Below are 61,838 nucleotides of genomic sequence, written 5' to 3'. Positions count from 1 at the left end.
ATTAAAAGTGTGATGCTCCTTTGAGGTTTCTAAACCCCAAACGTTCCGCCATAACTTCAAATAAATGTTTTAACAAACTGTTGATTACAAAAACTAAAATTAATCTAAAATTAATTTAAATTTAAATTGTAACCCAAATCTGAATTTATAACTTATGTTGAGACCATAACTTTTCTCATAGAACTCCAATTTCTAAGTGGTTACCTCAAAAAATTGTGGCTTAATTGCCTAAAAATCTGTGTTTTAAACTTGGCTTTACATTTTTGGTATATTTCTTTTAATTTTTCCTCATTTAATCCCTTTAAAAAATGGCTTTTCTAAAAAGTGACCAAAATCTTGCACTTCTAAGCCTAAAACTTTTCTTACAGACATCCGATTTCGAAGTGGCATACCTCAAAATGATTGTGGTTTGATTCACTAAAAATCTGTGTTTTTAGTTAAATATTTTTTTTTGGTCGATTTTTCCTCTTTCCAAATTTTCGAAAATGGGTTTGCGGAAAAGTGTCCAAAATCTACACTTCTAAGCTCATAACTTTTCTTACAGACATCCGATTTTTAAGTGGCATACCTCAAAATGATTGTGGCTTGATTCCCTAAAAATCTGTGTTTTTAGTTAAATTTTTTTTTTGGGTCGATTTTTCGTCATTTTCAATGATGTTACCCCTTTCCAAATTTTCGAAAAATGGGTTTGCGGAAAAGTGTCCAAAATCTACACTTCTAAGCTCATAACTTTTCTTACAGACATCCGATTTTTAAGTGGCATACCTCAAAATGATTGTGGCTTGATTCCCTAAAAATCTGTGTTTTTAGTTAAATTTTTTTTTTGGGTCGATTTTTCGTCATTTTTAATGATGTTACCCCTTTCCAAATTTTCGAAAAATGGGTTTGCGGAAAAGTGTTCAAAATCTACACTTCTAAGCTCATAACTTTTCTTACAGACATCCGATTTTTAAGTGGCATACCTCAAAATGATTGTGGCTTGATTCCCTAAAAATCTGTGTTTTTAGTTAAATTTTTTTTTTTGGGTCGATTTTTCGTCATTTTCAATGATGTTACCCCTTTCCAAATTTTCGAAAAATGGGTTTGCGGAAAAGTGTCCAAAATCTACACTTCATATGCACTTGTACGCTCATAACTTTTCTATCTGAAGTCCGATTCCAAAATGGTATGTCTTAAATAATTTTGGGTCGATTTTTTTGCGTCCCTTCTGGTTTTATAATGCTTTTCTTGTTTTGGTTGTTTATTTAGCTGGATACCTTGTCATTGATTTTGTATAAGTGGTAGTCCGATAAATTCAAATGGCAAAGGCTTTTAAGAAAGACAAGCAATAATACGGAAATTGCCAGCGTTTTCCTTATTTTCAATTAAGTTCCTTACTTCACTGAACACACCTGCAGCCATTATTATTTTCATGCATTTTTGAGCAACTCTCAAGTTTGCCAGCCAACGAAAAATTGGTGAAAAACTATGAGACTCATTGTATTTATATAGTGGGACCCAAACCCTTTTGCCTGGCCATTAGGCGTAACAAATTTTCACAGGCGCAGAGAAGGAGGAAAATAAAAGGGGAAAACAGAAGGAAACACGACAGAAGCCGACAAAAAGTTGAAGTTGAAGCCCGAACAGCAAAGGTCCAAAGGGGAAAGTGTGGAAAAACTAAAGTTTGCACTAAACATCCGGCTGGAAAAAGAGGGAAACGCCGCTGACGTTGGCAGGCATTTTCATAAAATTAAACACAAAATCCAGCCGATCGAGGGCGGCGTTCCTCAATAATAGAAAAATACTCAACAGCAGTTTACAATGTTGCGGTGATGTACGAGTCGGGATTGCAGTCGGGAAGTTCGACAAAGGGCTCTACAAAATGTTTTGGCACGCACAGTCAGTATGGAGTGGAGCCGCCCAAATCTTGACGGAATGGGAAACTTTCACGGGGCCAATTGCTCTTTAAAAAACTATATTTATGGCAAGCAAAGTTTTCCTTGACTTATTTTCCTTTTTATCAAGTAGCAGGGAGTTTTTAAAGAATCCAAACGATTGCCATTTCTTGGTAAATTCCTAAATTTTCTACATAATCTAAGCTATTTGTATGTTATTCAATAATGTGATTCCGTATTTAGGATTCCGAATTCTAGCGGATTGGGAGCACCCAAAAACGCACTGACATATTCATGTAAACCCAAATTGAGTAAAATCTTCAAATAGCTTACCAACCCTCTTCTTTTATCCGTATTTATGTTCCCAAAATAGGCAGATCAGTTATAAAATAATCTCAATCATTTATCAAATCTCCCATTTCATCAAATGAAAGCAAATTAATACCAGACACCATTAAAAGTACAGTATAGACTTAGTATATTTTATTATTATTCAAATATTTCATACTTAAACAGTGCGACTTATAAGGACTTGGGCCTTATCATCATTTCGACAAAGGTAAGTGATACAGACCAAGTTTTATGCCATGAAAACCAAGTAATTCCATTCGAACCATCGCCATCTTTGAAGTATTCTCCATTTAGCGCACTGTAATTTTAAGTGATTATAGTAAGAAGATTTAATAAGAGCATAAATAAACAGGTATACCAAGGTCCACAGTTTTTGTACCACCATGCACCATATGCAAAGGCACAATTGAAACCAATGTCATTGTCCCGATCAATTGTGGAGAACTTTCGGTTCTTACTGGCTGAAAGGGAGTCTCCGGCTTCACCAGAATATTTCCCTAGATTCTTCAACTCGTACAATTCCTTCTCACTCCCAATCATAAAGTCATCGTATTGAGCGTAACTGGTGGATCCATCAACCGTTCCAAGTTTAATGTAGAGTTCGTGGGGTCGTGACTCAGTCATCCGATGCAATTTTTCCAGCCCGATGAAGAATTCTCCACTGACATTCCCAAATCCAGATTTATATTCCTCCCAGGTTCGACGAAAGTTCTCGGAACCGTCAATGCGTCTCTGAATTACAGTATAACCAGGTGGAGACGTCGCACATGGCGCTTCAAAGGGTTTAAGACCCGGAAGCTTTATTCGGTAAATCCCATTGGGACTGCCATTGGGACAAGAGTCAGGTAAATTGTCATCAGTTTTCCGACATTCCGAAAGCTGACTAGATAGTTCGGATTTTGTTTTCTCAATCGCTTTAATTTGAGTCCTAAGGTCGTAGATTTGTTCTTGCTGGCTTTTGATGAGCTCCTCTTTCACCTTTAAAATATCTTGTTTGCTTTTGGTTTGAACTTCGGATATTTCTAACTGGCTCTGCAAGTTTTTTATGGAGTCTTTGAGGGTATTTACTTGGCCTTTGAGCTCATCGTTGGCATCGGCTATTATTTTAATCTGTACAAAATAATTTAGAACAGGCGATAAAATAATCATTAATTTTTTTGTTAATATTCTAGTTGGTTACTGCGGTAAATCTTAATTGAGCTTACACCAAAAAACAAATGTTCTTCCAAAAGAAAAACAATTGAACAATTTCTAAATACGTCGAAACTAAAATGAATGCTAGGAAAGAAATTTAAATATTGCTTAATAGAGCTCCACACAACGCAATATCATACTTCCAGTGCAGTATTATTGAATAATTTCGTACTTGTGTGCGATTTACATATAAACAGGAACAAGCACTTCCGATTGGAACGCCAATGGATGTCTGTCTATCCGTAACTCACCGTCCTAAGTTCCTCCGTTCTGTCCAATCTCGAATCCAACTTGGTCATCCTAAAGGAATCCTTAAGGGCTGTCTGCCCCGCCTCGATTTCATCCAACCTTTTTCGGATATTGCGAGAGTGGTCGAAAAGCGGGCTGAGTGCGGCCAGGCAAAAGGAGCCACACTGTCGTGGTTCATCTTGGAGAACGCAGAAAAACTGATCCTTTGAATTGAACCCATTTCCTCCTTGTACACTTGGAAAAATTAATAAGCCAAGCAAATAGGATAATAGTCTCAGCATCTTAAGTTGTTCGACCTTCTCGAAACGAATTTTAAAAGTGTACTGAAATTTAGCTTTTAGTTGAAGAAATCACGAAGCCTAAAATAATATAAATATATAATATATTCTTATCTATAGTACGTGGCCGTCAAATTCTCTCATCCGTCGGCCACCAATTGGAAAACCCCAAATCACCGAATATGTATATGGACTAACATATACAAAAATATGATCTAATGTTCTTATCGGTTATTTTTCGCTTTATTTGTTTTTTCAAATTATTTGGAATCCAAAAAAAACCCGGATAATCGCATAGATTGTATTTTGAAGGTTTTTATACCCTTGCAGAGGGTATTATAATTTCAGTCAAAAGTTTGCAACTTAGTGAAGGAGACATTTCCTACCCTATCAAATATATAAATATTCCTTTAAGATATAGTAATTATTTACTATATCAGAATTACGCTGTTAGCTTGTCAAAATCGGATAACACTTTCATATAGCTGCCATAAAAACGATGGCAAAATGCAGCGCATAATCGACAATTGTTTTTAGTAATATAGGCATAGAAATCGAAATAGTCGTTTAGTAATAACTGCAAGGGTATATAAACTTCGGCTTGCCAAAGTTTGCTTCCTATCTTGTTTATTTTGAGGCTGTCCTCTGGGTTTTTGGATCCTCAGTTTGGGGTTCAAGGCCAACTGGCGAGGCTAATGGGAGGGACGCACCTTTTTTTGCAGTGTGTGTGTGTGGCAAGTTGTCAAATGGCACTGACACTTGACCCCTCACTCCACGCACACTTTTATAAATATTTATATGCTCCGTGTTTGTATTTCCACCTACATCGTGTTCTGTGGGTGTTTTTCGGGGCTGTCCTTCAGCTCATAATCCTTTTTTATTGCAAATGACCACGCCAAGGAGGCTTCGTGGGAGGGGGCGTGGCACTTTAGTCAGCTCATAAGGCTCATCAACAAGTTCATTTTACGGTCAATTCATTAGAAAAAAAAAAAATAAAAACCAAAAATAACGAAGGGGGTGAACAAGTTTTTTACTTTTTATATGTTTTCTCTCCTCATTATACCCTTTATGCATACAGGGTGTTTCAGAGCAGTTCGCCTGGTAATAAGTTTTGATTATTTATTTGTTTATTTAAAGTATAAATTAAACATGCATTTCGTATACAAATTGTATAGCCTTATTGAGGATTACACTATTTCTGATGAGTTAAGATTGACATCATTGTTTATTTCTTAAAAAAATATACATAGTCCAGGGTATCTTCACACTCCATCACTTGTCATCCGATGCATTATTCTGGGTTTTTTGCGTTTTATTACAATATTTAGTTGGCTCGGAGGTGTGGCACATGTGTATTGTGTGTTGACCCTCATTTGCTGACATTTAGTGGCAGTTTCAGCAACAATGTCAGCGGTGGGCGTGTGCTTGTGGGTGGGTATGTTTTTTTTCCAGTGTGCTGCCGTGTGTGGACGTCATGCTAAGCATGTCAACCAAACCCTTCACCTTCGTCCACCTGATAACTCTTTGTTGTTTTGTTTTTGTGCCCTGGCGTTCCCCATTTTTTTTTTTTTATTTATTTATTTAATTTTCGCCCGGCTTTTTGGCTTGGCTTTAATTTTATGATTATTGTTTTTTCCCCACTGCCGCGCCCACCTTTTGGGCCAGTCTTTTGTTCATTTCTTAAGTGGCGCTTTATAATGTTGACAGTTTTATTGGGGCGCAAAATGTGTTGGTCATTTTTGCCTTTGTTTAGTTATTGCCTCAGAGCACTCAAACCCAAAACACAAACTTTTCTCAAAGGTATGACAGATACACAAGGGTCTTCGGCTCCGAGTTTTTTGTGTGCTCTTTTGGGGGAAAGGCTGGCTTGTTTGTTTGCCACAGAAAAAGCAAGCGGTTAAGGTATAGTTCAGGACTTAAATCCCCTCATTTGGCAAATACCAGATTTCATCGCATACTTTCGGGCCAAATTGGTTGGCTAACAAGGTCGCCAATGGTTGGTCCAAAACCGTTTGAAGTGGCCATCAAAGACGCCATAAGCCAACCAACTCGTAGCTTATCCCAAAGCTCCACTTAAAATCAATTTTAAACGACATTTGCTTTCGCATAATATCAATAAATGCTCTTATTAAGCAAGCAAATTTTACAACGGGGTATAAATTCAAATAAATAAAGACCTAAGAAAAGACGTTTACTATTTAAAATTTGTTTTATGCCCAGGCTATTATTTTGCTATTAATTAGTTTTTTTCTTCAGCTTATATGTTGTTTAGATTTCCTTAAAAAATTAATTTAATTTAATAATATAGTTAATTATAATAGCTGAATGATTTATCTTTACATTCAAGACATTTCCCTTACAAATCGAGTTTGGTGATAAAATTTAAAGCATACATTACGGGGAATTTTCTCAATTTTACATTTCACTCTCTCGCTGATTTTCCGTCTCCAAATGGCGTTTTCCAGAGCAGCTTTTCCGCGGTGACAAAGTTTCCGCATTAGCAAACAGAAACTGTGGCATACATTTGGGCGCTTCATTACCCACCTTGCCGAAATCTGGGATATAAAGCCCGATTCTGTTGCTCCTTATTGTTGTTTTCCCTTGTTTATTTTTATTTTTTTGTTGTATGATTTTGCGGCTCATTTGGTTTTATTAAAATTTTCACGATTTTCACGCTTATCAAACGCTTACAAGCTTTGATTGTGGCTCATCGCTCTCCTGTATTCTGTATCCTGTATCCTGTATCCTGTATCCTTTTTCCCCCACCCCAGACATCCAACAATTTTACAACACCCCCAGTTTTTATCCCGGACACAGACATCATCCCCTATGTGAGCCTTTACTTTTATGCTAATTTCCAAAACTGAAATGAATAAATGTCTTTTCGGGTCTGGGGGCTCCGCTGCCTTTTTCGTTGCTTTTATTATTGTTATGGAAATTTTTATAGTTTCCCCATCATTTAGTTGCCCACACACAGAAAGGCGAACAATGTCTAAACGCTTTTTCAATTCAAAAGTTCCCCAAACATTTTTTGCATGGCGGCAACCTTTTTGTGTGCGGCCAAAGTTCAACATTTATTTAAAATACACACAGCTATGCTCAAGACAATAGCAGTGTTTGCTTGCTTTTAGAGTGTTTCAAAGCCAATTGAAAAATGTTTTTGTTAACTACTTCAGGATAATGCTATTTACCCATTTACTCACTATTCATTTCAATTGAATTATTAATTAATTTTTCAACCATTTTCTGGCTTACATTTTTATTATTTTTAAATGTTGTGAATTTACTAAAAAACCAGTGCTATTTACAATGGGTTTACCAATCATTTTAAATATATTTGTTTATTTTTTTTTTTGCACCACCAATACTTTGCGCATAGGTGTACAGGAAACTCCCGTCCCAATTCCGCTGTCATTAGTTCTAACAGAATTGTTTGCAATAAATAAAAATTACACGTTCAACAATTTCTATCTGGGGGCTGCGATCTCCTTTCAACAATGGCCGGTAGGGTTGCCACCCCCACTTCGAACCCTTTTTTCGCAGGCCGCCCTTTGTGGCCTTCTAATTGGATATGTTCAACGTTCGGCTTTCGACGTTCGACGTTCGTCTTTGACTTTGGCTTTTGACTTGACTCAACTTTCCTGGCCAGACAACGGCCACATTCCTTTCGAGGATAACCCAAGAATGGGTAGGGGAAAGAAAAATGTCGCTGGCAACTCTTTTCCCCTTTTTTTTCATTCTTTTTGTGTCGCTGCAACCCTGCCGGGGCAATCAGAACTTATGTTTACCCCAATTAAGGTGAACACGAGACCGTTTTTGCGATCCAATGAGTTAGAAACAAGATAAAGGACCCAAAGCCCGGACAATAAGCCCAGGCTCTGCTCTATCCGCTGCTTGGGATCCCACGTTTCAGGACCCAGGACCCTTCTCCTGCCCACACTGAAACCATTTTCTGTGAATTCAATTTTCAGCAGCATTTACAGTTGCACATTTCCTGCTTTTAGATTTCTAGGTTTGAGAAAATGGCAGCAATTTAAGCATGATTTTAGGTATAAATTAATGGAAATGATTCTTTAAATTCTGGAAACATTTTTTTAAGATTTCTATATTTTAAAATTGCGGAATATAAATTTCAGTTGAAAAGGAAATAGACTTAATAGTTTCCTTAAAAAAATAATAAATCCTTAAAATAAAGAAATCATTAAATTAAGAAGTAGTTATATAGATTTACGATGCTTGTATTTTTTGTGAAGTGCATGTTTGCCGCCTGCTGCCATGCATGTTTATGTGTCCTCGTCCTTCTCACAACAATGCTCCAGGATCGGCGAGGGGCGGCGTTAGAGGGGGTGGCCAGGGGCGGGGAAAAGGGTGGGAACGCAGGAGGGGCTCAGGGGCTCGAAGGACCAGCTCTGAATGCCGGAGCAATGATTAAAAATTGTGCAAGCGTGTGGCGGCCAGCGATGTCGATTGCGGTTCAACTTTCAGTCGCAAAACTGTGGCAGCTCTTCAAGGGGCAGAAAATCGAAAGGGTGCCCGAAAGGGGGAGGGGTAGATTAGGGGGCTCAAAACCCCCTGCCCCTGCCCCTGCCCCCTTGCGCACACACACAGAAAAACGCAGAGGGAGGCTCAGGCGAGCTGCAAAATCCAAAAACCAAAGTCGTTCGCTTTTATTGTCATTTGTATGCGTGCTGTGTGGAGAAAAGACAGGGGCGGCGGACGAATGCCTCTCCAAGGGGGGTTAAAAGGGGATCTGGCGGCCTAAGCCTGCCACTTGAGATGCCGGCGTGAGGCAGGCCAGAAGAGAAAGCCCCACGGGCTCAGCGAAAGTGCAGCTAAAAAAAGATTAGAGGGTACTGTCGAATATACATCAATGCAAAGTGATAATAACAAACTTGTGAATGTTGGTCGACAAATAAATATAACATGATTCGGATCAAGAAAACACAATATATTTCCAAATCGTATATTAACTATAAATGGAAGCTGAGTCACCTAATTTATTTAATGATAATACATACTCTAATATGTAGTTTTATTTAGTAGCCGTAATAAAACAACTTTAATTATTTCCTTAAAAGGATTCCTGACAGGAAATGGCAAAAGAATTATATTTTAGTGCACCTTATTTATTTATTTAATAACTCACTGATAAGTCTTTTAAAAGCTTAAAGTGTTTTGAAGCGTTAGGATAAGAACTGTTATAAATAAAATAATATTAGGCAAGAATGTCTGTACTTAAATTCTAAGTTCCAGTTCTGTGACTTAAGTTACTTTAAAGCCAGCTTCCAAAACTTCAGGACCTGCCCTCGTGACTCACGCACGCCGCGGGTCGCTCGAGAGTTCCGCTTCCACTTCGAACTGCAGGCTTAAACCTTTCCTGCCGGCCGATAACTTGCAGGGAACACGATTCCCCGATTCGGCCTCAAAATACTCATTAGCCATAACGACCACCCCGTCGGGATCGTGGGGGGGGGGGTTACCCGGGGTAAAGGGGGGACGCAGGACGAAGGACGAAGGACATGCCGGCTGTGTCGATGTCCATGTCTATCTATTGTCAACCATCAGCCACGCATGCAGCGCCAGGATCAAAGGAACGAAAAGGAAAGGAAAGGAGCCAAAAGCTGGAGCCTGGTAACTCCGCTTTGTTTTCGGCTGGACGCTGCCAGGCAATCCCCACTACACCGTAAGAAAAATATACACATTTTAAATCCGAAATTGTGCTGGTTCTAATCCTTATAATTTAATTAAATAATTATTAACCAACATATCTTAACCAAAGTTTCTGCTAGAAAATATATGATTCTGTTTTAAAAATCATCATTACCAAATATTTTTTAAAAAGCTTTTAATTTTGCCATATTTTCACTTTAAAAGTTAAGATACATTTAAAGCTACATAAATAAGAATTGAGTTTCCGAAATGAATGTTGGCGTAAGCAGTACACATTTAAAAAAATATATATTTTGCACACCTTTCTTGCAGTGTAGATGGGACCCGGAGACGTGGCCTATCTGCGCCTTTCCACTATTTACACTCGGCTCATTTTATCTAGTTCGATTGGCAATTTATCTGGAAATGCTTTGTCTGTGCTTACCTTTATAATTGGAGAGCCGAAATATCGGTTTTTGAATCTTAATTTCTGTGAGGGCTGGCAAAAGCGGCCAAAAGTTAACTAAGCACAGACTGTACGGCGAATCGCAACAAATGGAAACTCTGTCGAGCCTGAAATCCTTTTATAATGACAAAAGGTTTCCACCTCTAAGCCGATTACAGCAACAGCAACAGCAACAGAAGCACTTGGAGCTCCAGACCCGAGGAGCAAGTAATGCCCCTGGAAGCACCTGGTATTTCGGAGGGGCAGGGGCACACTTCAGTGCCTTTCTAATTAGTTGGGGTTGCAAGTGTGACTTGAGTTTTCTTAAGTGGAAACTGGCGGGGGATTCCCATTTCACAGCAGTGTAAATACAAAAAAAAAACATATCAAATGGTCTTGCATATGTTACATATTATTATTAATTAATCAAATTATTTATTTTAATTTAGCCTGCTATTTATTGCCACTTTCAACAATGCAATTGATTAATTTATAAATTCAAAAGTATTAATAATACGTTATGCATTTTGGCCAAAGTGTATCTGTTTATTATTGTGCCAGTGTGCAAGGACTTTGTTTTCTGTTTCCGTTTCCTGTTTTCTCTGTGTGTGTGTGTGTGTGTGTGTGTGTGTGTGTGTGTGTGCGGCTGGGGGTTGACAAACAAAAGTGTGGAGGTCCGCTCGATCCTGCAGGCTCACATCTCGACGATATCGTTATCGCTCAGGTCCTCGGGCGCCGCCAAGGGGGGCGTGCCCGTGGGCAGGACGAAGCGCACCTGCGGCATCTGGACGCTGGGCAGGCTGCGGTGGGTGGCGAAGGTCGCGGGGGAGAAGAGGCCCCTGCTGGGCATCTGCTGGTGTACCGCTCCCGCTCCCGCTCCCGCTCCCGCTGCCACGCCCCTGCCAGCTCCCCTGCCAGCGCCACCGAACGAGAAAGTGCCCCCGCCCCCGCCAGTGGACCACTGAAAGAGGCCGGACGCGGGGCTGCCCACCGCGAGCGGAGGCGCCTCCGGGGCACGCAGGATGCTCGCCGGATGCAGCAGGCCCAGGTGGCCGGCGAGGTTGCTGACGCGGCCGGGGTGCGACGACGGCACCGCCACGCACAGCGGACAGATCACGGAGGTGCGGGCGGCGCGGTGCCGCGCCTGGCAGTGACGGATCAGCTCACCGGCGGACAGGCCCAGCTGGCCGCACAGCGGGCATGTGAAGCTGTCGGCGCACAGGTCCGGGATCGACTCGCCGGCGAAGTGCAGCTCACGGGCGGCCCGGTCCAGCAGGCACTGGAACGGATGGCCCCGCTCGTGGGCCCCCGTGGCCACGCCCCCCTCGTGGCAGGCGGAGCAGAGGTCGTAGTCCGGGCAGCGCAGGCACTTGTAGCGGTAGTGGATCAGTCGCGTGGTGCCGCAGCCATCGCAGTTCACGTTCCAGTGCAGGGACATCGCCGAATCGGAGTCGGAGTCTGGGTCCGAGTTCGAGTCCTGGTGCTCAAGAGTCCTGCGCGGGAAGTCCTGCAAGGGATGGTGATTATTCGGACAATTACCCACAGAAAGCTTTGAAACTAGAAATTAAACCTTGCCTAGTTCAGAAACTATGATCTGTTTTAACTATTTATTTATTTCAAAAAAATAGGTGAGCCTTTGAAAAACCTTCTCTTAGAGGAAAACCTTGGTTTTACCAGTTCACAATATATTAAAAATAAAACAGACTAACCACTTATTTAAAAAAAAAAGCGGCTAATACAGAACCGCTGTTTTTTAAATTTTTAATAGATTCTAACGATTTAATCTAAATCTAAATCTTAATAAAACGGAGTACCATCTAAATTATTCAAAAAATATGAAACCTTTCCATAAACGCGAATTCGTTCTTCTTAACTGTTTTCAATATTTTTTGAACATCGGTTGGTTTCCATGGCTGTATAAAACTTGTATCTTTTAGCCTTCAGCTACATTACAACCCATTTGAAAATATTATTTATTGCATACTGACCTTCTTCTCTTGCAAGTCTTAAATATTTTCAGTGGATCCTTTTGTCTTTTCCTATGTCTTTAAAACCAAATCTTAAAAAAAACGTATTGTTTTCGTTTGCTTTTTCTTAACAAAAATACTAAAATTGTTTCGGGAAAATTCGTCTGCGATCTTTTCTTTAAAAAGTTAGTGATAAAATGAAATAATTTAGACAATGAGTTACACACCAAAATCTGAGGCTGCTGGGATTTCAAAAACAGTAACACTTGTAGCTAAGGTATTAAAATTATGTTTTAAGCTACAACATTTGCATAATCTAGTGATATATAGGGGTCCAATTTAATTTCCTTCTCATTCCTTTACTTATGAATTACCTACAAATATTTCAAGGATATCATGGTACTGATTTAATACAAGAATATCCTTGTGAAGTACGTATTCAAATATGCAAACAAATAAAATATCGTTTTATGCCCATCATTTTTGTAGCACAGTGTTTTCTATTGAAGGCTTCATCCGCGTCGAGTCAGATATATGTTTAGCCCCAAATCCACTCCCCCAACTCCTTGAAATACAGACTTTTGCCTCGTTTTGGTTTCGTTTGTTCGCGCTTTGTACATAAATTTCATGCAAATTGACTAATTAATTTTTGCGCAATGGATTCTTATCGCATGCACTGGGCAATATATTTGACATTTGCATAATGCACGTGTATTGGCTGGGTTGCTTTCAGGTGAGTTCAGGTGGGTTCAGGTGATGGGCCTATGGCCAACCCACGCACTTGCATCGGCCCCGGGCGGCAACACTGAAAACAATTCTTAGTGATTCAATTGAAAAGAAAAAATGCATAGCAATAGTTAGTTGAATTCTCTATTTATTCTCTAATAATTTTATATTAACGTTTTTGGGTCACCGTTTGAAAAGAAAATATATTCTTACAAATGTTTCAATAGTGGTCTAACCACGTTTATATACTACAGTAGTATCTCAATAATTTAAAAATGTTGCTAGTTAAAATAAAGCTTGTTTTGTAATGGGCCATATTTATCGAATAGCTGTTCCTTAGAATTTCAATCTTTAAAACTACCTGAATAATATTACAAATCAATCTTACATTCAATCTATAAAACTACCTGAATAATATTACAAATCAAAATGGAATATAATAAGGCCATAGGATATTTTGGCTTCCTTGTAGAATATATATTATTGCGATTTAACCACAATTTTGTTTCAGTTTACTCGCTGTGGTGATGCAGCTCCTCAACGGTGCGGTAAAAACAACAACCATTTTAATGACGGATATTAAGCATAACCACACAACTAAACGCATAGCAAACGGGGTACACTGCCGGAAAACGGAGGGCACTTTGAGCGGGGGGGAATTTACAATGCTTCCGTGTTTTTCCCGCAGGACAGCGACTGACTTTAAGCCTGCCAAATATGCTGATTGCAGCAATAATGATGATTATGTTTGCGCGGCCTGCATGCGCGGCTCGAATTTGTTGGCCACAGCGGAAGGAAGTCGAAAGCATTGACAATGCCAGCGACACGAAACATGGCCAAGAAGGGGTTGGCCTGCCCCCAAAGGGGCGCCCCAAAAGGGGGGCAAGTGCAGCCACAATGCCAACGACAATGACGAGCTGCAAAGGCATTTAACGACTTGCAAATGCCACCGCTCCTGCTCCTGCTCCTGCTCCTGCTCCTGCTCCTCCCACTTGACTACTTGACTACTTGACTACTTGACTGACTGACAAACTGACTAACTGACATCCAACAAATGCGAAAAAGAAACATCCAGCGGGTTGGTAAGCGGCAGCTTATGGAAATAATACACGACCGCAGGGCGCCACTCGATGTGCGAAATACCCTACTTCAAAATAATATCACAGCAGCCGAATTTACTTTACTTTAGTCAAGTGTCTATAGATTCATTTTAAAAGTATATATACTCGAAATAAATTTAGTATAGTGATTTATTTATTAAATTTGAATTAATTTTTGTACCTCAAAAATAAGTTTGTTTTATTAGTGCTAATATTTGATTTCTAATTTGACTTAAAGGATAGTTACCAAAAAACAGCTTAAGAAATTTAAAAAACTTAATTGAGTATGTGATTTTTGCTTATTATTAAGCATCTAACATTTTTGTCATAAATATTTATTTTTACCAACAATAAACATTACTTGATAATGGATAAGCTCGACTGAACTTAGAGCATACACTGTGCAACAAAATTATTGCATTGCGTGCATAAACTTTTGCAGGGCCTGCGTATCCGAAACGCATTCAGCTTTCCCCACTCCTGCCCATTTCCCATTTCCCCTTTCTACCACTTTCCCAGCCCTCGGGAAACCGGCTTTTCTATTCCGGATGAGTCTTTGCCTGTGTGGCCATATTAGCAAAGTGAATTGGTTTTTATTTGTTACGGAAATGTGGAAAATTATTTTCAGCTGTTCGGTCGTTTGGTGATTTGCATAAGTCGCAGGTGACAGTCGTGGCTGTATTTTCCCAGGCATGGTGTTCCCCCACCCTCGTTCTTTTCTGTGTACTAGACCCACACACTGATAGATGGTTTTCGAAATAAATAAAATATGGTCAATATCTAGTTTCATACTCATTGTTTCTTCCGGTTTTTTAAATGTTTTAAAATTATAAGTAGAAATGGGCTCTTGTTTTTTCCAATTGAGTTTGGATATTGATATCAAATGTAATAAATCTTATTTCCTTGAGCATAGTCAGTTGTACCGAGACATACTAGATACTTAATACCATTTCTACCCTTAAACACTCGATTATGAGACCAACTGGCTGTCATATTTCTGTGAAAAAGTAGCCCATAAGTAGTAGCGACTACTTTTTCTCTCAGTGCCCCCGAGTGGCCCCAAGAATTTAAAGCAGCAGCTGTGGCTTAGTCCGATTTGCCTCTTACCATGCATGCCCAAAGCGGCTTAAGTGAGCGGTGGGAACGGATCGGGAACAGGAGCAGGAGCAGGAGCAGGATTGGGAGCAGGAACGGGAGCGGGAACGGTAACGGGAGTCCTTCAACTGCCCTCCACTGGCGACCACTGACCGGCGGTGATAAGAATTCCCGTCCAGACTCCCTTCTCTCCGCCGTTTGTAAACACAAGTTTTGTTTACGTCTCGAATAGGGCTCCACTTACTTGCTGCGCTGGGGGCGTGGCATTGGGGGCGTGGCACTGGGGCGTATAGCGGATGGCGATCGCTGGCGGTGGCGAAAAACAACTGAGAACCTAAGCGGATTTTAGCCATTTGCCATCTTGTTGATTGATTCAATGCATGTTTTATTTCGGGTATTTTTTAGGCCGTTCGCCAAGTGATTTTGGTATTTTATTTATGACTCTTTTATTTTCTGCAGTTCCTTAAGCAATCATACATTTTAGTTTTAGTAAAGATGGCGTTGTTCCGCCATTGTTGAAAATATTATGGAACACGTAACATAATATTTTGTATTTAAAAGAATAAATAAAAGACTATTTGACTATTTTTTTTGAACTGTTTTTATGTATATTGGAAGCATTCAAAATTTAAAACCATTTATTTTTTGTTCAAAAATTCTTCGAATTATTTAATTTTGTATAATTGATTTACTGACTGCCACTCGAACTTGGGTTCCTTTGAATGTCGTTTAATATTTGTCTCGTGTATAACTAAAAATCATTTAATTCTTAATTCACTTAATCTGGGATATTCTTTTTATAATATTTGTGTGTGCCAGACCAAAAATATATGTATACTATATTTTGGCCTGGTCTAAGTTGATTTATTAATTGATGCCAACTTGTTTCCGTTGTCGAAGTGACCGCAAAAGATTGGTATTTTCGAATTTAATTCAATTTATTTTTCATTTCAGAGCTCGAGACTCGTGACTTTTGGCTAGAGGTCCTGGGAGAGATGCAGTGGATGGATTTTCCGAGCGGCCCGATTTTCCCGCCGCCCCACCCATGAACATCATGAATTTTCCAAGCCACCCGGCTGCCACATTTCTCCCTTTGAGATGTGTCCTCTTTGGGCTTCCGTTGGCTGCAGGTTTTTATGCATGTGGCCATTAACTGTCGGCTTTCCCCACCCATGCTCACCCGCTTATCCACCCACTTTTCCACCCACTTTTCCACCCACTTATCAACCCCCCTCCCCAAAAGCCAGGGGCGGTCATCAGCATTGCAACATTTGCTGGCTTGACTTGCAGCTGCTCGTGGGAAATCAGTTTAATGGAAATTATAGCATTCGTTTACTTGTCGAACTAAGCCTACCCTGCCTTGCTTTTCCGCCCCGATTTTCCTTAGCCTTCCCATCGCTTTTCCAGCCCACTTAAGTGGCCCGGATTGCGGCTCATCAAGGCAAAGGCAAAGGCAAAAGCAAAAGCAAAGGCATCCATGAACATGGTCTCAGTTCATCGGAGTTTTTGTCAAATGCCTAAAGGTATGCAGCAAAAGAAAAGGGGGAAAACCCTGGGAAATGCAGATGGCGTTGGCTTGGAAAATCCTTCTGGTCCGAACAGGTGAGCGGCATTTCCCCCTGCCATTTGCCATTTAAGTGACAAACCAACGGACACTGCAAGTGCCCACAGAGAGCAAGTGAATTTCCCACAGATATGAGCGAAAAATGGGGAAGAAATGGGGAAAATAACATTATCTAATCTGATTATTTCGGGGCGGGTCTGAAAAAAATGCACGAATGCCCGTCAACACAATCGGAACAGGAGAAAAACTTTGCCCATTTCCAATTAAAAGTGTAAGCACGGTCAGTGAATGAAAATCAAACACATTTTATAGAAACAGAAAACAAATCTTTGAATATAATTATTAAGTACAATTATTTCATAAGTCATCTAAGATGATGGTTTGTAACGATCTACGCCTTTTTATACCCTTGCAAAAAGGAATTATAATTTCAGTCAAAAGTTTGCAGAGCTGTGAAGATATAAAGTATATATATTCTTGATCAGCATCACCAGGAGAGTCGATGTCCGTCTGTCAGTTTCTACGCAAACTAGTCCCTCAGTTTTAAAGCTATATGCTTGAAACTTTCCCAAAAGTTGGCTTTCTGTTGCAGGTAGTATATAAGTCGGAATGAGCCAGATCGGGCGACTATATCATATAGCTCCCATAGGAACAATCGGAAAAAAATTATTACTTTGTTGGATTTAATTTTTGCCTTGTTCTTTGGGACTTGGTAATATTTAAATATTAAGGAATTAGTTAAATTAAAATCGGACAACAATATCATATAGCTGCCATAGAAATGATGACAAAATGCAGCGCAAAATCGACATAGCTTCATTGTTTTTAGTAATGTAGGCATAGAAATCGAAATGTGGTCGATTTATAATAACTGCAAGGGTACCGAAACTGCTAAATTTCTTGAGTAATTTATTTTCGATTGGCGAAAAACTGCACCTTTTTTGTATAAGGTGAAAAACATATGGCATTGCAAACTTCCGACCTAAATAATAAAATCCCCTGGGATCGCACTCGTTCCGTACTTATGCTAGCTGCTAATCTTGAACCGCAGAACGATCTTCAGATGCTACTGAAAGTGCTTATCTGTACTCAAGTATGTTTGTAGACACCGTCTTCCGGTATTTAATTGATTTCGGAAATCACATTCAACACCAGAGCAGAAGTGCAATCGTTGCCTTGACTTTGCCCTTTGGGTAGCAACCACCTCCAATATGCGGACCCAAGAATAATATTGTCTTCAGGCTGGAAAGTACCCTTATTAAGATCATTTCCCCAAACTCCAATACATACCCATCAAAATGACTTAAAATACGCAGATCAACTGTAAAATAATCTCTATCACTTTATCAAATCTCCCATTTCATCAAATAAAATTAAATTAATACCAGACAGCACTAGGAGTACAGGGTAGATTTAGTATTTATACCCGTTACTCGTAGAGTAAAAGGGTATATTGTATTCGTGCAAAAGTATGTAACAGCTAGAAGGAAGCGTTTCCGACCCTATAAAGTATATATATTCTTGATCAGGATCACTAGCCGAGTCGATCTAGCCATGTCCGTCTGTCCGTCTGTCTGTCTGTCCGTATGAACGCTGAGATCTCGGAAACTATAAAAGCTAGAAGATTGACATTTTGCATGTAGATTTTAGAAGTTCCTACGCAGCGCAAGTTTGTTTCAAAATGGTGCCACGCCCCCTTTAACGCCCACAATCGCTTATATACGATTTTAAAAATTTAAATATTTCGGAAAAGTAAAAATGCAGTTTTATTGTGTTTATCAATACCTATCGAAATGTAGAAGAAATTTTTCAAATCGGACCATTCGTTAAAAAGTTATGCGTGATCAAAGTTTCTATCTCCATCTCCCTCGCACTCCCTTTACCTGAGTAACGGGTATCTGATAGTCGGGGCACCCGACTATAGCGTTCTCTCTTGTTTTTATTTATATTCAAATATTTCATACTCAAACAGTGCGACTTATAAGGACTTGGGCCTTATCATCACTTCGACAAAGGTAAGTGATTCAGACCAATCTTTATGCCATGAGTACCAAAGAATTCCGTAATATCCTTTGCCATCTTTGAAGTATTCTCCATTGAGCGAACTGTAATTTAAAGTGATTATAGTAAGAAGATTTAATAAGAGCATAAATAAACAGGTATACCTGAATGAACAGGCATTGTGCCACCATGCACCATATCTAGAGGCACAATTGAAAGCATTGATAGTATTATCCCGATCAAATGTGGAGAACTTTTGGTGCTCATTTTCTGTGAGTGAGTCTCCAGCTTCACCAGAATATTTCCCTAGATTCTTCAACTCGTAGCCTTCCTCCTCACTCCCAATCTTAAAGTCATCATACTGAGCGTAGCTGGTGGATCCGTCAACCATCCCAAGTTTGATGTAGAGTTCGTGGGGTCGTGCCTCAGTCATCCGATGCAATTTTTCCAGCCCGATGAAGAATTCTCCCCTGACATTCCCAAATCCAGATTTATAATCATGCCAGTTTCTCTCGAAGTTCTCGGATCCGTCAATGCGTCTCTGAATTACAGTCCAACCACGTGGAGACGTCGCACATGGCACTTCAAAGGGTTCAAGACTCGGAAGCTTTATTTGGTAAATCCCATTGGGACTGCCATTGGGACAGGAGTCAGATAAAATGTCGTAATATTTATGCAATTCAGAAAACTGAATAGATAGTTCTGATTTTGTTTTCTCAATAGCTTTTATTTGAGTCGTAAGGGTCGAGATTTGTTCATCTCTATTTTTAAGGTCCTCCTCTTTCACTTTTAAAATATCTTCTTTGCTTTTGATTTGACCTTCGGATATTTTTAACTGACTTTGCAAGTCTTTTATTGTATCTTTCAAAGAATTGACTTGGGTTTTAAGTTCATCGTTGGCATTGGCTGTTATTTTCATCTGTACAAAATAATTTAAAATAGGCGATAAAATAATAATCATTGCATTCGTTTGCAATATTTAAATTAGTTGGTTACTGCAATAAATCTTAATTTAGCTTACAAAAGAAAGTATTGATAACGTTGTCAGAGTCGATTCAAAAGAAACTGAACTAACTAATTTTCTAAAAAACTGTTATTATTGTGTTTTTTATACCCTTGCAGAGGGTATTATAATTTTGGTCAAAAGTGTGCAACGCAGTGAAGGAGACATCTCCGACCCTATAAAGTATATATATTCTTTATCAGGATCACCTCCTGAGTTGATATAGCCATGTCCGTCTGTCCGTCTGTCTGTCCGTCTGTCCGTCTGTCCGTCTGTCTGTCTGTCTGTTTCTACGCAAACTAGTCTCTCAGTTTTAAAGCTATCGAATTGAAACTTTGCACACACCCTTCTTTCCTTTGCACGCAGTATATATGTCGGAACGGCCGGGATCGGCCGACTATATCCTATAGCCGCCATAGAACTGATTGATCGGAAATGCCATAACTTTGGTTTTTGTTAAGTTAGGAAGTTGGAATTTTCTATGGGGTTTATTTTTAGCCAATCAATCCAACCTATCAAATTTCATAAGGATCGGCCGACTATATCCTATAGCTGCCATATAACTGAACGATTGGAAATGCCATAACTTTGGTGTTTTTAAAGTTAGGAAGTTGGGATTTTTTATGAGTATTAAGAATGCATCATATGAATAACCAATCCGGTTTTGGAGAATATAATTTACAGAATATTCTGCAAGGGTATATCAACTTCGGCTCCGCCCGAAGTTAGCTTTCCTTTCTTGTTATACATTAAATTTACCTCTAAACAGAGATAAGCAATTTCGATGGGATTTCTAAGATTTCTATTTGTCTGTCAGTCTGAATGTCTGTCTGTAAGTCTGCTATCAGTAACTCACCTTCATAAGTTCCTCCATTCTGTTCAATCTCGCATCCAGCTTGGTCTGCAAAGCCTTAATGGAATTGGCGAATTCTGTTTTTGTGGTGGTCCTGCTTACTCTTCTTCCAAGTTCCTGCAATTGGTTCTTCATTTCGGAGTTTACCGCCATATGTTGTTCTTCCGCCAGCTTGAATCTCGAATCGAGTCCGGCCTGCAGATCCTCTTGTCCTTGCAACGTGGTCATCCTAGCATTAAGAGCTGACTGCCCTGCCTTGATTTCATCCAACGTCATTCGCATACTATCAGTATCGTCGAATATCGGGTTGAGTGCGGCCAGGCAAAAGGAGCCACACTGTTGAGGTGCATCTTTGAGAACGCACAACGACTCATCCTTTGAATGGAACTCATTTCCTCCTTGAACACTTGGAAAAATGAATAAGCCAAGCAAATAGGATAACAGTCTCAGCATCTTAAGATGTTCCATCTACTCAAATCGAATTTAAAAAGTGAACTGAAATGTAGCTATAAGTTGAAGAAGCAACGAAGCCTAAAAAATTGCTGATAAGCCCCGTGAACATTCATATTCCGGATGTATGGCACGTGGCCTTCCTAATCTCTCTCTTCCTCCAAAAATCGCAAGAAACCAGATCGCCTAATATGTATACATTTGTATGGACTAGCATAACATAACATATTATGTTCTTATCGCTTACTTGCGCTTTATTTTTTTTTACTTATTTAGAAACCAAAAAACAGCTTGATAGTTGCATAGTTCATATGTTTAAAAACACAGTTTTAATGGTTTTTTATTTGCCAAAACAGCCAAAAGAATGAATGTTTTGAGCAGCTGATAACCTATACAATCAATTCCCAAATGCCCAAAATAAAATTTTTTAGCTGAGACTACCAATGGATTGGCAATTTTGTTACGAATTCAACGAAGTATGACACGACAAGATTGAGATCATTATTTTTTCGGGATTGAATCAAAAAACCGAAAGTCGAGTCGCATTTTTTCAGATTTCGGCCATCAAAAACATATTTTTAAAACACACATTTTTAAGGGTTTCTTTTGTAACTTTACCGAAATAAGACGCACAGCCAAAAGAATTAATTTTTGCTGCTGAGAACCTATACAATTAATTCCAGGTTGATTTGGTCAAATTTATTTTTAAAGGCACACTTTCAAAGTTTTTTTTTCTTACTTAGCCAAAATTAAATTGTTTTTATTGCAATCATACCAGTTTGTTACATACGGTTTCAAAGTTAATATTATTCGCAAGAAACACCCTCGCCAATAATTAGTGTTTTTTATGGTCATGTTTGTCCAAAAATAATTTTAGAGAAACAAGACAGAAAAATCTCGTTTGTTTGTGTTCATCCTGGGACTACGTGATGACCCACCCCGCACCCGCGTACATGTGGCTGTGTGAAGGTCACGTGGCCGCACTACACACCCCCAAAAACACCACCCTTTTGTTGCCTGTCGAGTTTCGACAGTGAGTTTAATGAAGTGCAACGAGAACTGCAAGCAATTGAAATGCATTTGGCACTTTGCAGGGGAGTGGGGCGGTAGTATGTTCGGAAGAAAATCACATGAAGATGCAGTGTTATCCTTATTTTCAACCTTTTTTTTTTGTTGCATCATCAAGGGCTGTTGAACATGCCACACGCATCGCCGAATGGAAGGAAAAGACAGGGGTGCACCCTTTGATTGTCTTTGCTGTGGGCCGTGGGGAAAAACTGTTCCCACTCTGTTAGGGCGCTGTTAAGCTTTCCTCTGCCGACGTCGCTGCCTCTGCCGGCGCCTGCGCTCGTCCTGCCAATCGTCCTTCGGACTTTCCGCTCGGCTTTCCTTCGTCGGGGTGTTCTAAAGGTTTTAGACCCCGTTTTGGGACGTGACCCAACTGGGTCTCGGATTTTGGGACTCGCCGCATTCAGCGATTTGCAGCGCACTTGAGCAGTTGCACAGGGCGTATGCGCAATCTGCGTATGCGTGATATTTTGCCTGGCCCAAAAACGACGAAATATGCGAAAGTTTGCATTGAGCCAAAAGGTAACGGGTGACAGAGGAACAGGGGGCGAGCTTAAGTTGCAAATGCACTTGACTTGGAGACTTTTGCAACTTGGCTTCGTTTGGGTCAACTTGGCTGCCAGTTCCTGCTGCCTGCTGCTCCTCATTATTGCAGCGCTTATGATGACAATTTCTGGCCAGTGAAGGGGATCCATCTGCAAGTAGTTGGGCCATTGGCGGGAAGCCATGGGGGAGCACATTAAGTGACAGGAATGGGGCCACAACAAGCGATGACGGAATCCGAGGAGGAGCTATCCTGCAAGTTCCCGGAATGAAATCCTCACTGACTGTAGTCAAAGTTAGACTTTGTAATTGTCCAGTACTTGAATGGTTATGGAACTTTCGAGTTCCTGGAATTTGGGTCTTGGGATCAGATATCCAAGCTGTCAAGTTTCCCTAACAAACGGCAGTAGCAAAATTTTGAGATTCTTAAGTGGACAACACCATATTATTGACGTGCAACTAATAATCATCACAGTATTAAAAGTGCACATTTAAATATTTAGCTAACTTTAAACAAGAGGGCTAAAATATGTTATTGCTAAATAAATGCAGCTTTTCACAATATCATTCTATATAGTTTTAATTAAATAAACAAGAAACTTGTATATATACATTTAGATTTTCTAAAAAATTCTATGAGTCTTTAAGTATTCATTTAATTAATATATTTGCTGTTTTTATTCCGTATAATATTCCTATATGTTTTTCTTCATCTTATATTTAAATGAAAAGCATTATAATTGTATTAAAACTATTTGCAGTAGTTTATTTGTTTGGCATAAGCAAAGCGAATAAAATAAAATGCAACTAATGAAATACAAATAACCGAAAAAGCTGAAGGAGCTCAATAAAACAAATACGAGTGCAAATAAATTATAATTATAATAAGTAATAAATAAAAGCAAATATAGCAAGTGGCGATGAGACTCCGCGCAGCGGTTTCACACGCAATTAACATATTCTCTCTGTTGCATTTAAATTGCTGCATATGGATTACGCGGTGGCCGCTGATCCCACCCACCGAGGTCCACCCGCCGAAGGCCACCCACCACCCACCAGCCACCAGCACCACCACCACCCCCTCAGAGCCTTCCCACGCTCCTTTGCCGGGTCCTTTTTTAATTACTTGTTTTTTGCTGCACGTTTTTTATTCAATTACTTGTACAAATTGCAAACAGACAAAAAATAAAACGGCGAGCAAAAAATGAGCAAGTAATCGGCGACGTTGGGGCATCAGGTGTGCGGATAAATGTAGCAATTTGTACGATAGCCCCCGACCTCTGACCCTGCCCTCCTTTCCCCTTTCCCCTTTCACCATTCCCCTTTCGCACTTTCGCCCTTCACAACCCCAATTCACGATCCTCAACTCCGGACGTCACTTTGCAGTCGCATTAAACAATTAACAAGTGTAATTGATAAACAATTAGCGGCATTATGAGCGAGCCGCAATGCAAAAAAAAAAAGGTTTATTCACATATGCAAACGTATAAACAAGGGAAAATCGTAACGAAACCCAAGAAAACAAGATCGCAGTCAGTTATACTCTGAATATATATATTTTATTTTAATAGGCTGACTTAATCTATGTTTATAAAAAGTAAAAAAAAAACTACTTCAAATCTGAAAATAAACGAACGCATGACAACATGATCGTTAAAACAAAAAGTACATTATATATTATTATTATACATTATACATTATTACTACCCCCAGTTAGGGTATTGAAAATAAAAATATAATAAGCATGTGAAGCCCATGTACAACATATAAATGCTTGATAAGGCGAAAATAATTTGTTTATGAAACCAGAAAGTTCTCAGAATACGCTAATGACCAGCGCAAATCACACACACAAAAAAACATATGATTATTGACACTATTTTTGGACACCGTCTCGGTACGTATTGTATATTGTTCAGTTTGATGCCCTTTATTAAAAGAAACGCTTATTATCGATTAGTCGATTAAGTTCAACAATTTATACTAAAAAAAATTTTATAATAAAACTATTTATTATAAATAAAACTATATCTATAAATAATAATAAAATGCAAAATAGATTAATCAACCTATTGATAATAAAACAAAATAAGAAATAATACAATAAAATCAAATAATTTTATTTATCAAGATGTATAAAAGGTACAATTTAAGAATGAACAATCTACACAGCACAGTAAAAACCAATTTGAAAATTTTATAAGATATCAATAGACCTTGCGACTTGTTGTGTAGGGTGCCCAAAAAAACCCCCGAAAACTAAAGAAATGTTTGAAAAAAAAATTTCAATGTATAATGACAATTTATAGACGTTTTTCTAGACGCCAGCCGAAAAACCAGTCGTATCGCGACGCCCCCCATTTGTAGAGGGGTGCGAGGGGGTCTGGCAACCGCTAATTGCCGTCTATATAAGCAAACGCCCAGCGATGATCTCCATTTAGTTGTCGTGCCGAGGGAAATCCAATCAGACGAAAATGCGAGCTGCCACCTTGTTACTCGGCCTGCTGCTGCTGGCCACCTGCTCCACGATTCTGGCCCGACCGCAGGACAGCAGCACCACCACCTCCTCAACCACGACCAGCACCACCACCACCACCACCACCACCACCACGCCCAAGCCCGAGGAGTCCACCACAACCACCACAACTACGACTACCACAACGGAGAAACCCAAATCGGAGTCCACAACTGCCAGTACTACCACTAGCAGCACCACCCCCAGTACCACTCCTAGCACTACTCCTAGCACCACCCCCAGTACCACTCCTAGCACCACTCCTAGCACCACTCCTAGCACCACTCCCAGCACCACCACCACCACCACCACAACTACTCCAAAACCCGACGATGAGGCCGCCAAACTGCTGCAACAATGTGCCGAGCTGAGCCGCCGGAAGAAGCGCGGTGGGTCGTCCTCTTCTGAAGAAGACGACAGTGGTGAGAAAAAGTCGGCGAAGAAAGAGCGCAAGCAGTTGAAGAAACTGTGCAAGCAGTTGAGGAAGCAGCAGGAGCGCAAGCAGGAGCAGGCCCAGAAATCGGCCCTATCCGAATTGGCCGATGCCCTGCGGAACTACAACCAGAAGCAGAAGAACTAGAGCCAGCATCTCCATATTTAAAAACCAATGTTTTTCTTTTTAGTGTACTTTTTTTTTTGAAACAAAAATTAAACTAATAAAAAGGTTATTATATTAAAAAGTTCAACTATATTGGGAGTTACGTTATGAAAATGTCAAGAATGATTATAATTTATCAAGTATGATAAAATGATGGGTTGAGTTTGAAACCAAACCATTTCATTTATTAGAATTATATATCTGGTTACAAGCATAACTTGCGCTAGATTATGATATATATATATAGATATATGTGTATAAAAATTAGGGTAGAGAACGTAAAAAAGTAGTAGCTTTCTGCAAAATTCGAATAAAGCTAGCCAACTTTGTGGCTTTTCAATTTTTTTCCTTTTCAAAGCCAGCAAATCAAGCAAAACTAGTAGAAAGTGCAAACATATTTGATTTGTAATCAAATTCAGTATTATTTGTTTGTACATTAGCACTGCATACGTCAACAAAATCATTCGAAACGTGAATAGGTTTCTGGTTTACAATCTGTGGGAGGTGAAAGTTTTTTTTTAGTATTAACTATTTCCCATAAGTTTAGTTTATTATTTTCGGTTTCTTTTTGCTGATGCAGTCGATTTATTATTATGTTCTATTTAATAAAAGTACACAATCCGCGCTAAGAATACCACCATGGCAAACAAGTATTTGATTTATTATTTACTTCTTAAATATTTCCGCTAAGCTCAACCAAAAATAGAATCGAAAATTCAAACCCGTTTTGGTGCCCAACAAGTTTTACGCAGTTACAGCAACTTGTACAAGGGCAATTCGAATTGATAAACAATAATTTAGAAATAACACAACTTTCCAGCCTAACATTAAATTACAAATTTAATTGGACCAGCGTAGATCTTCGAGTAAACACGTTTCAGATTTTGTTCTGCATATTTGAACCTCGTTTGGCTTGAGGTCAATTTGAAAACGCGAGCTGCTGGCCAAGAAAGCAATTTGCATAATCAACATGTGAGAAAATCAAGCGCAAAGAGACGAGAATTTTTGGACAGCAGCGAAAATCGAAGAAGAAATATGAATGCTAATTAGTTTGAGCCATTGAACTCTGCTCGATGAGAAGGGGATGGCGGACAGTATGGGATTGGCACTAGTCCACTGAAAATAAATTCTATTATCTTAGGCATATGTAGCATTAAAGATTTTTAAACAAATTGTATGTTATGAATTCCCATAATGTAACCCTTTGAAATTGTTTAAAAACTCATTTTATCATGTAAGAAAATCATAATTACTATCGTTTTTAACAAACGGAAGCTAGGCAAAATTGAATGGCCATAAATGTTTCAATAAATTTGGGGTAATATGTCTGAATTCTTCCAACAGAAATGCAAAGCTTAATGAAGGGCAATATTTTTGAGCAGTGCATTCCCTGGCGAATTGGGTCGCCCCTGGCCCATTCTCCAGATGACACGCTTTGAACCCGCGAAGTTAATTATGCAAAAATCCCACGACGAAAGAGGCCGAGGAAAGATCTTGGTCGAAAAGCCGTTAGCCAGAGAGTTGATATAACCCGGGATCGCGATCCGGAAAGCGATTCAGTCGATCGAGAAGCCAACAAGAGCTAAGATGATGTGCGGCAAGGGATTCGGGATGATCCTGGTCCTGTTTTGGGCCACGGCCCTTTCCAGCGACCTTTCGCTGGTGAGCGGTAAATTTTTTTGCCATCGACTCTGGTAGCTCGAAAGTTTAATAAATGTGTCCCCTTTTTTTTCCGTTTTCGTGTATTTTTTGTTCCTGGCATGCCAAAGGTCAAACGGTGGCGCCGCTAACGAGCTCCACGAGTGCCCCGCCAAAAATGGAGGCGAAGCCCACGAAACCCATGATAGTGAATGCCCCGCCGAAGAAGGTACATCTGCCGGAGGCCAAAACGAATGGCAGCAAGCCGCTGCAGGTCACCGGGTTCATCACCAAGTCGGGCAACATCTATGAGATCGAGGACAAGCGGGGCGCCATTGGCTCCATCGAGGGTCGCCAGGCGGATCAGATCGTGTGCAACTACGGCAATGTGGTGATCTACAGCGATGTGCCCTGCGACCAGGTGAAGAACGTGCGGGTGGGCGACGTGAAGCCGCTCAAGGAGGAGGCCGTCGAGGTCACCACCGAAAAGAATCAGTCGGAAAGCGAGCAACAGTCGCAGGAGCAGCAGGAGCAGCAGGTCGGGGACAAGGTTGAGGAGGCGAATCAGGAGCAGGACCAGGACCAGGATCTGGATCAGTCGGAGGACCTCGAGCAGCAGCGACCCAACCATCCCAGGGGTCAGCAGAACAATCGCCGGCGTCGCCGTCGCCCGCAGCAACAGCAACAGCAGCAGCGGCTGCAGCAGCAGCGTCGCCGTCGCCAGCAGCAACAGAAGTTGCAGCAACGTCGCCGCAATGGCAATGGCAATGGCAACAACAACGGCCTGCGACGTCGTCGCAACCGCAACGGCAACAACAACAGGAACCGCCAGCAGCAGAGACGTCGTCGCCCCAACAACAACAACAACAACCAGAACAGGAGACGTATCAACAACAACAACAACAACCAGCGACAGCAGCAAAATCGCCGACAGCAACAGCGACGTCGCCGACCCAACAGCAACTTCAATCGACAGCAGCAGCAACAGCGACGACGCCTTCGCGACGGCAATAACTGAATGGGTTAAGGAAGGCCAGCTGGCATGGGTTAAGGGTTAACCTACGACCTCTGAGCCCCTCCCGACCCACAGCCCCCCTACCGTACAACCGAATAAAGCTACAACAAACGAAAGCAACAAACAAACGAAAGCCCAAATGGAAAATTCACTTTGAGTTGGTCTTTTTGGTCCTGGGGAATCAACACGGGGCAGTAATTAAAACAAGTGCAGTCCACGGCCAGGAAAAGAAAGAGACGGCCAGCGGGGGTTTAGAGAGAGACGGGTAGAATGGCCAGCTTAAGCAAGAATAATACTTTAAACTTACTGAAACTAAAATACGGGGTTTCTAGAAGATCCAAGACTTCGAGAACACAATTTAGATCCAATTATAAAATGGAAAGATGAGTTATAAGTCTTGTGGTCTTATTTTGACCAAGTAAGTAAAAAAAACAATTAAAAGGAAAAACAAACTTTTAAAAGTTAAAATCTTATACCTCGTTGAACTGGTCATAAAATTTTTAAATACGTGGTATACCGAAAAAAAAAACATATTACCAAATCGACCTGAAATAGATTGTATAGGTTCTCAGTTGCACAAAACAGTCATTCCTTTGACTGTGCGTCGTATTTCGGCAATGTAAAATAAACCCTTTAAAAATTACTTTTTAAAAATAGGTTTCTGATGTCCAAAATCCAAAAAATTGCAACTCGAATTTCTAGCTTTTAATTACTAAAACTAGGCTGCCTACTTTCATCCCATTTTCAACTATTATATTATGCCCAAAAGCACTGGGTCATCTTAGGTCATTAGTTGTTATTTAGTCCTTACAGTTTGAACAAATCGATCCTTAAAACATGTCCTTGCTTGGCTAATAAATTTGGTATATTCTTCATCATATATTTTGAATGTATTTTAGACCAACCTATTCTTACACCATGTAATTTAATTTCCCATATCGGCATTTAGCCGGTCATCCCGGTTTCTTATCGTTTTTGGATCATTCTGAGGACTCCTCAAGCCAATTTAAATTCAGCACTGCCACTAACAGCAGCTAGTATTTAACCCCTGTTATCCAGCTTCCCAAATCCACCCTCCATTGTCCCTTTTTTTAATCACTCTCGCCTGAGCACGATCAAAGCGAATGCAATTTGTTTGAATTTGGTAGCGACTTTGTTTTCGGCGTTGCCAGCTTGTCACTTTAATTGTAACTAGATTTTCGACTCGACTGTGCACACACACCCCGCTGCATTCAGATATATATAGCGTATATATATATATATATATATATATTTATATGGGGTTTTTCGGAGGGTAAAAATTGTGGGGTCGCTTGGGGCTGCGATGTCAACGTCAGCATCAGTTACACGAAGAAATTTGCGCGCTTGGGCCCAGCGCACTTAACACATAAAACAAACAACAACACGGGGGCGTTGGGGGCGTGGCTGTAGGGGGGGTTGTGCTAGGGGGAGGGAGGGGACAAGAGTGCTGCGAGCCAAGCGCGCCAAGAAAGTCATTCAAAAGTCAACCAACTTTCTTTTGAAACACGTTAAAGAGCAGCAGCGAAAAAAAATACAGTACACAAAACGAGGGGGTGGGGGGTTAAGGAATTGTTAAGAGGGACTGTAGGGGAGGGGGGAGGTAAGGGTGGCGGTTAGGGAGCGGACTATGACATCGCCCCCAACCAACTGCTATTGCTGATTTTCCTTTGTTGTTTGCATGCACACAGCGAGCGTAGAAAGGATGGCTGCACTTGCCGGCTTGCTTATATTCACTGAGAGATAAAGTGTTGTGACATTTTTGAAATTCAGAAACCACCCTCTCACAACTGAACCTTTTTTTGGACATTTATTAGAAGTCATTTTTGATCAAATGACAACAATTTCTATTAAAGAAACAATATTTTACTTCCTAAAATAATCAAAGTATCACAATACATTTTTGGATATTGCGCATTCTCGAATTAACACAATTTCGGTAATAAATCTTTTTACCTTCTTAAAGTTTTCTTAAGGCAAACAAGTTTATCGGCGAATAAAATATATTTAACTTCTTATTTTTAATCATCTGGCCTAATTTGTATGGTTCTTGGTGGAAAGTTTGATAATCCCAGAATGCAATGATCTCAAAAAAGGGTTAAAATTATCTATGTGCTTACTAAATTTTCTGAGTGTACCTGTCTTTAAGCAGAGGGCTGCCATCTCTCCAAGGAGCCATCAAAATGTGACGTTGTCGCCGCCGTTGTTGCTGCTGTTGGTGGGTATCGTTGTCATGCGTTGAGCCTGCAAGTTTATCACCTCATTGTTCTCGCACGCCCCTGTCCTCACCGCCTCACCGCCACGCCCCCATCCGCCCTCCGCCCCCTTCACCCACCCCCTCCTTATGGCTGTTGCTGTTTTGTGGTTTTATCGCTGACTGTGGCAGTTGAGCGAACGAACCGCAGCTGCAACTGCAGTAACTGCCGTTGCTGCAGCAGCAACATCAACAGCAGCAACAGCCGCCGCAGGGGGGGCGGGGGTGTATTTCGGGGGGATAGGGGGGAGGGGGCTTGCGGTGTTCGAGGACAATGGCCAAGTCATAAACGGCGACTTCAGAAGACATTAAAGTCCCGCGTCGTCGCGGTCAACGGCAAAAACAATTTTCGGTCAATTAACATCGATCAGGCGCGTGTGGCGCCTCCTGTTGGTCAATCAAGAAGTTGTCAGGAGAAATTTGGATAAGCATTTTCTTCAAGGCGAAAATCACTTATTTAGTTTTACTTTCAGACAGCACAATCTGGGCTCAGCATTTAAATATAATCCGTAATAACGGAGCCCATAAAAAGATTAAAGAACTCCAATCAAGAACTTTAAATAATTCAAATTACATCCATACTTTATATGTCTCTATATTTCTTTTCAAAATAGAACTTTAAATTATTAAGTTCCAGAAGGCTTTTTGTTATCAATTTAATTATTTTAAGAACAAAAGTTTTTTGGAGACATTTAAAATAAACATGTTAGACCGATTACAATTGTATATTAGATTGAAATTATTATATTGGCAAAAGAAAACCTACAATACGTATGCGTAGGCAACTCTGGCCAAATGACCGATCGCTGCTAGATAGGGTTGCCATCACGATGTATGAGTGCGTATTGTTGCATTTTTTCCTAGCTTCCCCCAACAGACATTTCTCATTAGCCAAGTCATCGGGTCCTTCCGCTTCGCTCTTATTTTTCGGTGCTCGACAATGGGAAAAGTAAAAGGGAAGCAGCCAGGGTTGACCCCCCTCCATTTGCCAGCAGATGGGGCAAAGTGAGTTGCAACTAATTTCAGTTTAATTTGTGTCAGTCCTCCCAGGCGTCTGCCTCCGCTCTTCCGCTTTCCTTATTTTCGCACTTGGCCCGGTTACTTATTATCCCTGAGCGACGTGTAAATGCTGCTAATGACGACGTCAAAAGAAGCCGCCATCAGCAGGATACAAAAGCATCTTCTATCCCGCGGACAGCCCGGCCTTAACGAGTTCCGTGTTTAATTTGGCGGATTTATTATTTTAATTTGCGCGCATTTCGTATTTCGCGTTTTGCCGCTTTCGGTTTTGGTTTCGATTTCGATTCCTCTCTTAGACTTTTGACCAAGAAGCCTGGACCAGGGTTGCCTATCCAGTGAAATGTCTGGTAAAGGGCTTATATTGTACACTTTAAACATTAAAAATAAACTATAAAATGTGGTAATTATTATTTTATAAGAAGATTACAAAGGTTTATTTTCTTACCTTTTAAGAGCGACTGCTTTATGCATAAATTAAACATTAAATGAGAGACAATTTTACCTATAAGTGTACTTAAATGCAAATATGTTCTGCAGTGCCCCTTCATTATACACACAATGGTATAAATAACCATTTTTGGGACCACCCCGAGGGCTTTCCCTGCTGAACTGAAAACCTGGCAAAGATTTTTGCCGGGCGATTTAAATAATTGACAGATTTTTTCGCGACGAGCGCCGTTGGCCATCTTTGTTTGAATGGTCTACGTTTTTTGGCCCCACCAGGCGCCCATCCAAAGCCACGCCCCCTCGCCCGTTACCGCCCTTGGAAATCAGCAGGAGGTCAATTGAATGGTTTTGTCTTGTCCTCTCGCGGCCAAAAACCATCAGTTGCTTTTGTTCATTGCGACTGTTAAACTGTTTTATCTTTATGCGATTATGTCTGCTGGTCTGTCCGCCGACCCCGCCCCCCTGGGCACTGCCCACCCACCTCCACCCACAATCAGAACCACCACCCACCGCCCACTAATGCGTGTGGGTGGCCCAAAGAGAAGGACGGAGCAACTCTTTGCCCAAAGGATTTGTGTTTAACAAAGTTAAGTAGAAGACGTGCTCAGGCACGTTTCCCCAGCACCACCACCCGAAGCACCACCCACCGGGGCACCACCACCCCCGCGGCAGCACCACCCCCTTGTTCTACATTTGTGCGCTGTCAATATTAGTGGCTGCCACTCGAAACTTTGCACAATGGCATTGGGGATATTTGAAAAACTGACAGATTCATTGGCGAGCCAGAAAAAGCGAGGGAGGGGGGTGGTGAAAACGGGGAAAAAGGGGGAAAGCCAGAGATGAAAGTGAAAGGCCAAATATACAGAGAGAAACCACCAAAAGGGCAGTGAGACGTCTTAAAATAGCATATACTTTTATTAATGCAAAGACATTTTTGCAAGATTTTCCTTTTAAAGCAAAATCCTATTATAAACTTGTTAAATTTGTAGAACAGTTTTGAAATGTAAAATAATGATTGTAAAAAAAATAGTCTCTATTTACATTTGATTATACCCATTCATTGATAATTTTCATAATTTACTTATAAGTATTTAAATATAATATAAATATTTATTATAAAATATGTTTGAATTAAAACAATATTTCAATTAATAATGGAACACAGTTCATGATTTTGGTTTGTCTTATGAATCGCAATAAAAAATATTTAAAATTCTTTAATCTGTATTCTTAATTATTCTATTAAGAACATTCTTATATACATTTAAAAAAATCCCTATTTATTTGCCATCGCTGTGGAATCCTTTATTTCATTGCCAACTTGTCTGGCTCAGAAATAAAATATTTCGTGCTAATTTTGTCACGGCTTCCCTCTGGTTTCCCAGCCCCTGCTTTTGGCCCAGCTTTTCCATTTCCCGATTTCCCCTTTGATTCGTTGCCACTCGGAGGCAACAACTTTTTGTCAGTTGTTTTAACTTGGCCTCAGGACAGGAAAATGGAGTGGGGGAGTTTTCTTTGCTGCCAAAGAAGCCGGAAAATAAGTGGGTTAAGGGGGTGGAAAAAGGGCGGGAAAGGGTGGTGGAGGGGGGAGACTTCTGTGTTATCAGCAGTCAGTTAGTAGCGCAAAACTTTTTAAACGTTTTCGAAACAAGTTGAAATTTAAATAAACCTTTCCAATTTTTTGACGATGCCATTAACTCTGAGCAGTTTAGCCCCCTTTCCCTCTTGCGCTCTTTTTATGTCTGTCCCTTTCCATCTGACTCTCGCTATCTCTTTCGTATGACTCGCAGACCTTAGACAACAAAATCGCCTGAGAAATGAAACTTTGCGTGTAATTTTGGGAAATAAAAAAATTTGAAAAAGCAACTGCAACTTCGCAAAGAGTTCTTGGCTGAAACCCCCTGAAAAACCCCCTTAAGCCCGCTTAAAAAGCATCCTAAAAACCTGCTACATAAAATCGACTTACATTTTTATTGCCGGAAAAAAGCCGTTGGGCAAAAGTAAAATCGCTAAAATCGCCTTATGGCCTTACATTTTCAACTCACCATAGTCTAGGATGCTTAACCCACTACTGCCCCATTACATAAATTATATATACAAGGCTTTCTCAGAAGATTGAACACAAAATCGGGAACTATTATTTGTAGGATTTCAAATACCTTAACATTAAATAATTAATTATTTATTTAGTAATGCAAGCTTCGGTTAATTGCCCAATAATATACATTACTCTTTCTTATAGTTCACTGCATTAAGTGGCACTTCCTTTTTATATTTAATTTTTTTGTGCAACGCTCAAATATTTTTCACTGCCCTTAAAATATCTAGAGCATCTGGCCAAGAAGAAGCAATAGTTGGCCAAGAAAAAACAGCACAAGAAGCAAATGAAAAGTAGGTAAGAGACAGAAAATAAGAAGAAATGGAAAATTCAAACAACAAAAAACGAAATAGATGCAGCCCAAAAGCAGTTCAAAAAGTGCCAACAAAATAATAAAAAGGAAACTTTTTACCAAGTTGACTTTGACACATTGGGCCAAACACAAACACACGGCCGCAAACAAACCGAAAGAGACAGACAACCAACTAAAAGAAAGAGACGACTAGTGACGGCGCGAAAGAGATGGGGCGAGGTGCCAAGTTATTGCAAGCATGAAAATGCCCGAAAAATAAGTGCAACAGAATATTTATTTGCCTTGCATCAAGCAAAATGAAAGCGGACACGAGGAACTCACCGGAATATGCACTATATAATGCATATTGCTCATATGGCCAGCCACTTTGAGCCACACTGCCAAAGCGGAGAAAACGAGGAAGATTTAATACTTTTGCTAAACCTATCCAATGAAAACAAATACTATTCAATTGAATATAAACAGACAGATAAATGCATTCATGTTTTATTTCCTTACTTACTGGGTTAAGTTCCTATTAGATATAATCCAATAATAATCGTAAGATAAAAATGTACATTTATAGTCAAAACTCTTTAAAGGGTTCAAGATCCGGAACCTTAATTTGGAAAACGAAATTGGTACTGCCATTAGGACAAGAGTCAGGTAAGATGTCATAAGTTTTCTGCAATTCAGAAAGCTAAGTAGATAGTTCTGATTTCGTTTTCTCAATCGCATTAATTTGCGTTCTAAGGTCAGAGATTTTTTTATCTCTATTTTTAAGGTGCTCCTCTTTCACCTTTAAAATATCTTCTTTGCTTTTGATTTGACCTTCGGATATTTTTAACTGACTCTCTCTGGTATGTGCCCCAAAAATTGATAGACTTTTTCTACTGGGATTTCCAGAATCAAGAATCCAATGATTATTCGGATCATAAAATCACATGTGCTGAACCTTGGGAAATTCAACGAGTAAAATTGATTATTAGATATACTTAAAGTATATGCAATCGCTCCTTGCATTCGTTTTGTTTTTGAAAACTTTGTGAATTATAAATTCTTATATTCAACAATAATTTTTGGCTTTTGGCCTGCGTGAGTTTTATTCTGCTTAATATGTATGCCTATAACGAAACAACATAACATTTGATTCCCGAAAAAAAGAGTTGAACAATTTATTAGTTTAATTATTTAAAGGGTATGTGTAGTTTTAGTACTTAGACAGTACATTTCCTAAGCTGCAGATCTAGATCATTTTTGTCATTTCCATTCTTTTATCGCTTTGCACAACTGTTGCTTTTTGTGTTCAGCAAAGTGTGTATGTATAAATAAGCCCAAAACTTATTGAATAATCTGCCTGCTGGAGAAAGGCTCCACTTGCCCCATTAATTTTCCTTATCCGGGGCACGTGTAATTAACATCAGCTCTTTGGCAAACTAATAAGCCAAGTAAAAGAACGCGAAGAAGGCCAAGAAAAGATATGGCCCGCGAGTCGAGAACAAGTCGAAACGAACTGAGATTAATGGACTTAATCGCGAAAAATCAGTGATAAGCTGGCGGATAAATGGCGACTCATTAGGGGCGCCCCTTAAAAACTGGAGCTATAAAAGTGTGCCAGCCGTTCTGGTCCACTCACAGTTTTTCACCACGGGTCATAGCCAAATGCAGCCTCCACAGAAGTCTCACACCTGCCTGCTCCTCCTGGTCGTCCTTCTGGGCGCAATCCCATCCCGGACAGCACCGCGCCAGGCGACCACCTATGTGTGGCCACTGGCCGCCTGGAAGGACCTGGCCGGCGGCTTCGACTTTCCGCAGCAGGATCAGGATCAGGATCAGGGAGTCCCCTCGGAGATACCCGAACCACGGACCCTCTATGTCAACCTGGAGGCACCACCAGAGGACAGACAGCAGGAGGAACTGCAGCAGGTGCTCCTGCTGACCAGCGGCCTGACTCCCGCCCAGCTTGTCCAGCGCAGTCAGAGTGGAAGAGGGGGTGCGCTTGGAAGAGGGGGTGCGCTGGGAAGAGGGGAAGGGGTGGCGAACGAGGGACGGTTCCTGAACCGCGGCACCACCGTGTTCGTGTTCACCAGCCCGGCATCCGGTGGTGTGAACAACACCAACACCAACAACATTGTGACCAATGCCACAGCTGTCCCGGCAGCGACGACCACGACCACGGGCACCCGAACCTCGGAGTTCATCCGTGCGCCCATCGGCTATCCCATGCAGTACTTCCGGAAGCGCCAAGACGACGGCCCACCATCGGCACTGTCCTATCCGGAGCTATTCGGCTGGGACGAGGCATCCCTCTACGGCGGGGAACTGGGCCACTATGGCGGCTTTGGAGTGCCCGGACTAAACGGAATACCCGGGATACCCGGAGTGCCCCTGGTGCCCATCACCATTGGCAACGAGGTGCGGTATGTGCCCATGCAGCTGCGGATGTACCGCCACCTGGCCGCTGGTGGTCCTGTGCCGGCCATCAGGGAGCAGGGCGATCGGCTGGAGGAGCAGGAGGAGGAGGAGCAGGCACCCGAACTGGAAGTGGGGGGCCATGGTCCGGATGTGGGCCACCAGCTCGGCGGAGGCGGGGCGACGGGCTACGGAATCCTCGGCCAGCGACTGAGACCACGACCAGTGGTCAGGAGACGCCCCCTGCAGTCCCTCGCCCAGAACATCCAGAACATCCGCCGGGTGCAGTACCTCAGGAAGTGATCGCCCGAACAGATGGCCACCGTACTTAACTATTTTTTTTTGTCCACACATACGAAAGCCAATAAACTTAATATAGATTGCATGAAAAAGTATTGCGGATAACCAAGTTGGTGGGAACAATCTTCAAAATTTGATCGTTGGAAAGCCAATAAGCCATATGAATGTCATGAAAAATTATCGCAGACTTGACTGGGAAAAATGGTAGAGCTAAAATACCTAAACAATTTCGAATTAACAATAATAAATAACTTCGCTCAAAATGAGTTAAATGGCATAAAAAACTATAAAAACAAGAAAGGAAGCACACTTCGGCAAGCCGAAGTTTATATACCCTTGCAGTTATTACAAAACGACTACATTTTAATTTGCATGCCTATATTACTAAAACAAATGAAGCTATGTCGATTTTGCACTGCATTATCAGCTTGAATTTGGTAAAGTTATGGACTCTGGGTCAAAAATTTGATCAACGTTAAATTAAAAATTTTGAATGCAGATTTTCAGAGAATCGAATCACAAGTCTTTAGAGGTATACCACTTTGAAATCGGATAATATTTGGTAAAGTTATGGAGTTCAGAAGTCCAATTGAGGGTCACCATTTGACACATCATCGGAAACTTAGAAATAACCAACATGAAAATGGGTCAAAAAGTCGACCAACGCTAAAATGAAAATTTTGAATGCAGATTTTCAGAGAATCGAATCACAAGTCTTTAGAGGTATGCCACTTTGGAATCGGATTAAATTTGGGGAAGTTATGGAGTTCAGAAGTCCAATTGAGGGTCACCATTTGACACATTATCGGAAACTTAGAAATAACCAACATAAAAATGGGTCAAAAAGTCGACCAACGCTAAAATGAAAATTTTGAATGCAGATTTTCAGAGAATCGAATCACAAGTCTTTAGAGGTATGCCACTTTGGAATCGGATTAAATTTGGGGAAGTTATGGAGTTCAGAAGTCCAATTGAGGGTCACCATTTGACACATCATCGGAAACTTATAAATAACCAACATGAAAATGGGTCAAAAAGTCGACCAACGCTAAAATGAAAATTTTGAATGCAGATTTTCAGAGAATTGAATCACAAGTCTTTAGAGGTATGCCACTTTGGAATCGGATTAAATTTGGGGAAGTTATGGAGTTCAGAAGTCCAATTGAGGGTCACCATTTGACACATCATCGGAAACTTAGAAATAACCAACTTGAAAATGGGTCAAAAAGTCGACCAACGCTAAAATGAAAATTTTGAATGCAGATTTTCAGAGAATCGAATCACAAGTCTTTAGAGGTATGCCACTTTGGAATCGGATTTAATTTGGGGAAGTTATGGAGTTCAGAAGTCCAATTGAGGGTCACCATTTGACACATCATCGGAAACTTAGAAATAACCAACATGAAAATGGGTCAAAAAGTCGACCAACGCTAAAATGAAAATTTTGAATGCAGATTTTCAGAGAATCGAATCACAAGTCCTTAGAGGTATGCCACTTTGGAATCGGATTTAATTTGGGGAAGTTATGGAGTTCAGAAGTCCAATTGAGGGTCACCAATTGACACATCATCGGAAACTTAGAAATAACCAACATGAAAATGGGTCAAAAAGTCGACCAACGCTAAAATGAAAATTTTGAATGCAGATTTTCAGAGAATCGAATCACAAGTCCTTAGAGGTATGCCACTTTGGAATCGGATTTAATTTGGGGAAGTTATGGAGTTCAGAAGTCCAATTGAGGGTCACCAATTGACACATCATCGGAAACTTAGAAATAACCAACATAAAAATGGGTCAAAAAGTCGACCAACGCTAAAATGAAAATTTTGAATGCAGATTTTCAGAGAATCGAATCACAAGTCTTTAGAGGTATGCCACTTTGGAATCGGATTAAATTTGGGGAAGTTATGGAGTTCGGTAGTCCAATTGAGGGTCACCATTTGACACATCATCGGAAACTTAGAAATAACCAACATGAAAATGGGTCAAAAAGTCGACCAACGCTAAAATGAAAATTTTGAATGCAGATTTTCAGAGAATCGAATCACAAGTCCTTAGAGGTATGCCACTTTGGAATCGGATTTAATTTGGGGAAGTTATGGAGTTCAGAAGTCCAATTGAGGGTCACCATTTGACACATCATCGGAAACTTAGAAATAACCAACATAAAAATGGGTCAAAAAGTCGACCAACGCTAAAATGAAAATTTTGAATGCAGATTTTCAGAGAATCGAATCACAAGTCTTTAGAGGTATGCCACTTTGGAATCGGATTAAATTTGGGGAAGTTATGGAGTTCAGAATTCCAATTGAGGGTCACCATTTGACACATCATTGGAAACTTAGAAATAACCAACATGAAAATGGGTCAAACAGTGGACCAACGCTAAAATGAAAATTTTGAATGCAGATTTTCAGAGAATCGAATCACAAGTCTTTAGAGGTATGCCACTTTGGAATCGGATTAAATTTGGGGAAGTTATGGAGTTCAGAATTCCAATTGAGGGTCACCATTTGACACATCATTGGAAACATAGAAATAAACAACATGAAAATGGGTCAAAAAGTCGACCAACGCTAAAATGAAAATTTTTAATGCAGATTTTCAGAGAATCGAATCACAAGTCTTTAGAGGTATGCCACTTTGAAATCGGATAATATTTGGTAAAGTTATGGAGTTCAGAAGTCCAATTGAGGGTCACCTTTTGACACATCATCGGAAACTTAGAAATAACCAACATGAAAATGGGTCAAAAAGTCGACCAACGCTAAAATGAAAATTTTGAATGCAGATTTTCAGAGAATCGAATCACAAGTCTTTAGAGGTATGCCACTTTGGAATCGGATTAAATTTGGGGAAGTTATGGAGTTCGGTAGTCCAATTGAGGGTCACCATTTGACACATCATCAGAAACTTAGAAATAACCAACATGAAAATGGGTCAAAAAGTCGTCCAACGCTAAAATGAAAATTTTGAATGCAGATTTTCAGAGAATCGAATCACAAGTCTTTAGAGGTATTCCACTTTGGAATCGGATTAAATTTGGGGAAGTTATGGAGTTCAGAAGTCCAATTGAGGGTCACCATTTGACACATCATCGGAAACTTAGAAATAACCAACATGAAAATGGGTCAAAAAGTCGACCAACGCTAAAATGAAAATTTTGAATGCAGATTTTCAGTGAATCGAATCACAAGTCTTTAGAGGTATGCCACTTTGGAGTCGGATTAAATTTGGGGAAGTTATGGAGTTCGGTAGTCCAATTGAGGGTCACCATTTGACACATCATCGGAAACTTAGAAATAACCAACATGAAAATGGGTCAAAAAGTCGTCCAACGCTAAATGAAAATTTTGAATGCAGATTTTCAGAGAATCGAATCACAAGTCTTTAGAGGTATGCCACTTTGGAATCGGATTAAATTTGGGGAAGTTATGGAGTTCAGAAGTCCAATTGAGGGTCACCATTTGACACATCATCGGAAACTTAGAAATAACCAACATGAAAATGGGTCAAAAAAGTCGACCAACGCTAAAATGAAAATTTTGAATGCAGATTTTCAGAGAATCGAATCACAAGTCTTTAGAGGTATGCCACTTTGGAATCGGATTAAATTTGGGGAAGTAATGGAGTTCAGAAGCCCAATTGAGGGTCACCATTTGACACATCATCGGAAACTTAGAAATAACCAACATGAAAATGGGTCATAAAGTCGACCAACGCTAAAATGAAAATTTTGAATGCAGATTTTCAGAGAATCGAATCACAAGTCTTTAGAGGTATGCCACTTTGGAATCGGATTAAATTTGGGGAAGTTATGGAGTTCAGAAGCCCAATTGAGGGTCACCATTTGACACATCATCGGAAACTTAGAAATAACCAACATGAAAATGGGTCATAAAGTCGACCAACGCTAAAATGAAAATTTTGAATGCAGATTTTCAGAGAATCGAATCACAAGTCTTTAGAGGTATGCCACTTTGGAATCGGATTAAATTTGGGGAAGTTATGGAGTTCAGAATTCCAATTGAGGGTCACCATTTGACACATCATTGGAAACATAGAAATAAACAACATGAAAATGGGTCAAAAAGTCGACCAACGCTAAAATGAAAATTTTTAATGCAGATTTTCAGAGAATCGAATCACAAGTCTTTAGAGGTATGCCACTTTGAAATCGGATAATATTTGGTAAAGTTATGGAGTTCAGAAGTCCAATTGAGGGTCACCTTTTGACACATCATCGGAAACTTAGAAATAACCAACATGAAAATGGGTCAAAAAGTCGACCAACGCTAAAATGAAAATTTTGATTGCAGATTTTCAGAGAATCGAATCACAAGTCTTTAGAGGTATGCCACTTTGGAATCGGATTAAATTTGGGGAAGTTATGGAGTTCGGTAGTCCAATTGAGGGTCACCATTTGACACATCATCAGAAACTTAGAAATAACCAACATGAAAATGGGTCAAAAAGTCGTCCAACGCTAAAATGAAAATTTTGAATGCAGATTTTCAGAGAATCGAATCACAAGTCTTTAGAGGTATTCCACTTTGGAATCGGATTAAATTTGGGGAAGTTATGGAGTTCAGAAGTCCAATTGAGGGTCACCATTTGACACATCATCGGAAACTTAGAAATAACCAACATGAAAATGGGTCAAAAAGTCGACCAACGCTAAAATGAAAATTTTGAATGCAGATTTTCAGTGAATCGAATCACAAGTCTTTAGAGGTATGCCACTTTGGAGTCGGATTAAATTTGGGGAAGTTATGGAGTTCGGTAGTCCAATTGAGGGTCACCATTTGACACATCATCGGAAACTTAGAAATAACCAACATGAAAATGGGTCAAAAAGTCGTCCAACGCTAAATGAAAATTTTGAATGCAGATTTTCAGAGAATCGAATCACAAGTCTTTAGAGGTATGCCACTTTGGAATCGGATTAAATTTGGGGAAGTTATGGAGTTCAGAAGTCCAATTGAGGGTCACCATTTGACACATCATCGGAAACTTAGAAATAACCAACATGAAAATGGGTCAAAAAGTCGACCAACGCTAAAATGAAAATTTTGAATGCAGATTTTCAGAGAATCGAATCACAAGTCTTTAGAGGTATGCCACTTTGGAATCGGATTAAATTTGGGGAAGTAATGGAGTTCAGAAGCCCAATTGAGGGTCACCATTTGACACATCATCGGAAACTTAGAAATAACCAACATGAAAATGGGTCATAAAGTCGACCAACGCTAAAATGAAAATTTTGAATGCAGATTTTCAGAGAATCGAATCACAAGTCTTTAGAGGTATGCCACTTTGGAATCGGATTAAATTTGGGGAAGTTATGGAGTTCAGAAGCCCAATTGAGGGTCACCATTTGACACATCATCGGAAACTTAGAAATAACCAACATGAAAATGGGTCATAAAGTCGACCAACGCTAAAATGAAAATTTTGAATGCAGATTTTCAGAGAATCGAATCACAAGTCTTTAGAGGTATGCCACTTTGGAATCGGATTAAATTTGGGGAAGTTATGGAGTTCAGTACTTGAGAAAATCCAACTTCATTAATTTGCCTTAAGCTATAACTATATTTCAAAGGCAAGTTTTCCTATTCCATATTTTTTGAACGCTCTAGCATACAATCTCAGCCGAGTTGGCAACTTTAATTGGAATCAATTGCGTTGACAGCCTAATCATCCAAACTAGCGAAAGTCCAACAACTTCTCTTCTTTATGACAGCTGTGTTTATCGTAGTAGTAATTCTCAGTTGGAAAAATTCTACTTAATATTCTGCAAAAATAACAATTAATCCAGAAAATTCAATGATGAATTTGTTTGTTAAACAGCCATCATGTTTAACAAATAATCTTTCCAGTAAGTACGTTTCTGCGGCCACACCTATTATTCTGAACGCAACTGTGAAAAGGAGTGTGAACAGGAGTGAAAAATGCACAACTTTTTTCGCGAAACTCCTCTCATCTCTGCGCTCGCCCAATAATATTAAGTTGATAAGTTTTTCTATTGGCCGGAAGGAAAACTTTTCAATTTGCGAGCAGAGTTTCGCTTATTACCCATAAACATTTTACATGAGCGCGGGAAAAGAAAGTTTTTCAGAGGGAAAAACTCTATGAAATAGATGCGCAAACTAGATCAATTTTAATTTGCTGCGAAGACAATTCAATCAGTCAAAAATATGGACTTTTCCAAAGACAGAGTTCTGTCAAATTATCTGGCAAATGTTTGCGGACGAAATGAAGAAAATGCCGAATGGCAAAATGGCAAATGGTAGGAATTTTCCGACCCACACTGCCCAACATCTGAATGTGTGTCTAATTGATGGCAACATTCTGTGCTCTCAACTGTCGAGGACTCAATAATAATAACAGATAGATGTGGACCCATCTCCCACACTTCGCACAGGCGAATACCTAACTGAGACACAATGGCAAATTAAATAAATATAAGAAGCTTTTAAGTTAATAGAAAATTCTATAATTGAATTTTATGCCAAACATCGTCTGGCTTCCAACTCCGAGGGCCGTAGACACTTGAAGATATTTAATCAGAAATGCAAGCAAAATAATAACCGAAGATGAATTCCTCAGAATATAAAACACAAACACAAAAACACAACGAGTCATTTAAATTATTGATTGGGCAAGCAAAATAAATGAAATTTAAGCAATGCAAAAGAACAAGCAAAATTATGATTGATTCGTAGATCTTTAATTTTTTCCATCAACATTTCGGAATAATGCATTAAAATAGCTTCTCCAATTATTTAACAGGAGACATATTTTGCATTTCACCAATAAATATGCAAGGGATTTTAATTGGTTATTGTAAACTGTTTCAAGGTTTTGCTTCGCACACAAAAAAAATTAATCTCTTAAATCATTTCTTGCCAGTATGTCCGTGAATGCGAATTTAAATTCAGTTCCGTCTTTTTTATTGTTAAGCCACTTTGATAACGTTTAAACAAAAAGCTCTCGATAGATAAACCTAAATTTGCATGTTTCAAATTAAAAAAATAAAAATATAACTGCCAATCAATGAAACTATTTAAAGTATGCAGAAGAGCAATTGTATTTGTAAGCCCTCAGAACCTTTTATAGATTTTCCAACCGGCAGTCGGCGGCTCCTGCAACTTCCACTTGACCACAAGTGTTACAGTAGAAATAATAATGATAATAGTAAATACAAAGTGGAAGGGAACGCCGAGCTATTGACACAACACTCTGGATGATTACGGAAAGCATTTTGCGAGGCGGGTGCCAAAGCTGGGGGCCAAGGAAATGGCACCGGCACACGTAGACAAGTATCTTTGTATCTTTGTATCTTGTATCTCTCGCCTGTCAGAAGCTCTGCGTGTGCGTGCTGGCGAGAGTTTTGTGGGAAACACTTTTCAAGATTAAAACAAAAAGATTTAAGTGAATTATGCCAAAGTTATTTGCCTGGTGGTGCGGCTCACGCACTCGACACTATCCGAGCAGGCCACATTATGCCCCAGATACTGGTCGTGTAATATAAATATGCGCAGGCAAATAAATCCGATACGACCGAGCTTGAAAAAATATAAGTCGTTCTAGTAAACATTTTCCCTCAACCAGGTTGGGCTAATAAAAATTATTTTAAAATATTCTTACCACTTCAGCAGGCTAATGACTTAGAAGTACTTAAAATAAATTGTAGTTAAAATAATTTATTTGTTGTTAGTTTTATTAGATCACCTGATATTCAAAAAACTGCTAGTCCACATTTTAAAGTATTTTCAAAGGGTTTGAAATATTACAAAATTAAACTGTTTTTAATATAGATTCCTTAAGTAAAACCTGTTTATCTTAAATTTAGCTTTCGAAACCATTTTGATTTGCAGGGCCATTATTATTTTGAACCGAGCTGTATTTTGGGGCGGGCGGACATGAGTTCGTTTATTTATTTATACAGCCCGGAGTATCTTTGCCTTCGAGTTTTTCCCCTTTGGCCAGTGCAGATTTATGCGAACGCATGTTTATTGTCGAGTTTATTAGATTTGATTTACTGCCCGGTGGTCGGGGAGATCGGAGCTTGTCTGGGCGTATCCAGAGATACTTTCCCCGTCCAGGCCCGCCACCGACTTCCCGTTCTGGGCCGCCCGATAATTGCATGTCGACGGGGCATCACGCAAGCTGTGTCACTCTCGTTCCATTTGATACCGGGGCGGGTGAAATTTTTAATTGCACCGGGAGCTATAAGAACGCAGGTCGTCGATCGGAGGTCCATCACTGCCCAGGGAACCCCGTCGCCATGCAGATCCCCCCGAACTTGGCCACCCTTCTGGTCGTCCTTCTCGCGCTTTTGGCCAACTGCGAGTCCCGTCGGAGCGGTGAGTTCGGATACACCACTAAGTTAGACTTTGAAATTTTTATTTGCCCTACTTAAGTTTGGCTATGGATCCCAGAGTCCAACTAAAAAAAAAATACATAAGATCAAAGGCTGCCAAAAATAACTTTAAATAATAGTTGCAGCCCATTGTCATAACTTTATTTATAAAGTTTCTTCCCGAATTGAGCTTTAAATTTAACTAATTACCAAATCGAATAAAACAAATATTAAAAGATTGGCAAATAAAAACCATTTATAAATACAAATTTTTAATGGTCTTAAAATGTTGTATTTCGTAGGGCTTTTTTAAATGAATCTTATGTAATTTTCGATTGAAAACATAAAAATAAAGGTAATTTTTGCAACGATTCACCAGAGATTATTTTTGATAGTTTTCTCCAATAATCCGTGTTAATTCCTGCCCTTCAGCGTACCGCCTACCGAAGGTCCAAGGACGCAGTGCCTCCGGCAGTCCATCGCCCCAGGATGTGGGATCTGGGCGGGATCTGATGAAGAAGTTCATGCTGATGCGTGGACTCTTCCAGCAGCCGCCCAGTGAAAATGTGATTGTGATCTCGGATCCCTCGACCACGACGACCACGACCACGCCCACTGGATCGCCCTATACCACCACCACAACGACCACAGTGACCACTCCCACCACGAACAGCACGCGACGATCCCTGCAGCGAAGTGTGGACCGAAAGGATGATGGGGGCCCGGAGATCGAAGTGACCACCTTGACCGGTCGCGCCTTCGAGGATCGCCTGGACCTCCCAAGCGGAGCTCCTCCCGAGGAGCAGGTGCCCCTGGAAGTGCCGACCCATGGCCAGAAAAAGCAGTCCCAGTGGCCGAAGAAGTTCCGGCTGATGGGCGTGCCGTTGGGCAGGAAAAAGAACCTGGTCAAAAAGACCCATCGGCGGGTCCACAAGCATCCGCAAACAAAGCGGCGACATCAGAAGAGAAGGCCAACCAAAAAGCAGTCGGCAGATCAGCAGCGCAACTCGGAGTCGGCGGTAAAGTTCATCGAACCCTATCACAACGATCGATCCCAGACTCAAGCGGCTCAGTTCGACTCCGACTCTCGGTTGCAGCGCATCTGGAGACGCCTCCAGGTGGCCAACTGAGTCGAATAGTCCACCTTATACAAACACATTTTTTTTTTTATTTTCTTAAGTGCTAAAACGTGTTTATTTATATACAAAAAATACATGAAAACGGCAAGCATACGTATACTTAATATAAAACAGAGAATAAACGGAGCACTGTGGTTTTAGTTTTAAAATTGCTTGGTCAAAACAAACGATAAAGAAAAGCTCACTTGGAGCCGAACTTGATATACCCTTGCAGAATATTCTGTACATTATATTCTCAAAACTATTCAAAAGATGCATTCTAAATACTCATAAATACTCGATACAGGCGATCCTGATCAAGAATATATATACTTTATAGGGTCGGAGATGCCTCCTTCACTGCGTTGCACACTTTTGACCAAAATTAGAATACCCTCTGAAAGGGTATAAAAATATGAACTTTGCAACTATCCCGCTGTTTTTTTTTGTTGATTTAAAAATAAATAAAACGCAAGTAAGCGATAAGAACAAATGCTCATTTCTAGTTATATTGTAGTCCATACATATGTATACAAATTAGGCAATCTGGTTTCTTCCGATTTTTGGACAACGGATTAGAGATTAGGACGGCCACATGCCATACATCCGGAATTTGAATGTTCACGGGGCTTATCAGCAATATTTTTGGCTTCGTTGTTTCTTCAACTTATAGCTACATCTCAGTACACTTTTTAAATTCGATTTGAGTAGATGGAACATCTCAAAATGCTGAGGCAGTTATCCTATTTGCTAGGCTTATTAATTTTTCCAAGTGTGCAAGGAGGAATCGCGTCCAATCCAAAGGATCAGTCGTTGTGCGTTCTCCAAGATGAACCAAGACAGTGCGGCTCCTATTGCCTGGGCGCACTCAACCCGCTTTTAGACCATTCTGATAATATCCGAAAAAGGTTGGATGAAATCGAGACAGGACTCGATTCGAGATTCAAGCTGGCGGAAGAACAACATATGGCGGTGAACTCCGAAATGAAGAACCAACTGCAGGAACTCATCACAAAAGAAGACTTCGCGAATTCAATTAAGGCTCTGCAGACCAAGCTGGTTGCGAGATTGGACAGAATGGAGGAACTTAGGACGGTGAGTTACTGATAGCAGACTTACAGACAGACATTCAGACTGACAGACAAATAGAAATCTTAGAAATCGCATCGAAATTGCTTATCTCTGTTTATAGGTAAATTTAATGATTAAAAAAACACATTTGTAAAATTTTTTAAAAAAATTAGTATAATACTGCAACGAAAGTTCATTATACAAATTTTGTTCACTTTTTTTTGAATCGACGCTGACAACGTTATCAATATTTTCTTTTGTAAGCTTAATTAAGATTTAAATATTGAAAACGAATGCAATGATTATTATTTTATCGCCTATTCTAATTTATTTTGTACAGTTAAAAATAACAGCCGATGCCAACGATGAACTCAAAAGCCAACTTAATACTTTGAAAAACACTATAAAAGACTTGCAGAGTCAGTTAAAAATATCGGAAGGTCAAACCAAAAGCAAAGAGGATATTTTAAAGGTGAAAGAGGAGCACCTTAAAAATAGAGATGAACAAATCTCGACCCTTACGACTCAAATAACAGCTATTGAGAAAACAAAATCAGAACTATCTAGTCAGCTTTCGGAATTGCAAAATTATGATATTTTTCCTTGTCCCAGTGGCAATGGGATTTACGAAATAAAGGTTCGGGGTCTTGAACCCTTTGAAGTGCCATGTGCGACGTCTCCACGTGGTTGGACTGTAATTCAGAGACGCATTGACGGATCCGAGAACTTCGATCGAAACTGGAATGATTATAAATATGGATTTGGGGATGTCAGAGGAGAATTCTTCATCGGGCTGGAAAAATTGCATCGAATGACAGAGGCACGACCCCACGAACTCTACATTAAACTTGGGAGTGTTAATGGATCCACCAGCTACGCTCATTACGATGACTTTAAGATTGGGAGTGAAAAGGAATTGTACGAGTTGAAGAATCTAGGTGAATATTCTGGTGAAGCCGGAGACTCCCTTACATACAGTAAGAACCAAATGTTCTCCACATTTGATCGGGATAATGACAATAAAAGTAACGGAAATTGTGCCTCTAGATATGGTGCATGGTGGCACAATAGCTGTTCATACAGGTATACCTGTTTATTTATGCTCTTATTAAATCTTCTTATTATAATCACTTAAAATTGCAGTGCGCTCAATGGAAAATACTTCAAAGATGGCGAAAGTTATTACGGAGTTAATTGGGACTCATGGCATGAAGATATGTTTGAATCACTTATCTTTGTCGAAATGATGATAAGGCCCAAGTACACGGTTTAAGTATGAACTATTTCAATAGTAATACAAAGTACGAAATCTGTACTGTACTCTTAATGCTGTCTATTATTATTAATTTGTTTTCATTTGATGAAATGGGAGATTTAATAAACTGATTGAGATTTTTTTACAACTGATCTGTGTATTTTGGGAACATAAATACGGATAAGTGGAGAGGGTTGGTAAGCTATTTGTAGATTTTGCTCAATTTGGGTTTACAGAAATCTGTCAGTGTGTTCTTGGGTGCTCCCAATCCGCCATAATTCGGAATCCTGAATACAGAATCTTGAATCCAGATCCCGGGAAACATTCATTTAACGACACTCCCTATATAACCGATAGGGACTATGCAAGTTTTCGCTTTACTTTTTATTCGGATGCCGTTTGCCATTGTTATTAAATTGGGTATTTAAAATGTTTGTATTAAGTCATTATGATTGGTATGTAAGGGAGTTTGGGGAAATGATCTGAATAAGGGTACTTTCCAGCCTGCAGACTCTTTAATTCTTGAGTGGTTGCTACCCAAAGTGCAAAGTCGAGGCCACGATTCTCTTTCTGCTCTGGTGTTGAATGTGATTCCCGAAATCGATTCAAATACCGGAAAACGGAGTCTACAAACATACTTGCGCACAGATAAGCACTTTCAGTAGCATCTGAAGATCATTTTGCGGTTCAAGATTATCAGCCAGCTATAAATAAATACTTGAGTACGAAACGAGTGCGATAAGCTTTCGTTTTTTATACCAAGGTTATATTATAATTTAGGTCACAAGTTTGCAATGCCAAACATTTCCGACAATATACCTTATACAAAAAAGGTGCAGTTATTCTCTGATCGAAAATAAATTAGAAGCAAGAAAGAAAGCAAGCTTCGGCAAGCCGAAGTCTATATACCCTTGCAGTTATTACAAAACGACTACATTTCGATTTATATGCCTATATTACTAAAAACAATGAAGCGATGTCGATTTTGCGCTGCATTTTGTCATCATTTCTATGGCAGTTATATGATATTGTTGTCCGATTTTAATTTAATTATAACCGTAATTCCATAATATTTAAATATTACCAAATCCCAAAGAACAAAGCAAAAATTAAAACCAGCAATTTAATAATTTTTTTTGAATTTTTTTTCCGATTGTTCCCATGGGAGCTATATGATATAGTCGCCCGATCCGGCTCATTCCGACTTATATACTACCTGCAATGGAAAGACAACTTCTTGGAAAGTTTCAAGCATATAGCTTTAAAACTGAGGGACTAGTTTGCGTAGAAACTGACAGACGGGCATCGACTCTCCTGGTGATGCTGATCAAGAATATATATTTTTTATAGGGTCGGAAATGTTTTGTTCACTGCTTTGCTAACTTTTGACTGCAATTATCCAAATATAATTATTTGTTATTATTGTATATTTTATCTTTATTGATTCGAACATGTTCAAGGCATACAAGAAATATCTTAGCTCTCATGAAATGAATATAAAGTCCTTAGCGTATTTAGCTTTTTCAACTATTTCACAAGCATTTTTAGTTCATCTTACTTTTCTTAGTTTAATTTTCTGTGAATTTTACTATCAGTTTTATTAAATTTCAGTTCCCTTTCTTCCAATTAAATTGCAGCGACATTTCCGTTAAACTCATGGGGTGAAAACCCAAGATGGGATGGAAAATAAGGGAAAAACTTGAAGAGGTTTTAAATTTCATTTTGCAATATTTTACGGCAAATTGGGCAAGAACAAAAGGTATTTGTGCACTGATAAATATGTGGGGGTATTTTATATAAACGTTTGACCCTGAAATGGTTCGCGTCGCACGTAAAACAAAATGGCGCGACTGGGAAAATCCTTTTGCCCTTTTCGAGTTCTCGGGAACAATTGATGGGCGGGGGCAAAAGGTTTGGATTAGGCCAAGTCAACGACTTGCCGCACAATTTTATATAAATAAAAGAAGGCCACCAGGGGCCAGACGAAATATGGGAACATGATATCCTGCCGCCGACTGTGGCAAGTTCAAGGATAACTGGCCCGTCCATGAACCATGAAAATAAAATAAAGCGTGAACCCAACCCAAAAACCGAATCAAAGGAGTGTAGCGTGGTACAAACAAAAATTGTATGGACATTTTAAACCAATCTCGACTTAACAAAATATTAATATTTGTTTTTCAAGTCCAAAGACTTAAGCTTTATATAAATCGAGCATTATTTATTTTGCAAATATTAATTGTTTACTTGTTAACTCTTTCTTGAGATGTAACCTTACAGTTTTATTTTCTTTTATTTTTGCATTACTTAAATTTAATATATATTTTGTATGAGCCAGAACTTTTTCTCAGTGCATGCTGCCTTGTTCATTTCTCCCGTCGTCTCTGTTTATTTTTTCAATACCAGAAATTTGGGCAAATTGGCAAATTACGCATAAATAGCGGAGAGAAGCAGCCGTCTTCAGGGGAATTGAACTTTTGGAGCTGACAGGTTCTCTGAAATTATCTGCCGATCGGAGAGATTGGAGGGGAATGCGAACCGGTTTTCAACGATTAATTGGCTCGGGTTAGGGGTCAGACAAGATCAACTCAATCAAAACAAGACAGGCTTTTCGGCAGGCTGGAATGATTAGAAACGATTAATTTGCTGGCTGGTCAGAGAAGTCCCACATTTTATTGAGCTCAACTCAAAGGTCAAAGAGGCTGAATGAAAGCTCCGAAAACAATGATTAACATATATTCAAGAAAACCTATTTAATTAATTGTATATACTTTAAATAAGTTATTATCATTGTGTAGGGCCTGAAGTATTTTTTATAAGATCACACTTTCTAAAAAAAGGTCCTAAACTAATTAAGTAAATCAACTAACTTGTTTTATTTGCATTTCTTCTTATATGATATATTGATTTCAAATAAAAATGTCGACCATTAAATTAAATTTGAACAATGCTTTTAAAGAAGAATTGGTTTGAGTAGTTTACTGATATACAAATATTATGGAGGGAATGCGGGGGAAAATATGAAGAAATAAATGCAAAATAAATTTAATTGAAGTCGAAATTGATACGCTTCCGAGTGATCGGATCAGCTGGTAAGGAAAAACCCATCTAATTGCCAATTAATGCGGCAAATCCCCCGCATTCCCGGCACGAACTCATCCTGCTGGGCATCCCCCGCGGATGCCCTCGGATTCCGGCTGAAAGGTATCGAGTGGCGGGCCAAAATCAAAATCAATACGTCGAGTCGTCTCCATGGCTGCCTTCTTACATGTTACTTCACCTTCGACCCCAACTCGCCCCGCCCCCCTCCCGCCTTTTTCCCCCCGCTTTGTGGGGAAAAGGATATTGAAAAAGGCGCCGCTCGGGGAAACTTTTTTCATTTTTAGTTTGTCAAGTTGGCACAAAAGGGCGGCGACGACGACGCCAACTCCAAGTTTTTCTCTGCAAAAAGGCAGAGGGGGAGGGGGGGGGAGGGGAGGTAGTCTACCAACTTAACATTTGCACGCTTAAAATGCCAGCAAAGAAAAAAATAACACCAAAAAACGGAGAAAGCCAAGGATAAAGGGGCGGACCAAGTGCTAAAGTTGGTCCTAACTCCGGGGAAATCCCCCGTTTGCCACGCCCCTCGACCCATCGCCTTTGTGCCGACAACTTCACTGCACTTTCCCTGCCCTTCCCCTTCCCCCTTGCTGCACTCTCTTCTGCCGCATTTCTTCCCTCTCCGTCTTTCGTTGGCCTTTCTAACTCTTTTACACGTTGGCCAAATCCATTGCCAACTTTTCGGCCGAAGGTTCTTGGGCGTCTGGCGCCATCTAGCGGCATCTATACACAAAACGCTGACACTTACAGTGGTACCTGGATTTCAACTATCTGAGTTCTGATTTTCATATATTATTCCAACATTTTCAGACGTGTTACATCATTAAGATTGAAAGCTTACCAATTATTATATTTATCTACTGAACAATAATAATCGGCCTTAAGCGAATAAATCGAGGGGGTTCACTGAGAAAAGTTATGGCCTTAGATATATCTAACTAGCACTTAAAAGAAGTTTGCCACTAAAGAATCCGAACTTAACCTTTGACCGCCCAGCACACATTTCGAGCGCCCACTGTCGATGGATGGCAATTTAAATTTTGATGCATCTCGTTATGAATGCACGAAATGCCAAAACACACACCCACCCTGAACATCTAAATCGGTTTAAATTATGCACGAGTGCGACAAAAATGGGCGATTTGAATGGGGGGCGGGGCCAGGTGGCAATACAAAAGCCATTGTATAATTGCATTTTAATATGATGACTGCTGCAGTTTCACTGCCCGCAGCATCAGCAGCAACTGCAGCAGCAACTGCAGTAGCCACTGCAGTAATAGGCAGCAACAAATCAGCAAAATTCCGCAAAGGCAAATTAATGAAACCAGGGCGAAAATGAAACATTATGCACCCTGGATTATGTTGTCAATGGTTTTTTGGGGACTTCTCACAGTGGATAATTAAAATGCGCGCAGGGAAAATGTGTTCTGTGAACTAAAGTATATTTTGCGAATGTATACTAGATATTTTATTAAAAGGGGAAAAGAAATAAATACACGAACGTATAGGAAAAATAGGATATTACAGTATCATTGTTAACAAATATACAAAAATTAAAGGTTTTAATACTTTTAAATTATTTTAACACAATATATAGACAAAATAACAAGGTAAATAGTCCAATGAATACAAGTACTTACCCTAAAGAGCGCTTAGACCCGGCTGAACAATTATTATCTTCTTATGGAAATAGTGCACTACATTGGCGCAGTTCCCCCGGGGAAATGCGCTCTAAATTGAACTTATAATCTCTTGAACTATGGCAAAATGCATTATAGTAAACGCTTCAGCTTGGCTAAGCATGGCCACAAATTATTTCAAAATTACAAAAATAAACCGAGCGACAGACGGCCTTATAAATGGCAAAGTGTTTTAATTAAATGGCAATTGCAGAGCAGCCAACTAAGTGTGCATATTTCGTCTTTCACTAAAGCTAAAAGCGATTCAAATGCACTTATTTATTATGCCAAGGCACTTTTGATTATGTGTGTGCGGGGTGGTTGGTGGATTGCTGGATTGCTGGCTGCTGAATAAATGCTTCATGTCTGAATTAATGCCTGCAATTAAAATGCCCAACACTCGTTGCCCCCTCGGCTGGCCAAGAATGCCCACCCATTGTCTTCAGCGCCGCAGATACATATGTATCTGCATCTGGAGGGACGGGCGGTATCCTGCAGGACGAGCTTGCGGCCTTCAGAATGCACTTTCCAGACCGGAGGAGCACTCCTCGAGGCTCCGAGTCCGATGTCCCAGCTCCACATCCTCGGCATGGCATTGTCCGACTCCCAATCTGGTCAAATGTTGGCCAAGGCACTGGCTTTTGTTGCCCTGCCCATTGTTCCCAGCTTAGGCGCACAGTGGAAGGCATCCACTTGGAGAATCAATCACTTAATGGCCCGCCGCAATTAAAATATGCATACTTTTCAATAACATTCATTTTAAGCCAATAAGGCTTTTTTTTTAATAACGCTTTTCATATCCAACTGTGTTTATTAAATAAATATTACTCAATATTTTTTTGTGATATTTCAAATTACAGTGAAAAAATAAATTGTGGGCCTATTTACATGAAAAAGGGATTTAGATAAATGCAAACACATTTGTAAATTGAAACCTATATAAATATGGCCTTAAGCTTGTCTTCTGGCACACTTCAGAGATGGGTCTTCCTTCACCATTCGATATGAATGATTCTCACATTAGTCCCCACTGTTCCGTAGCCAACTAATGCTGATAATTATAGTGCTGATGATGCATTGAAAATCTGGCTCAGAGCCCCTTTTCCCGGCAAAAGCAATCGAGCTGACTGATGCGCTCAACTAATTCAAGGAGAGAAGAGAAGAGAAGAGCAGGGAAAATCGACCGCCGACTGACTGAAGTTCGTCCGGAAAACCTGCCACAGAAGGACGGACAATAATTTCCATGTAAATGGTGGGAAGCTCGAGCCTCGCTTAAATAAACATCTGGCCAAGCTGAAATGCAAAATGCACTCGACATTCTCCCCTGGAAATCGTTTCCACACGATGCCTCAACAAGAGCTTTAAAATGTTGACAAGTTGGCCAAAATACTTCGGTATACATATATATATATGGTTTTATAATACACACCAAATGATTGGGAAACTCAAACTTTGAGGCGTTTCTAAGAATTTTTAAAAATTTTAAAAAGCTTTTAACATTGCTTGTGATTCCTCTTGGTTAATACCTAATGTTTGTTATTAAACTTTTAAATTAAATGCATATATACTAAAGGCTGGTTTATTTTATAATTGCTTAGAGTACATTTGATTTCATTTTATAATAATTTAATTTTATATTAATTCGGCCTAATTTAAAAATTATAAAAGCAATGTGTGTCTGAAAACTGATAATGGGATAGTGGGAGTGTTGGGTTTTTGGGTTCCGAAAGGGCGAAGGGGGAAGGGCGTGCTTTTAGGCATCTGTGCACTCGACTCTCAAAAGGCACCAACAATGAAAGCCAGCTGCAATTTAATTACCGCTTCAAATGGGGAGGGGGGTTAATGTGCTGCCGGGGGGTTAATGGCGGGGGCGGGGGTTTTCCAGATGGACAGCTGCCTCTGCAGTCATAGTTTTTGGCATATAGTTGCATATTGCCGGATACTTTTGGGGCCCCACCCACACTTTATCCCCCTTTCAGGTTTTTTTCCCTGCCTATTGCGCTCTCTTTCGCACCTGGATCACCCCTCTCGCTCTTTCTTTCGGCGCAATAGAGGGCTTTTCTTGCTGCTGTTGTTGTTGCGATTATTGTGAGAATAAAAAGAAAATCGCATACAAATTTAACTATGAGCCCCCCTTTTAGCTGCACTCTTCTCTCGAAAGCACTTTTTGAAGCCCCCGTTTCACTTAACCCTTTAATGTTGGCATAAAAACAGTTTAGGCTAGCCATAAATTGTTGAATTTTGTAAAATGCAATAAACATAATTAATTTAAATAATATTGGCTAGATTAATAATTAGAAAAATCCGTCTGGTCTACTGTGAAACCACTAAGACCTGATATATTTAAAAAAATTCAAATGTCTAAAGTGCAACACTTGGCAATAAGCCTCAAATTTATTTTTTAGTAGATACTTCAAGGGGCATCAAGGGGTTAACCCTTGGCCCACCTTTGCGGGCTTTTGTTGCTCTGGCAACGAGAAAAACGCTCGCGTTCTAACAAAAGATGCAACCGCTGGTAAGCTGCAACCGCACCCCCTTTTACCCGACCCCCCCTTGCGCGCCACCCATGACCATGCCCCCACGCTTCGCTTAACTAATTAGAGCGTGTGAGAAAGTGCGCGGAAAGCGTGGGCGGAGGGGGGCTGAAGGGTGGCTTAAGTGGGTGGAAAATGGACAAGGGGGCGTGGCACATTGGGAGGAGACAACTGGGTCTGCCACTTCCTCTTAGCCCACCATTTTCCTCCAATTTCCACCCAACATTTGGCCGGTTTATTCAGTCGTGCTTGCTATGCCCGTCTCTTTCGGTTTTAACACTGGGAAAAATCAGGCCTTTTTATCTTTAACATGTTGAAGTGTTCACCATTTGATTTATAAAAACTTTTCTTTTAATTGCAATCGAGGATTTAATTGTTATTTTTTATAGGTAAAAACTTTTTACTAAAAAGCATTATTTACAAATATTAAATTATTTGATGATTCCGATACATAATATTTAAATTTATAATTCCATGTTAATACACCCGCAAAATTACTAAAATATAGATCGTCTTTAAACTATTTTGTAGCTTGGATAATGGATTTTCAATTATTAGATTTTGATTTCTCAGAGTGTAGCTAAGAAGTCCATCCCTTTCGCACCCACAGCTGTGCTGCACAACAGATTTACCGTTGGAATTGTGTTTGAATTATGTATAATTAAATTTCAACATTATTCATGTTTCAAGGCAAAAATCAGCAGCTGCCACGGCAAAAGGATTTTCCAACTTGCTTCCGCTGGGTGTAAATATACAAAAATACATAAGTACAAAAATAGCTGCACAACAACAGCAATGGGGCGGCAAGTTGCAAGGTGAGTGGGTGGTGGGTGGTGGGTGGGATGGGCTTGAGCTGTGGGTGGTGGTCAAATGTTCAAAAGCCGAATGCCATGCAATTGCAGAGAAGCGATTCCATTCTTCATTCGACTGAAAGGGGTGTTCATTTAAAGGGGAATACGTAAAAAATATAATTTAATGGGCAATAAATTATCTCTACAAGGGTAATCCTATTTCCATATTTAATACAAAAACATGTTTTTTTAAATAATGAAATGAGTTGGTGAACAACCCAAAACTTTCAATACACCTAATCCCCTATTTTGGGGTCTGATGTTTCGCTACTCAATGACGATACCAAACGTCACTTTGCACTAATTAATTTATCGATTTCGAGTGACAAACGCCCTGTTCTTGGATTGCGGCACCCATCCGACCAATCGTGAATCGGGTATCGCGTATCGGGCATCAGGAATCGGTACGCGGGATTCGGGTTTCGGGCCGACAGAAGTCATAAAAGTAAATATGTCTGGGCATATGTTAAAATATGTTTACTGTTTCAATTTCGCAGTGTGCACAAGGACATAAAGCAAATATCAATTACAGTTCTCTTTGTTTCGTCTTTCGCTGCCTTTTATTTCCCTGGTGTTTTCATTCCGCATTTTCCATTTTTTTCACTCCTTGTTTTTGCTCTGCCCAACCTGCAAGGCATTAAGCCAATTTATGGGCGTGGCATAGGCCCGGCATATCGGTTGCATCGCTCATCGGAATATCGAAAGAGTTGGGTATTATTGGATCAGCGATTAATTAAATCTTTCCTCGAGAAATTCGATACATGACAGCCAATAAATAATATTTTACAGAAATTTCTAAACACAAATAACACGAATGAAGTAAAACGGCGATTTGAGATCATTGTAAAAGAGTTTCTATTATATATTATATATACTAATACATTTGGGATTTTATATAGTTAAATAAAATATTAATATAATTTAAATATATAAATATTAATATTTATTTTATATATATATATAAATATGTACTAATATTTAAACGGAAAAAAAACTTTCGCAGGGAGATTAAACAATGCGAAGAAAATTAAAACATAGAGCATTTTGTAATCCATAATTTGCGTTTCACATAAGTCCGTATTTGTTTATGCTCCGGATTGCCATTATTTGTTAAATTAATTAAAATTCAATAATAAAAATGTTGTATGCAAACTCTTCGGATAAAGCTGCCGGAGGGGCGGAAGGCGTGGCGGATCGGAATGCAAATTGCAAAGTGGAAAATGGAAAATGTTTATTGGCATAAATAAATAATTGCTCACAAATGGTGCGCAATGGCAATTTGTTTACAAATATGATTAATAAACATTTATTAAGCGCTGTCTAAGCGGAGTCAAGCAATAATTGCATTAACATAAATGCAAACATATATTGTATTTCTGCAGCCTCTAAAAATTTCTGGCTTATTAATGGTTATTCGGAAATGGATTGCAGTCCCTCCATACATTTTTAAATAAACGTAATATTTAAAATAAGTTTATGATATGAAAACAGGATTTTGTTTATAAATATATCTTCTATTAAAAGAAAAAAAAACTTAGGTTTTCAAAAACTACTTAAACATGTGCGACAATTGATCAAAAATTGAAATGGCCTGAAGAATTGAGCAAAATTTAATTGCAAATTTATTTTGAGCCGCCTCTTTGGGGCGTGAACATTGTTTTCGTTGTTTGTGTGCATTTGGCAAATAAACTGTAATTGTAAATAAACATACATTTTAAAATTATTACCAATACGCTTCGCTTTATTTGCAACTTATTTATATGCCTTTTTTTTGGGAATGCGAAAGAGAAGAAGAGATAGATACAACGCGGCATAATGGATACCGACACGCGATATAAATATTATTCGCTTTCAATATTTTTTGTGCACTCTGCAAACCGAATTGGCATCTGAATGTGAACTTTAGTCGGCCATATACAAACTGATAAGAACCTGGCAACCATATATTATAGCACAGGCTTATCGTTTGATTTTAATATAAGTCAAAATGTAATACTAAGAAAAAGGGAATAAGGATAGAACTATTTCTTACAAAACGAAATCCATGCAAATAACATAAATTTTATGATCTTTCTTGTTTAAATATATTTACTTTATAATATATATCATGGGAAATTTTTTTAAAAATTCAAGGCTTATAGCTTTAATGATTTTGTTTTTTTTTTGTTTTTTTTTTATAAATAACATATATTTTATTTATACGTTAATCAGCCAATCAAATGGCTATAAACTAGACTAGAAAGAGTAAGTTTTTCTTTAAAAATAGTTTTAAATATTAAATTATTTAAGTCAGTACCTAGTTCACTTTGATGTTCGTCACGCTCTGATTTATGTATTTTTTAGCGCATTTATGATTCGCAATTATCTGATGAAATTTGCATTTCTTCTTCGCCACCCACTTGTTTTTATTATTTGCTGTCAACGTAGCCTGGTGCCACGCCCATCGCCCCCAACGGTTGTCTGGTATTCAGTATATTTGTTTTTTTTTTCGATTTTTTTATTTATTTACTTTTTTCCTGCCTTTGCCACTTTTGCGGATATCATAAATTGGTTCGGCGCGCGACATTTCCCATGTGGAAAATTGAAGTGTGTTTTTTTCGAGTTGGCCTAGAATCCGTGGCCACGCCCACCGCCCACTGTATGGGGGCGGAGGATGACGGACGGACTCAAGAAGACAGATGCGCGAAAACTCGAGAGAATCCCCAAGGGGGATTCGCCTATGAGAATTTTCTAAAGAACTTGTTGATACTTAAAGTGTCTTAAATGTGTTCACTTTTACCTTAAAATGGCCGAGAAATTACTAAACTATTTTAGCCTCGTAAATCACAATCAAGTGTGGCTTAGGGCAGCTAAATTAGTGGATTCGAATATAAGTTCCTATATACAAATTGATAAGAATTCTTTTCGGATTAGTCACTTGGCAAAATTGTTTGCCTTTCTGGGAATATAAACTCAGTCCAGCGATAACGCATGTATGTAAAGTGCGAGCTCGACTTTTTATCAACAACATTCTAGTCCTCATTGTTTCCCCATCAAAAATCTGCTATTCAGTACGTTCTGAAATTTCGGTTCGAGCTGTTAGAGTTATTCAAAATGGCAAAGTTGCCAATATATTTTTTCTGCTCCCTAATTTTGCTAAATTTTCAAGGACAATTGGCTGAAACCCTGGAAAACGGCACCGTGTGCGTCCTGCAAAATGCTCCCCTCCAATGTGGCACTTTTTGTTTGGCTGCCCTCAGCCCGATATTCGATGTTATTCCTAAACTCCGGGGTCAGATGGATAGGATTGAAGGAGATAAGCAGGCCTTGCGAAGGTCCGTGAAAGAAGACTTAGACGCGTTCCAGGCCAAAATGAATGGCCAACTTCAGGCGATTCTGAGCAAAATTGAAGGACTTCAAGCAGCCCCCCAGCAAACACATCCCACAAACAATTCGTCAGCCAACCCAATAGTAAAAGAGATCCTCGCTAAAACCCCGATGAATCCAACAATCAGAAACCAGAACATCCCAGCCCAATTCGAGCAGATCGGTTCGAGGTTATTTTACATAGAACATGAAACTAGAGCAAGCTGGATTCACGCTGAATCCATATGTCGTGAGAAGGGTGGATACTTGGCGTCCATTAAAGACCGGGAGGAGTATGATGCCATTACAGCGAAACTCAAACGACATCACACTTATTGGGTTGGTATTCACGATCTCCTCAAAGAGGGCAATTACGTCTCTTTTGCCTCTGGGAAGAAAGCAATGTATTTGAATTGGGCGAGGAATAATCCCTTTGAGGAAGAAAAAAGGAACTTCGTTGTTATACATAACGATTATATGTATAATTATTTGATATATGAATTGTTTTATTTCATTTGCCAAGCAGACCTTAGCAGACCATCTGCTTAGATTAAATTAAAAAGACCACAATACCAATTTTAAACAAACAATTTACTATGTTTTCATTAGTAAAACAGAAGTCTTTAGATATTTGTTATGTTTAATGTGATAACTATAATTGGATTTATTTAAAATAAAATGAATGATGAAGATTATTTTAAAAATGCTGTGACTTTATTTTAATGTTTTTATAAAATTACGTTCACAAAACCATAAACAAACGAGCCATAAACAAAGCTTTTACTTTTTAAAATGCATGTTTATTATATTATTATTCCTTTAAGGATTTCCACATTGTGTCTACAAATCACTGAGTGCAAAATAAAATAACATAAAGGTTTGTTGAAGAGAACAGCTGCTCAAAGACTTTTATACACTTATACTTATTTAAACATTTGAATTTAAAGTCATATCAATTAATATTTAAAGACGTTAATTTTGAAAAATATTCAAATCTTCAAACTTTTTTAAATGTTTTTTGTTTTGGATAGCTAAACAACCAAAGCACGAAAATATTCAGCAGTTTCATAATTTTTATGGCCTTACAATATTTTGAATTTTTGTAAGCCACAAATTTGCAAAATAAGATTTAATTGTTTCCTAAAACTACGCATGGCTCTGAAAGTTGCCGATTTCCTTCGCTTGGAAAATGGCCCATGGAAAACGCAAAACGAAAGCAACCGCCATGGAAACTGTAAATTTAATTAATTTTATAATGCACTGGTGGTGGCTTTTATTTATAACCACTGCATTTTGCATTGTTTTGCCTGGTTTCTGGCTGTTGTTTTTCCGGGCCTGCGTTTTCAGTTGTGTCCGTCCACTTCGTTTTCACTAAGTTGACATAATGACCAAATAATTTTCCAGTTCGATGCGCCGTTATGGCCAACAGCCGCCGGTCCAAAATGACAGGCGAAAGGGCTTGACAGACGGCCAGCAAATCGATGGGGGGATTTTCCATTTTCAA

General features: G+C 39.6%; 8 protein-coding genes across 8 annotated transcripts; 5 read left to right on the top strand and 3 right to left on the bottom strand.

The window, feature by feature from the left end:
- Nucleotides 1-2,396: 2,396 nt before the first annotated feature.
- LOC108046072 (fibrinogen-like protein 1) lies at nucleotides 2,397-3,718 on the bottom strand. Its single transcript, XM_017125625.1, has 3 exons — nucleotides 3,671-3,718; nucleotides 2,584-3,335; nucleotides 2,397-2,523 (listed from the first exon to the last, which is right to left on the bottom strand). The coding sequence occupies exons 1-3, from the start codon at nucleotides 3,716-3,718 to the stop codon at nucleotides 2,397-2,399; spliced, it is 927 nt and encodes a 308-aa protein (XP_016981114.1).
- A 6,793-nt stretch (nucleotides 3,719-10,511) lies between these two features.
- On the bottom strand, nucleotides 10,512-12,155 carry LOC108046149 (E3 ubiquitin-protein ligase KCMF1). Its single transcript, XM_017125723.1, has 2 exons — nucleotides 12,029-12,155; nucleotides 10,512-11,547 (listed from the first exon to the last, which is right to left on the bottom strand). Exon 2 carries the CDS (start codon nucleotides 11,476-11,478, stop codon nucleotides 10,735-10,737), a length of 744 nt encoding a protein of 247 aa, XP_016981212.1. The 5' UTR covers nucleotides 11,479-11,547; nucleotides 12,029-12,155; the 3' UTR covers nucleotides 10,512-10,734.
- A 6,315-nt stretch (nucleotides 12,156-18,470) lies between these two features.
- LOC108046073 (fibrinogen-like protein 1) lies at nucleotides 18,471-20,817 on the bottom strand. Its single transcript, XM_017125627.1, has 3 exons — nucleotides 20,353-20,817; nucleotides 18,658-19,412; nucleotides 18,471-18,597 (listed from the first exon to the last, which is right to left on the bottom strand). The coding sequence occupies exons 1-3, from the start codon at nucleotides 20,815-20,817 to the stop codon at nucleotides 18,471-18,473; spliced, it is 1,347 nt and encodes a 448-aa protein (XP_016981116.1).
- Nucleotides 20,818-24,855: 4,038 nt separating this feature from the next.
- Nucleotides 24,856-25,602, top strand: LOC108046150 (putative uncharacterized protein DDB_G0290521). The gene has a single exon (XM_017125724.2). The coding sequence runs from the start codon at nucleotides 24,885-24,887 to the stop codon at nucleotides 25,503-25,505; it is 621 nt and encodes a 206-aa protein (XP_016981213.1). The 5' UTR covers nucleotides 24,856-24,884; the 3' UTR covers nucleotides 25,506-25,602.
- A 1,492-nt stretch (nucleotides 25,603-27,094) lies between these two features.
- Nucleotides 27,095-28,309, top strand: LOC108046146 (probable serine/threonine-protein kinase dyrk1). The gene is made up of 2 exons (XM_017125721.2): nucleotides 27,095-27,192; nucleotides 27,293-28,309. Exons 1-2 carry the CDS (start codon nucleotides 27,111-27,113, stop codon nucleotides 28,177-28,179), a joined length of 969 nt encoding a protein of 322 aa, XP_016981210.1. The 5' UTR covers nucleotides 27,095-27,110; the 3' UTR covers nucleotides 28,180-28,309.
- Nucleotides 28,310-35,967: 7,658 nt separating this feature from the next.
- LOC108046074 lies at nucleotides 35,968-37,020 on the top strand. The gene is made up of 2 exons (XM_044461223.1): nucleotides 35,968-36,280; nucleotides 36,332-37,020. The coding sequence occupies exons 1-2, from the start codon at nucleotides 35,968-35,970 to the stop codon at nucleotides 37,018-37,020; spliced, it is 1,002 nt and encodes a 333-aa protein (XP_044317158.1).
- An 8,280-nt stretch (nucleotides 37,021-45,300) lies between these two features.
- Nucleotides 45,301-46,653, top strand: LOC108046147 (activating signal cointegrator 1 complex subunit 2 homolog). Its single transcript, XM_017125722.2, has 2 exons — nucleotides 45,301-45,386; nucleotides 45,815-46,653. The coding sequence occupies exons 1-2, from the start codon at nucleotides 45,308-45,310 to the stop codon at nucleotides 46,510-46,512; spliced, it is 777 nt and encodes a 258-aa protein (XP_016981211.1). The 5' UTR covers nucleotides 45,301-45,307; the 3' UTR covers nucleotides 46,513-46,653.
- Nucleotides 46,654-47,045: 392 nt separating this feature from the next.
- On the top strand, nucleotides 47,046-48,937 carry LOC108046145 (fibrinogen-like protein 1). The gene is made up of 3 exons (XM_017125720.2): nucleotides 47,046-47,595; nucleotides 47,912-48,654; nucleotides 48,715-48,937. Exons 1-3 carry the CDS (start codon nucleotides 47,212-47,214, stop codon nucleotides 48,842-48,844), a joined length of 1,257 nt encoding a protein of 418 aa, XP_016981209.1. The 5' UTR covers nucleotides 47,046-47,211; the 3' UTR covers nucleotides 48,845-48,937.
- The last annotated feature ends 12,901 nt before the right edge of the window (nucleotides 48,938-61,838 follow it).

The sequence above is a fragment of the Drosophila rhopaloa genome, unplaced genomic scaffold (assembly GCF_018152115.1).
Source record: "Drosophila rhopaloa isolate 14029-0021.01 unplaced genomic scaffold, ASM1815211v1 contig_3, whole genome shotgun sequence".
NCBI lineage: Eukaryota > Metazoa > Arthropoda > Insecta > Diptera > Drosophilidae > Drosophila > Drosophila rhopaloa.
The sequence above is the reverse complement of the archived record's forward strand: the minus strand, read 5'-3'. Positions and strand labels throughout refer to the sequence as shown.

What these genes read in the sequence shown, in the direction of transcription:
- LOC108046072 (XM_017125625.1), bottom strand. Translation starts at nt 3,718, where the DNA reads ATGACCAAGTTGGATTCGAGATTGGACAGAACGGAGGAACTTAGGACG. An exon ending in GAACGGAGGAACTTAGGACG is followed by an intron (nt 3,336 to 3,670) that starts GTGAGTTACGGA and finishes TATTTTGTACAG; the next exon opens with ATTAAAATAATAGCCGATGC. An exon ending in TACAAAAACTGTGGACCTTG is followed by an intron (nt 2,524 to 2,583) that starts GTATACCTGTTT and finishes TTAAAATTACAG; the next exon opens with TGCGCTAAATGGAGAATACT.
- LOC108046149 (XM_017125723.1), bottom strand. Translation starts at nt 11,478, where the DNA reads ATGTCCCTGCACTGGAACGTGAACTGCGATGGCTGCGGCACCACGCGA.
- LOC108046073 (XM_017125627.1), bottom strand. Translation starts at nt 20,817, where the DNA reads ATGGAACATCTTAAGATGCTGAGACTGTTATCCTATTTGCTTGGCTTA. An exon ending in GAATGGAGGAACTTATGAAG is followed by an intron (nt 19,413 to 20,352) that starts GTGAGTTACTGA and finishes TATTTTGTACAG; the next exon opens with ATGAAAATAACAGCCAATGC. An exon ending in CACAATGCCTGTTCATTCAG is followed by an intron (nt 18,598 to 18,657) that starts GTATACCTGTTT and finishes TTTAAATTACAG; the next exon opens with TTCGCTCAATGGAGAATACT.
- LOC108046150 (XM_017125724.2), top strand. Translation starts at nt 24,885, where the DNA reads ATGCGAGCTGCCACCTTGTTACTCGGCCTGCTGCTGCTGGCCACCTGC.
- LOC108046146 (XM_017125721.2), top strand. Translation starts at nt 27,111, where the DNA reads ATGATGTGCGGCAAGGGATTCGGGATGATCCTGGTCCTGTTTTGGGCC. An exon ending in CGACCTTTCGCTGGTGAGCG is followed by an intron (nt 27,193 to 27,292) that starts GTAAATTTTTTT and finishes GGCATGCCAAAG; the next exon opens with GTCAAACGGTGGCGCCGCTA.
- LOC108046074 (XM_044461223.1), top strand. Translation starts at nt 35,968, where the DNA reads ATGCAGCCTCCACAGAAGTCTCACACCTGCCTGCTCCTCCTGGTCGTC. An exon ending in CGCCCAGCTTGTCCAGCGCA is followed by an intron (nt 36,281 to 36,331) that starts GTCAGAGTGGAA and finishes CGCTGGGAAGAG; the next exon opens with GGGAAGGGGTGGCGAACGAG.
- LOC108046147 (XM_017125722.2), top strand. Translation starts at nt 45,308, where the DNA reads ATGCAGATCCCCCCGAACTTGGCCACCCTTCTGGTCGTCCTTCTCGCG. An exon ending in CTGCGAGTCCCGTCGGAGCG is followed by an intron (nt 45,387 to 45,814) that starts GTGAGTTCGGAT and finishes CCTGCCCTTCAG; the next exon opens with CGTACCGCCTACCGAAGGTC.
- LOC108046145 (XM_017125720.2), top strand. Translation starts at nt 47,212, where the DNA reads ATGGAACATCTCAAAATGCTGAGGCAGTTATCCTATTTGCTAGGCTTA. An exon ending in GAATGGAGGAACTTAGGACG is followed by an intron (nt 47,596 to 47,911) that starts GTGAGTTACTGA and finishes TATTTTGTACAG; the next exon opens with TTAAAAATAACAGCCGATGC. An exon ending in CACAATAGCTGTTCATACAG is followed by an intron (nt 48,655 to 48,714) that starts GTATACCTGTTT and finishes TTAAAATTGCAG; the next exon opens with TGCGCTCAATGGAAAATACT.